This window comes from Erythranthe guttata, chromosome 7, assembly GCF_056151865.1.
Source record: "Erythranthe guttata isolate IM_541 chromosome 7, IM_541, whole genome shotgun sequence".
NCBI lineage: Eukaryota > Viridiplantae > Streptophyta > Magnoliopsida > Lamiales > Phrymaceae > Erythranthe > Erythranthe guttata.
Window position 1 is genome coordinate 14,255,499 of NC_142539.1, and position 60,948 is coordinate 14,316,446.

The following is a 60,948-nucleotide window of genomic DNA, read 5'->3' on the forward strand; positions in this document are numbered from 1 at the left end:
TTGCAAAAAAGAAGAAAATTTAAATATATGATAACTAAATTGTATTAAAATAAAAAAAATCCACACCTGTGCATGTGTGTAGGAAAGAGAGAAAGAGTAAAAAAAAACACACTATACCCGAACGAAATTGCAAATATGATTTGCTATGAAAGCCATTGAGAGAAAAAAGTTGGAAAATAGGAAATGAAAAAAATACTAATAAGTAGTAATATAATCTTTTTTTTTTAAATTACAAATATACCATTAGAGTTTATTAGTTTGTCTGAGCGTTTCTTACTTTTATATGTCAAGATATATATGCATATGTATATATGTTAATATGTTTAGTTCATGCCCATACCTTGCTTTAAGAAACCCTACAAATCCATATATCTTGCATAAATTCTCAGCATACATGATCTTTGCTTTGCACTCCTTTTGTATTTTCTGGGCTTCCACGTTTCGCATACCAAAGCGTCGATAAATTTCGTCTCGTGTGTATTTCGATAAATCATCAAAATTATCAAAATATTTGATCGGGACAAGATTGTCATAGTAACTGATTCTAGTAGAACTTTTCGATTCTATTAAAGGCTGTGACCTAAAATATTCATATGAATAATCGAACATATCCGAAAATCGTATGGGATTCAAAACACTGGATGCAATCTGGTAGATATTAAGTTCTGGCATATGCTTAGAACCGTGCTTCGCAATGGCTGCGATCGTTGCATTGACAACCATATCCAATGGAATCTGATCGATCATCAATAATGTAAAATAAATTAAGCCATATATATATATATATAATCACAATGCAGAAGAAAAAAAAATGAATTATATTAAATTATAATAACTTCAAATTATTTTCTTAAAAACTTACTATGTCAATAGGTGCATTATATAAATTTAATTTATTTTGGCTTATTCAATTATTAATAACTTTAATTATTATGTTATTAAATTAAAAATTAATCATGCATAATTACTTACTAATATATATATATATATATATATATATATATATATATATATATATATATATATATATATATATATATATATATATATATATATATATATATATATATATATATAGATAATTATAATAATTAGGAAGAAAATAAAAATATGTACATATTCTTAAAACTTACAATGTCAATAGGTGTATCAGGCTTGCAGAAAAAGGCAGGAAGCTGCCCTTTCCCTAATGAACAAATTAGGGGGTCAAGCACCCTATAAAAGAAGACACACAACAAATATATAATATTAATTAATTAGTAAGTTATTAATTACATGCATGATTAATTTTTAATTTAACAACATATATAATAATTAAATAAGATTAAATAAATTAAATTTATATAATGCACCTATATCCCTGAATCCAACCAGGGACAGGCTCTTTGTAGCAACTCTCGATCGCGGCTGGCCTAATGACGACGACCGGAATATCACCCCTCGTTTCTTGGATAACCATTTCGCCCATCGCCTTTGTAAATTGATAAGTATTATGCCATCCGTATAAATGTGCTCTGTTAAGTAACATCAAGATATATACTTATGTAACGCAATTTCTAAAATATGGTCGATTTTTTGGTTGAAAGTAAAAGACACTCGAGTTGAAAAGATATAAATAATATAATGCATAAATAACAATTAATTATATTGCCTCTCCATTCCTAGCCTTTTCATATCCTTGGTAGCATCGTAGCCCGTAGATTTTGTGCCCGATTTCAATGCTAGGTTTACTTCATCGGATATATTAACACGAGGAAATGGAGATCGATCTTTTCTTCTATTCTCCCCCATGGTTATCGGATTCTCTAAGATTATTCCTTCTCTTTCACCATTGACATATGCTATTTAAAAACAATAATATTGAATTTAGTTTAATTTGATCAACTAGATACATTGTAGGAAGAAATAAACCGCGAGACTAATTAATTTCCAAAGCATATAATATACTCTAACACGTACCGGTTGAAATATGGACAAGGAGCTCAAGGCTCTTGCACTTCTTAGCAAAACTCATTATTCGTTTAGGGCCGTTGACATTAGTTTGAAGTGACACGTCGTACCTGCATACGGATCAGATGGAACGTTTGAATATTAATTTGGAGTTTATTGTATTTAGTACGTACTCATGTGTTATATCAAATTGCTGAAAAAATCACCGCGTTACACAGGGGCGGATCTTTTAAGGGGCAGGGGGGGGCTGTTGCCCCCCCCACGATTAAAAAAAAAATTTTTTTTTAGGTATTTTGGTATTTTAATTTTTGAATATTACTTTTGACCCTCTAAAGTTTTTGTAAATATGTGTCTTAACCCTTAATTTTTTTTATCTTCTCCACAATCTTATATAAACATTTTGGTTAAATTTGTATTATTTTATATAATATCTATGAATATTTACTTATTTTGGAATTTTTTTATCGGTGTCTCTTAAAAATAATATGAGATGATGCCATTAATCTCCAAAATATTTAAGTGCAATGCATTAAGATTTTTTTGTCATGCTTAAAATATGATAAAACTATGATATATATGCTATTTTAATTAAAAAATTATCAATATAAACTTATTTTTGCTATATCTTGTGAACCTAAAATTTTTTTCGGGGGCGCTGCCCCGAACCCCGAAATTTTAGTTAGCCCCCCATATATTTTGATCCTGGTTACGCCCCTGGCGTTACACATATAGCAAAACCTCCCCTATAATGCATTTCTTTTAGCGCGCGCGCACACACACACACACATATATATATATATATATATATATATATATATATATATATATATATATATAGTATATGGGGTAATGACAAATAGGCCCATGACAAGGGCACTTAATTAAAAGAGGGGCTTTCAATTTTTTTGTCTTTCAAATAAATCCAGCCCATTCAAACTTATTTGCAAATAAGGAAAATCCTTTTATATATACCAAAATTACCCCCAATTCATTGAAACCCAATTCAACTCCAATTTCATGATTTACATCCCAATTTAGCCAAATTTCATCAATTAACCAATTTTAACCTTAATTTCAATTTTGACCCCAATTTTAACCATAATTCTTATCAATTCCACCAATTATGCTCTAACTTCCTTAATATTACACATTGACCCCGGATTTAAACAAATATATCACATTAACCCCCCAATTTTTTTTTTCAGAAAATATTTTTTTTTCTGAAATGTTTTTTTTTTCGGGCCAAATTCCGCCGTTGACTTTTTTTTTTGTCCTGATTTTTTTTTCGGCTGGTCAACTGCCGTTGACCGCCGGGTCTCCGGCGTTGACTTTTTTTTTTTTTTTTTTCTTAAAAAAAATATTTTAATTAATATTACTGTCTTGGCTGCTAAATTACTATCTCCGGCAGAAATTAACAGTTAAATTACTATCTCCGACAGTTAAATAACTGCCGGAGATAGTAATTTAACTGTTAATTGACTTTTTTATTCTTGAACAAATATTTTTAATTAATATTACTGTATTCGTTGCTAAATTACTGTCTCCGGCAGTTATTTAACTGTCGGAGACAGTAATTTAACTGTTAATTGACTTTTTTTTTTTTTTTTTTTTTCCTTAAAAAAATTATTTTAATTAATATTACTGCCTTGGATGTTAAATTACTGTCTCCAATAGTAATTTAACTGTCTTAGACAATAATATTAATAATATTACTGTTCGGAAAAATGATATTCATAATATTACTGTCCCAAACAGTAATATTACTGTCTGAGACAGTAATTTAGTAGCCAAGACAGTAATATTAGTTAAAATATTATTTTATTCTAAGAAAAATAATTAAAAAAAAAAAATTCAACGCCGAAGACCGGCGGTCAACGGTGGTTGACCGCCCGGAAAAAAATTTAGGAAAAAAAAAGTTTCAAAAAAAAAAATAAAAAAAAATGTCAACGCCGGAATCAAGCCGGAAAAAAATATTTCAGAAAAAAAATTATTTTCTGATAAAAAAAAGTTTTGGGGGTTAATGTGATATATTTGTTTAAATTCGGGGTCAATGTGTAATATTAAGGAAGTTAGAGTATAATAGGTGGAACTGATAAGAATTATATTATTGAGGGTATTTTAGACTAAAGACATGGGGATGTGCTTAATTGAGAGACTATTTTTTTGTGGATCAAAATGCATTTAGGTCCTATGTGATGGGCCTTTTTGCCATTTGCCCATATATATATATATATATATATATATATATATATATATATATATATATATATATATACATATATATATATATATATATATATATATATATATATATATACATATATATATATATATATACATATATATATATATATATATATATATATACATATATATATATATATATAAAAATATATATATAACCCCTAGAATGAGAGTTTTTAGGGTCTAGTTTGCTAATAATTAAAAATATGGGCAGTTTTTATATCAATTAGAAGGAGAGAAAAAAAGGGTGCCGAATAAAATAAACCCTAAAAAAAATGGATTGTGACTTCAAATACAGATTTTATCTGGGAAAATTACATTTTTCGTCATCATACTTTACCCACTTTTTCAAAACTGTCCCTAAACATTTTAGAGTTACAATAGTAGTCCTTAATCATGCCATTTTTTGACAGAATTGGTCCGCCGTTAACTTTTGCAGTTAAGTTGGATGGAAAATGACATGTGCCTCTCACATGCCTTCAATTTACAACACTACATGAAAATGGACTTTCAACAACACACATTGCGTCTTGTTAAAACATATTTTTCATAATTATTATTTTTAATTAAAATTTAATATAAAATTTAAATCACGTAAATTCCAAAAAAATCAACTCTTTGGGAAATATTGTTTAAAAAAATCAAAATATAGTTTAAACATTGAAAATATTTTGAGACATATTCTTTAAACAATTGAAACATTGTTTTAAAAAAAATGAAATGTTGCTTTCAAAATCAAGATTTTCGGAATTCAAATGAAAACATTGTTTCAAAATAAAATAAAAACTCGATCCGAATAGGCGGGATAAGAAACCTTCATTTCAATCTTCACCCTAATTTAATAATGCAAAACTCGATAAATTGTTTCAAAATATTTTTAGAAGTATTGTCCAAAATAATAATATAATGTTTTAAAACCGGAATTTTTTGAATCCAAATGTAAATTATTGTTTTAAATAAAATAAAAATCTGATCGTAATAGGCGGAGTAAGAAAACTCCGTTCCAATTTTGCACCCTTATTTAATAATCTAAAACTCGATATTTTTTCTCAAAATAAATTCAGAAATATTGTTTAAAAAATCATAATATTTTCTAAAAAGTAATATTGTGTTTTAAAATCGAAACTTTTGGAAATTGAATGAAAATATTATTTTAAAATAAAATAAAAATTTTGTCAAACTAGGCAGCATAAGAAAACTCCTTTCCAATTTTCACCCATATTGAATGATTTAAAACTCGACATATTGTCTCACAATTGGGATTTTTGTAATTGACTAGAGGTGAAAATTGGAATGGAGATTTCTAATTCCCCAATTCCTATCGGGTTTTTTTATTTTGGTTTGAAACGATATATTTTAATTGAATTCCAATGCCGATTTTGAACAATATTTTAAAATTTTAAACTATATTTTGATTTTTTAAACAATATTTCCGAAAGAATTGATTTTTTTGGAATTTACGTGATTTTGATTTTATATTAAATTTTAATTAAAAATAATAATTATAAAAAATATGAACAACACGCAATGCGTGTTGTTGAAAGTCCAGTTTCATGTAGTGTTGTAAATTGAAGGCATGTGAGAGGCACATGCCATTTTCCATCCAACTTAACTGCAAAAGTTAACAGCGGACCAATGCTGTCAAAAAATGGCATGGTTAAGGACTACTATTGTAACTCCAAAATGTTTTGGGACAGTTTTGAAAAAGTGGGTAAAGTATGAGGACGAAAAATGTAATTTTATCGATTTTATCTTAAACATAATATATAGGGGTTTTGTAGAATGCCTGGTAAAATACACCATATATAATTTGACACCATTGATCTACACATATTAACACACCCATGTGTATGTGTGCTTAGTGAGTGAGAGAGAGAGAGAGAGAGAGAGTTTTTGTATGGAAAGAGAAAAGAGAGAATAACACTAACCTTTCATTCATGGTTGTATTGGCTGCAGATTCTATAATGACGTTAACATCTTTCATTATTGCATGAGCAGAATCAGCGTCCATTCCGAGATTCGGCTCACAAATATTACCGATGACCGGTACCAGATTCTTCTTCATAAATGCTTGGTAATATTTTCCATGTTTTTCTTCAAGACATTTGAATAGCTCCGAGTTGATAAGCTATAACAAGAAAAGAATATGGTTTTCTATAAATTAGCATATATATATATATTGATATGCCTAATTGGGCCAACCCAATAAAAGGGCCTACAATTTCTTTACCTACTAGGCCACGAGCCCAATATCGAAAATCATTATCACCGAGGCCCAATCACCTTCAAATAAGATTTGAGCCCAACAATCTCATCTAAGCTATAAATAAATGTTTGAACTCATTCATTAATGTACGTCCTATTAACTGAGCAATACTATCAACTGTATTCTCTGGATTATTTCCACTATCAGCACGTCTGACTTGAGCGTCGGAGGGGTTTCCGCCGGATCAACCCCCGGCCTAGTTCACGTGTTCTATGATCGCAGGTACCTCAGGATCATCAAGTTGTCGAGCTACTGATCCGCTTTGCTCTCCCAGTTCGTTTTCTACACTACCTCAGGTGATCTAAGTAATTAGCATCATATATATATATATATATATATATATATATATATATATATATATATATATATATATATATATATAATGTACGTACCTCTTTTGTCATTCTACGAGTTGCTGCTTCAAGATCATCTGCTTTCACTAGTACATAGATTTTACCCACCGGTGTCGACCTCAATAATTTCTCCACAAGTGCTGTACATATATATAATAATTAGTTTTCGTTATGTTTTAGGTGGTGTTTGCAAATGATTATTTTAAAGCAGAAGTTAGTGATTGTGATTTAAGTTAGTTTTAAGTGTTTATTTCTAAAAGTTGGGGGTGTTTGCAAAAATTTCGGAAAATGAACTAAAATTGAAAAAGCAGGGTTAGGGGTGCTTTAAAAAAAATAGCTTAAAACAGATTATTTTAAGAGAAGCAAAAGCAAAAGTTGATTTTGCAAACACCTAAAAACAGATTATGAGCAAAAAAAACCGCATAATCACTTTCAAAAAGCATTTGCAAACACCACCTTAATTAGGACTTCATATATATATATATATATATATATATATATATATATATATATATATATATATATTAATATAGGTCTATCAGATGCTACGTACAACTGGTGAAAAATGTCGGGTGATTTTGCACCATAGATCTATACAAATAATTGTCCACTAAGCACGCATACGCATGAGTATGTGTGTTATTATGTGTCAATCTATGTAGCACGAAAACTTCAACTTTTTAACGTTTCCACATTTCAGACACGTTTTGTGTCGGACACTCGAGGACAACAGTCGGATATCTTATGGGCCATTTTGTAATTTCTAAAAAGTTAGAAACATTGAATATCAAATTTTCAAATATTTTTGTGGATTCCCTAATTATTTACATGATTTAATGATCAACTGCAAGTTCATAGTTGATTGTAAAATATATTTTGAATATGTTTGCATGAAAATATAAAAAAAAATTATATGTAAAAAACCTTATATATATATATATATATATATATATATATATATATATATATATATATATATATATATATATATATATATATATATATATATGTTTATGTAGCATATTTATAAGTATATATATACCCCTATACTTTTAAGTTTTAATATTTACACATTTCCCACAAACTCCCGTATCCCATTTTTGGGAAATGCCGGTTTCCCGTGTCAGTGCTACATAGGTGTAGATTTGTTGAATGACCATCTCAACCAAAAACAGCTTAATGTTAGTGAAATGTATCATTAAATATTAATATCTTTAATTCACCCCCTCAAGTACAGAAGAATTACATTTGAAGTCTTGCACTTGAAATATTTGAAATAGGCCGTGGTAGGATTCGGATTCAGGACATTTTATTTGGTCTAACTCTGATACCATGTTGAATGATCGTCTCAGCAAAAAACTTAAGCTATTAGTAAAGTGTATCATTAAATATTAATATCTCCAAAACTTCATTAGTATAAGATTTTGGAGCATCTACAAAACTTCATCAATATATGATTTTTCCACATAAAAAATATATCTATGGGATATAAAATGAAGGGCAAAGTACATGCACAGACAATAATGTGTGTGTAATAAGTGTTTATTTTGCAGATCAAAGGTTGTACCTTTTCCAAGAAGTCCAGTTCCACCGGTAATAAAAATGTTCTTCCCTTGGAAAAAATTAACGATCCCGACACCCTTGCCCCAAGACGACTCTCCTTCTAGCGGCACTTTCAAATCGTCATTAGCTTTGGCGGATACGTTGCCGTTGCCGTTGTTAAGAGATGCCCTTGTGAACTTACTATGATGTTTTTCAGTTACTAAGGATGAAACCTTGGACTTCTTGCCATGATGATCAGAACACAATAAGTTCTTAGGTTTCCTAATTGCTGGGCACACAAATAAGCTATTCCACACAGACATAGTTCAAGAGAGAGAGAGAGAGAGAGAGAGAGAGAGAGAGAGAGAGAGAGAGAGAGAGAGAGGTTTAATTTCTTTGTTTTGGAATTGTATGTGATGCACGTATTATTAGTCTTGATTTATATAGAAAGAAAATGGTACTCACAAATGTATCATACAGCTACTATGACGTTTCATAGTGGGGTGGACATAGATTCCAAATGATCACATAAGAAACAAGTTACTTATAAAATACCCAAATGCTCATTTTTTTTTATTTTTTGGGCAAAACTCATTATTTAAGAGGTAATTTGCTAATTAAACAAATTCATTGTAAGGGGGGTTTTGCTAATATTAATAAAATGCGGAGGCTTTTACCAATTCGGTATAACACAGTGGTGCTAAATGCAATAAATTCAATAATGTGAATTAAAAGTATCTACCATATGTAGAAATTTGAATTTTCGGAAAATTAGGTATTAATTAGTATTGTTCAAATGTCGATTCTAAAATTCTTTTAGCTCAGTAAAGTAGAGAATGCCGAAAGTATTTGCCATGTGTTGAAGGTAGTCGAAGAGAATACACTAAGATTGTTGAGCGTCAATGCATGCCACGTGGCCCGGCGATTATTCTCTCATGTTCAAGTCAAAGAATCGTAAGTAGAATACAAGTCGATCGACATCTTCTAAATCCTAAAATAGCACATATATATATCACATATTCTCTCTCTCTCTCTCTCTCTCTCTCTCTCTCTCTCTCCACGTGACTGTCGGGATATGGAGTTCAATCGTTTTGGCCGGTTTTAATAATCATTTATTCCAACGTAACGTAGATGTCGACGCCGTATATTTGTGCAACTGCAACTAATTAATTATTTGCAGACGTTATAAATATATATATTAAAAAAATATATCCAGAATTTCATGAACATATAATTAACGTTGACATTTCTCTGATTACAAACAGAGATTAATTACACATTTACATATATATATATATATATATATATATATTGGATTTGCAGTTGATTAATTAATATACTATTCCACGGTGGGATTTTTCAATTCTAGTAAACATATTGGCATAGAGCTATTGACTTTGTGAAAAACTGACAAGCTGGCTGCATGAATCCATCATTAATTAGCCTAAATAATTTTAGGTCTTCTTAATTATTCTGCACGAAATCTCCATTGCCCGTACGACACGACAAACGCGTCGAAATTCCAGTTGCATCGTTTTTTTTTATATATGAGTTGCATTTTTCATTAAATCTAGGCTTGTTGGCCCGAAGCACAACTACACCCCACTCTCTGCAGGTTGTGCACATGTCCTTGAGCCCATGATTATTAAAATCATACGATTTACAATTTAATACGTACGATTCGATTCCTTAGATTGACTTTTTATAAGCGACGAATCAAATCAAATCGATTGCAAGTTTAAACAAACTCTCCTTAAAACCCTAATACCAACATAAATAGTATATTTATAAGGGCATATTACAAATAGGCCCATCAATGGGTACTTATTTATAAAAAGATCCAGACAAAAATCTCCTTTACCAATAAGTCCACACAGGGTTCAGATTATTGTAAAAGACTAAAATAACCCCTCATACTTTAATATGCTCCAATTTCATCCTTAACTTAATTTAACTTCAATTTGACCCCAAATTTCACAAATTATTCAATTTTGACCCAAAACCTTTTTTTTCAAAAACTTTTTTTTTTCCTGCCGGATTCCAGCTTTGACATTTCAACTTTTTTTTTTTCTTCCGGATTTTTTCGCCGGATTCCGGCGTTGACTTTTTTGAATTTTTTTTCTTCTTTTTTTCTGTAACTTTTTTTTTCGTTTAAACAGCAATACTACTGTGATTGACAATAATATTAACTATATTACTGTTAAACACAGTAAAATTAACTAAACTATAGTTTAACACAGTAATATTGCTATATTAATCTCTAGCACATTAATATTAACACAACAAAACTCATTATTATTGTGTTGACCGTTCAACAAATGTAAATATAATAAAAAAAAACCAAAAGAATTAATATTACTGTGAGTGACAGTAATATTACTATAAAAACAGTAATATTACCGTCAACCACAGTAATTTTACAATAATAGACAGTAATATTATTACGTTACTCCGTGAATAACTCAAACAAACAAAAAAAAAATATTGATGTGGTTGACATCAATATTACTATAACAACAGTAATATTACCGTCACCCACAGTAATATTATTGTGTTTACAGTAATATTACAATAATAGACAGTAATATTATTACGTTACTCCGTGAATAACTCTAACAACAAAAACCCCAAAAAAATAATAATATTGATGTTGTTGACAGTAATATTATTGTGTTTACAGTTATTTTACTGTCAACGACAGTAATATAATTACGTTGACTTGTCAACAAATCAAACAAAATAAAAAAAAAACAATAAAAAATAAAAAATAATAATATTACATTAATTTACTGTCGACGGCAGCACAATTACATAAATGTAATGTCAACGGCAGTACAATTACGTTAATTAACCATCAATGACAGTATAATTACGTTAATTTATTGTCAGTGACAGCACAATTACAGTCAACGTTTAGCGGCAGACGTAGAAAAACAAAAACAAACCAAACAAAAAAAAAATAACAAAAAATAATAATATTACGTTAATCTACTGTCAACGGCAGAACAATTACATAAATGTATTGTCAATGGCAGTATAATTACGTTAATTAACTATCATTGACAGTATAATTACGTTAATTTACTGTCAGTGACAGCACAATCACGGTCAATGTTTAGCGACAGACGTAAAAAAAAAAAAAAACAAACAAACAAACAAAAACAAAAAACAAAAAAAAAAAAACAAAAAAAAAACTTAAAAAACTCTAAAAAAAGTCAACGCCGGAAACCGGCGAAAAAATCCGGAAGAAAAGAGAAGAAAAAAGAAAAAAAAAGAAAAAAAAAAAAAAAACGAAAAAGTCAACGCCGGAGACCGGCGAAAAAATCCGGAAGAAGAAGAAGAAAAAAAATGAAAAGTCAACGCCGGAATCCAGTAGAAAAAAAATTTGAAAAAAAAAAATTGGGGTCAAAATTGAATAATTTGTGAAATTTGGGGTCAAATTGAGGTTAAATTAAGTTAAGGATGAAATTGGAGCATATTAAAAATTGGGTATAAAGGGTTGAGGGTAATATTGAGATATACATGAATGTTTCATTTATTTATAATAAATATTAAAGGGATGGGGTTATTGGTGAAAGAGATATAGCCCCTAAACTTAGAATAATAAAGATATATGGTTGGACACTTTATTACAAAACCCCCTATTTATAATAGTCCTCCTAACCCTAAAAGGGTTTGGAATCTGGATTTAGAATTTAAGACACTAGTAACCATGCCCGTGCGTTGCACGGGAACCACTACAAAAGAGAAGAAACTAATTATTTTATTTAAAATTGTATATATGTAATATAAGATTCATATGTTCAAAAGCACGGATGGCTAATTTTGCAAAATTTCGCAAATGAAAAAAAAAACAATGTTTAAGAATAAAATAAACTCACCTCTGCACAAATTACGTTTCAATCATTGTAAGATAAAGAAAGAAAAAAAAGACACCTCAAATTTTGATCGAAAAATTTATACCACAAACAATTTAAAAGATTTATAACAAATTGTCTATTGGTCTAAAAATTGTAAAACAATTACAATATATAATATTAATAATTTTAATTTTAAATCATAGAAGAACTAATTAAATTTGATAAATAATTTTTTATTAGATAAAACAATATACAATACAAAATCAATCTTAAACTAATTCTAACAAACTCTACGTTAAGTTGGAGTTAATCCGATAATCTAAGGGATGGTACAATTTTTTTAATTTTTGGATACAACACACACAAAAAAAAAAAATAATAAGATTGTACTTGAATTCAACTGAACAATAGTTTCTGTTTATACTTGGCCTTCATTTTATTATGATCCACTGTCAGTGCATGCTCACTATGTAAAATTACTTGCTAATTGTAAATATAAGATTTTAATTAAAGTTATCAATAAGATCACAACAGAGAAAGAGATCTAGAGAGAGATATTGCCATTGGTTATTTTTATTAGAAAATGTTAAAAAATTAATTACTTATTCCAAAAATGTTGACCTCTCAGTAAAATGTCAATGTTCGTCATCAATGCCCCAAAAAAGTTCTCGTAACTGATCCAGTATTTGGAACTGAGCACACCGAATGTTAACAACAGTCTCGTGATTGGTTGTCTTGGAAAATTTGAAAAAACTATTTATATTGATGGTCCAATAAAACATACGTGAAAAAGAAAAATTAAAAGTTAGGGGACGTAATTTTAAAGATAGTTGAAAATTCAATAATCCGTAAAAACAAGCAACACAAAGTGTCGAAAGTAATGCTACTATATGTCACGGTTGTTTTAAAAACATTAAAAACAAAGTTCTCCCCATTTTGTTTTACCTCGTATGAAGGAAAACGTAAAATTAATGTTCGCTAACAATATTATTTCGAGTAAAGTGCAAGAGACAGATTTACGAACTAAAGCTGCAATTTTGTTAACAAAAACAACAAACAAAATTTCGCAAAGCACAAGAAATTTTTGTATAATTCCAAAAACCAGCTAAAGGTTTTCCGGAAAAGAGCGAAATAACGCAAACAACTAAACAAAATTTTGAGGAGCGGAGATATTTTATTGTAAAAGAATACGATAAAATCATGTTTATGCCAAAGATTTTTTCGGAAAAGAGCAAAGTAGCTATTCGCCAAAACTTCTATATTTTTATCTTAGGTAATGAAGTAAAAAAACAACGAACTTGACAGAAGTTTGAACACTTAGTTAAAATACAAGCAAAAAGATTGCTTACGCTAACTAACCGAAATCAATATAAGTATTTGCAGAGCTTCAAGATTTTCTCTGATTATTTTTCCGTACTGAAGGAATTTACGGTCCCGAATTCGTTTAATACAGAGGTGTTGTCTTAAGTGTTATAACACTTAACCAAACATGCAGCGGAAATATAAAAACAAAAGAACAATACTCAGAATTAAAAAATGTTCACAAGTAAAGACTTGTGAACTTGCCCTTTACAGGACGGAAAAAATATATTCAAATCAGTATTCCAAGAATACAAACGGAAGAGGTGCGAAAACTTCTTCCTTACGAATGAATCATTCTCATGATCATTCTTACAATCAAATCTAGATACTAAAAAAAATATTAAAAATTCTAGATTTCAAAGATGTACTCGTGAGGAGTACGTAAAGAACTTATGAATGAATCACTATCTTGATCATTCTTACAACCAAGTCTAGAAAAATATATACTAAACAATCTAGACTACAAAGAATGTACTTATGAGAAGTACGTAAAAAATGTACTCATGAGGAGTACAAACGACCGATTCTAAAACCACTCTAAAACACTCATGTTTTCTTTTCAGCTCTCGGTTTTTTGTTTCTTGGAATCGATCAATTTCCATGAGTATTGAAATCGGTATTTATAGACATTTCAAGCTTCCACTCCTCAGCCCATGATCTGCAAGAAAACCAACCACAAGAGCACTCAAGAAAATGGGTTAATGGGTTAGTTTAGAAGTTAAGATAAAATCCACAATTTAATCCACTAAGCACTACTTAACCCACTAACTACTATACTTAACCCACTAAGCACTACTTAGCCCACTAAGCACTTAACCATAACTAAAATTTAGTTTGAAAAATAAGAGAGTTAAAAACACATAAAGAAAATCAACGTGTTTCACTTACTATGACATTCACCAAGGATTTTTGGAAAAAACACGCCGCATTTTAAAAAACACAGAAACCTGAGCAACACATCAAAGAAAAGAAGTTCATATTATTACATACTTGCAAAAAAATAATTTTCAGAAAATAAAGATTTTTATTTTTTTCATACTAAAAATATCCATCATGTTATAGGGTTAGGAAAACTGGTTCCCATAATTACACTGCAGTTCAATTGTAAAGAAATACTGAACATATCCATTAATCTAACATAGCAAATTTGCAAAAAGTACAACCATTAGATGCAGAAACTGAAATATTAGACGTAACCCATTTGTAAAAACAAACAAATAAACATGAAAAAAAAAAAAAAAAAAAAAGAGGATCTTACTTTGGTTGATGGGAAGAAAACAGTGTGATCATAAACAGCATAACCCCGAAATTATCTTTGAAAACCAAATCAATCTTAGAAAATTTGCCTAATCAAATTCAGAATTTGGCGGTGATCTCTAGGGGTTCGTCCAGAAGAGCAACCATCACCGCAGTTAAAATCAACTTCTGGAAATGAAGACATATGGTTCACACGTGGGGAGTCATTGTGAACGAAAATTATGCATGTGTTAAAAAAACCAACACCGTTAGCAACTATTATGAGCTGTCAAGTTTAAATGTAAAATAAATCTATATAAATTATTATATTGTTTACCTATAGAAATAAATTCTTTAGGCTTTTCTTATTGAAAAATCTCGGTGAGGAAGAAGATGACGAACAAAAAAATAGGAGGAAGAAGACAAACAAAAAAAATTGTGTTTTTCGCTGGAGTTTTTCATCAGTTTAAATGGAGTACAATTTGTGATGGGTTGAGATCATGGGTTCTAACTTCTAGTTAGTGGGGAGTTATAGTTAAGAAGGAAAATGAAAGGAAAAAAAAAACATAACTGCAAGAAAAAAAAAAACGAAAAAAATGAGTAGATGTAGTAAGAATTGCAAGAATATAGGAATTAGTTGGAGATGGAGTTATACCACTACCCAAAAAAATAGGAAAGTATTAATTGCTTGTATTTTTAAACCTATGAACCGAACAATTAAAGCATTAGAACATATAAAAGGGTAATAGAGCATTAAAAGAATTTCAAATTTTAAATTAAAAATTTACTAATCGACAAAATTGTCCCTAGGTTTAGGTCTAGGTTTTAGTTCAAAATATCTTCTTTTTATATATAAGATCATGGTAGTTAATCTCGCGATATACCGCGATATATATCGCGATACGGTACGGTTCCAATCAAAACGATACAACTCGGGTTCTGTATCGCTTATTGATAAATACCGTCAAATATCGCGAGATATCGTACCGTATCGCCGTATCACGATACGATACGATATTTACGATATTAGTCGACAATTAAAAAAAAAAGAAAAAAAAGAAAAAAAAGGAAGAAATGCAATCAACTGCTCTGAAAAAACGGTTTTGAATAATTTTCAATATCCCAATCCTATTTCACACTTTTCTCTTCAAATTTCTTCACCAATCTTCATAATATCGCAACCCTAATTCAATATATATATGGATAGTTAAGGCCTTTTTAAGGCCTTTTTACTGAGTTTTGCGATTGATGATGATGAATCGTTTAAAATTGGTAGATGAGGATGACTTAAGTGACATTGATCTTCAAAATTATGAGAGATCGAATATTTTAGAAATTAGTTATTTGAATTTGTACTTGGGCTCATTTGGCTAAGCTTCTTTTGAACAACAGATAAGATGTTTTAAGAGTTGATAAGTTGTTACATCTTACTTTTAAAAATATTTTTTTCAAGTGTTTGGATAGTGATCTTACAAATTATTTTTACTCATTATAAGATCTTAAATAAATAGGCGGGGTAAATATACTTTAAAAAAAAATTATTTGCTCTCCTCTAGCAGCTTATAATATTTTGAATTTTTAAGATCTTTAAAAAAAAATTGCCTAATACACTAGAATCGCTTATAAGCTCTTAAACATCTTATAAGTTATTGTTAACATCTTATAAGCCTAGCCAAACACCCTCTTAGATGATGTTATTTGATAAATAATTATGATTTTTGTCATATTTTATAATATGATGTTGAAACTTGAGTTTATATTTATTTCGAAATAAATAGTTGTATTAAATTTTACATGTTTATAATATTTTTATAATATAGATATATATTTTTTACTATTTTAATAGTTGGTTAAATATCTTACGATACGATACGATAACGATACGGTACGAGATATGGAGCAAAACGATATGAGATATTTTTACGATCCGATAACCATGTATAAGATAACCTAACTATAATAACATGTAGTAGGTAGATATATGATTAATTAGTTGAGTTCGCAAAGCAACCTATTTGAAAATTTCAATTTTGTTCTAATTGGCTTGTTCAATTATAAGTTAATTAGCACTAAAAGACAAAGTAAGTAATCTCCTATACAAGTCATATTTTAATCTCTCCAATACAAAATTTTGTATAAACAAATAGTCACCTAATGCAAGTGATGATTTAGAAACATTATTACATCGTACCAAATATTATTACATGCATTAAATGCACCATTCTATATTTCGATCGGCTCCCTTAGAATATACTCCCTCCTTCCCTTAATACTTGTCATTTTTGCCATTTTTTCATATTTGAAATTATTTGTCATTTTACTATTCCAATGAATAGTTAGTTGCATTTTTTTCAATTTTGCCATTTCTCACTCATAATTAATTAAAATATAATTATTTAAAAAACAATTAATGGCATGGGCATTTTAGTGATTTTACTATACTTTTTGTTACTATCTATGCATATTGATTGTGTTTTTTATATCTAGAATTTTATTCGAACCTTATGTGGGATTTGCTATGTAGCACAGACACGGAAACGACGACACGGGAAAATGGGGAAATGACGTGTCTCCAAATAGGGATACGGGAACTTGGGGAAGCGTGTAAATATTAAAAGTATAGGGGTAGATTTATAAATATGCTATATAAATATATTAGTTTTTCTTTATATATAAACTATTTTTATATATTTTCATACAAACATATCCGAAATAAATTTTACTATCAACTACTAATTTGCAATTGATCATTAAATCATGAAAATAATTAGGGAAACAACAAAAAAGTATTTAAAATTTGCTATTCAAACGTATTTCTATCTTTTTAGAAATTGCAAAATGACATGTAAGATGTCCGGCAAGTGTATTCGAGTCTCCGACACAAAACATGCCCGAAAACCAGAAACACCAGGAAGTTGAAGTTTTCGTGGTGAATAAGAGATTTATGAACCATTTGTCCATGATTTTATGCAAGTTCAATCCCGGATGTTCTGGGTCAATCTCAAAATAGCCCAAAAATTTTTTACATGCATTTTCGCTTTTATTTTTCCTTTTATTCTATTTTTCATTCCGATCCGCACAATTAGTGCATCATGTAACCCATATATATAAAATTCAATAATGAGTACAAGCCAATGTCCAGCCACGACGTATTATTAATATAAAATATCACGAGGGTTCCGCAAGGGATAATCTAGCGGTTTGAGTAAGTGAGTGTGTGTCAATTGAACCAGATTTTAATTCTCTTTGTTAGAATTTATTTCGTGCATATATAAATTATTTGTGTCAGATTGAGTTTTTCGTTACTGTTGCGTGAAGTATTGCAACAGTTCGTGAAGCAGTTCGTAAAAACAGAAATAAACGAGACACAAATTTAAAGTGGTTCGGATACAATTGCACCCAGGGGCGGATCTTCTAAGGGGCAGGGGGGGGGGGGGGGCTGTTGCCCCCCCAAGATTAAAAAAAAAATTTTTTTTAGGTATTTTGGTATTTTAATTTTTGAATATTACTTTTAACCCCCTAAAATTTTTGTAAATATGTGTCTTAATCCTTAATTTGTTTTTTCTTCTCCACAATCTTATATAAATATTTTGGTTAAATTTGATTATTTTATATAATATCTATGAATATTTACTTATTTTGGAATTTTTTTATCGGTGTCTCTTAAAAATAATATGAGATGATGCCATTAATCTCCAAAATATTTAAGTGCAATGCATTAAGATTTTTTTGTCATGCTTAAAATATGATAAAACTATAATATATATGCTATTTTAATTAAAAAATTATCAATATAAACTTATTTTTGCTATATCTTGTGAACCTAAAAATTTTAGTTAGCCCCCCCTATATTTTGATCCTGGTTCCGCCCATGATTGTACCCTACATCCACGGGGACCTACAAATAAAATTTACTAATTTTTAGTTTTACGAATACAATAGTAGGACTTAATCAAAATACAAAGACTCCCTCTTTGTTGACGCCGTTCTCGTATACTACGCTGAATTATAAATCTTCAATTTGCAGCACGTCCCTTGCTCCGCACGGTTGAACTCCATTCAACGCTGAATCCCTCAGTCGGCGGATCGATCTCCTCCCGAGATCTGTTTAAGCCCCTCTCCCGAAGAACCGATCTTCTTTTTTGTATAGAAGAAGCAAACTTGTGATACTCGTTGAATCTTGGTGTCTTCACCACAAAGCCTTGAAGCCGATATATTTTCTATGAAAATCACGTATCACGATGGAGCAATAAAAACGAGAGGAAAAAAAATATTTTCTCTGAACTCTTCTCTCGATAAAAATGATACGCTAAACTACGTTCATGCTCCTCCTTTTATAGTCTGGGAAAACTCCTGTATTATGTTACACAAAATTAGAGACGTATAAGGAATTATCTATTTAAAAGATATGGAATAGGAGTCCATGCCTTATTAAAATATTGTATCCTAATCTAATGGGAATTCCCATGTAAACAAACAACCAATTAATGACAATAAAATATAAAAGATAATTAAGGAAATCTTTTTCTTCTTGAAAAATTATACGCACAAGGACTATTGGATAGTCTTGATGCACAAAAACTCTTTTTGATTAATAAAATAGTTTTCTATATAAAAGAAACAATTAATGACAAATTAAAGAATTTAAGTAAACAAGAAGACTTCCCTTTTGTGTTTCACGGTACATAGGACTTGTTGCACAAGTCTTTACTCATCCCTTATTTATTAGAATCCAATTAGATTCTAACACTCTTGTCAACAATCGCTAGGTCGAGCTTGTCACACATGGTTATCCTAGTGTGATTTACGTCTCTTGTAGAATTTGCAAGCTGTTATACGAGAGCGTGTAAGTTTACTCAGTGCATTTATACGATCGACTGTTGGTTCCTTCATTATATAAAACAAAATTAAAAAAAAAAAGAAAAAAAAAAGAAAAAAAAAAAAAAGAAAAAAAAACATATCACGAGGCATTATGAAACATATACGTTTTAATACAGTTGACCGGTATATGTATATACTCCCTATGTTCTTATATGTTCTTCATGTCAGAGAATGTTGTAGATAGTTAATAAGGATAAAATTGATAATTACACAATTAATGCAGTGTTAAAAATGTAAAATAACATATAATATAAAACAAAACTAATTTAAAAAAATGACAGTTATTATGGAACAAAAAGAATATATGTCAAGTAGGCATGTTCTCTCTCGCTCAAATAAAGTCAACTTGCATTTGTTGGTAGAATAAAAGTCCACAATGGAAGCGTGGCTATTATAAAATTATTACAATATAATGATTATCAGAATATATACTAACAATTTTACATTTATTAGTTAATTAGAAAGGTGGACGTGTTGCACGTCTCGTATTAATTTATTTGATTTTGAATTTTTTTTATATATTTGTTCAAAATAGTGTTATATATTAAAAGATATGCAAAAGTACATTGATAATCATTTTCAATAAAATCTAACTTTAATAATGCAATACATAAACGAATTCATAGCATTTTTTCTTTGTGCTCTTATAATAATTTTAATGCTTTATATTGTGCCCTTTTCTTCAAATTTTTTAAAGTGCTTTGTTATTTCTTTATTTGTTCCCTCGTGAGTCTATTTACTTGTTGTTGATGCATTTATTTTTCTTTGTTTATCTAAGAGAAGTATTTTGCATGTACTGTCACTTTTTATTACCCCCTCCGTTCCTAAATAATTGTCACTTTTCAATTTTCACAAAGATTAAGAAACTCAATAAATATATCTTGATTTTAGAAAAATCATATAAAAATGACTAAAACAACCTTTATTATTGAATGATTTATAAGTGAAAATTAATAAATAGAATTTCATTAATAAGGTTAAAACAGGAAAAATGCATTTAATGCAGTATTGGAAATCTAAAGTGACAGATAATATGGAATAAAAATACTTGAAACCCTGCAGACAAAACCACTACCTAAACCTGAAAATCCACTCACCCTAAACAAAACAAAATATCATTTCTAGGAAATTCGATATTAAACACCGTAGAACAAAACCAATTCCTAAATCTGAAAAGTCCGACATCCAAATCTCGATACACGTCAAGCAAATAAGTTTAATCTCTTGTACAGAAGTTGCCGTTCAATGCTAAGAAATTTGTTGTGACGTAATGCAAATTTTTTCGAATTTGCAACAAAAAACTGAAAGACAAATAAAAAATGAATGATAACACTACAAAACAGATAAAAGAGATCACAACTCCTTGTACTTGCCAAATATAGTTGCCAACAGTTGACCGAAAAACTTGTAGAAACAAAATAGAGATACATGTTTCTGTAAATATGATGCATTTTATAGTAGCAAAAAAGTAGTCAAAGACTCGATTTTATTATTCATTCTCTCAAACTCCTCAAATTATTTTACTCATTATTTAATTTGAATATGTTACTTATACATTCATGTACCTATTAATTTGTAGATGTAGATGCATTAATTAATTTTTTTATTTAACTAAATTGTTTTTACTAACTTAATCACTTAGGGGCATTTTTGTACATATAAAATATAGAAGAAACCCGATCATATTCATCCTTTTATAGATAGTATAGATAGAATAATTATTTCTTGTAAATAATGTGAAAAACGGGTCTTCCTATTCTTAACTACTTTGAGGTTTCTGAACCTTCCACTAGTGTTAACTTCTCCATTTCTTCTTCCATTATATTTGTAGGAGCTAACTTCCTTGTAAACAGGGGCGGATCCGGGACTTTTTTGGTGGGGTCATTTAAGAAATGAAAAAAAAAATTCTTTTCTTGACTGAAAATGCATAAATTTAAACTTTGGGCAGGCCACAGTCTATAAATTAATAGATAAATATCAAATTAAAACAAAAAAATAATAAAAAGTTGCTAAAAAAATTTTGCGGGCGGTTATCACCCCCGGTCTCTTACCGGGGGTCCGCCCCTGCCTTGTAACTCTCACTTATAACTTCCGGTGGTTACCATCTGTATGAATGAGAATCCCGCCACCACAATAATCTAATAATTATCTCTCTATGAATTGTCTCTCTTGTACTGTTACTTTCTCTGTATTTTTGTTTTCGTTATTTACGTTCTTATGTATTTTCATAATCATCGCACCTTTATCATTATTATATTTATTTGATTATAAAATGAAATAAGAGAGAATGCCGATAGTTTAATTTGTTGGAATAAGATCTAAATTGAATATTCTTTTGGGAAATTTACAGTTTTTACACCTCAAGTTTGCAATTACTATACATTTAGTCCCTCATGTTTCAATAACTTGACACTTTTGGTCATTTCCATCAATTTACCAAGTCCGTCATTTACGGTAGTGATGGGCACATGTTTGATTCCGTTAGTTTTAACAGAAAATTGACGGAAATGACTAAAAGTATTGAATTTTTGAAACATAAGAGACTAAATGTGTTTTTTGCGAACATGGACACTAAATGTGAAATCTATTCAAACTAGGGATGAAAATTGTATTTTTCCCATATTTTTTTTCTTTATTTCGTAATTACAGTTAAGAGTTTAAATTCAAAATGGATGAGCCGATTTTTTTAACATAATCGAACTCCATTCTTCTCATGACACATGGAGGATATATATAACTAATTCATCCCTTGTTCATATGAGAAAGAAACAAGAAAAAAAAAAAAAAAAAAAACAAGGACCAAATGTGGAATCAGGTGAAATTTGAGGGACGGAAAGTGTAATTCTTCCGTCCTAGATAAATGACAAGCCAATAGTTTATTGGGATTGTCTAGGGTCCGAGAGGGTCTGCACTACTCGGACCCAAACGATTGAATGTGACACGTATGATTAGTACGAACCCCATTAAAAAAAGTACGAAGCATGGGTTACTAATAAAATTACATAAATACCCTTAAAACTAAAGCTTAATTAAATATTAAATATTAATGACTTTTCCAAAAACAAAAGTATTAAAATTAATAAGTAAAATTCGATCACTGCTTAGTGCCTATTATTAAGAACGATCGTAATCTTTAATTAAAATACAAATCTTACGCCATCATCTTCTTCTCTTAAATTTTGTGTAAACCCTAATCATCTTTTTTTATCAAAACTCTTTGAGCAATATTTTTTCTCACTCCACCAACTAATGCCAACAAAATCCAAAAATTACAAAAGATGTACAAGACCAAACCAAAAACTATGAAATAACTTTAAATTGATGAGGTATTCGCATAAGATAAAAACCCGCCTAAATAAATAATTTCCGGTGAAAGAGCTTGCAGCAGTGCCTTCTCTGCCTTTAGGGACGAACGACTCTGGCATCCATGTCATGAATATCTTTATTCAGCAGTGAATTCATATCGAAATAATATATATTCGGAATAATACAAGACACTCAATAAAATATTGAGATAAGATGATTACCTTCTGAGAAGTCTTCTTCTCTCTTCATTTCTGTTTAAAAAGTATGTAAAGGTGGAAGTTTGAGGTTATATATGTTAATGTATATTCTTAGGAAATAAGTTAGGGATTTGATTTGATATACTTTACATAAGTTAGAGATTTGATTTGATATGCTTTACATAAGTTAGGAGATTTGATTTCATTGTAATTAGTAATTTCCTTGTATAGCTTTCTCTCTAAGTGTATAAATAGTGCCTCCTATGGAGAAGAATAGACATCAAATTTTCCTCAATTCAACTAACATGGTACCAAGAGCCAATCTCTGATCATCTAGCAATTTTTTTTTTTGGTTTCATTGTGGTGTTCTCGTCTTTTTTTTTTTTCTTTTCTCGCTTCCGCCGAAACACCATAAAACCACTGCTGTGCGTGCGCCATCGCTCCGATCCAGATTCTGATCATACCACCAAGATCGCCGTTAAACGATCTACACATCGGTGAAAACCAGACTGCCATCGGAGACCGCACGCGCCCTCACGCGCCCCGAGAAGGTCCTGCGCGCAGTCTCACGCGCCACCGTACCGCCGCCGAAGAATTTCACGCATTCACGCGCCGACACGCGCCGCTCACTCGCCGTCACGCGCCGTCACGCGCCAGATACCGCCGCTGCAGAATTCACGCGCCGACACGCGCCCACGCGCCGACACGCGCCCACGCTCGCCCACGCGACCACGCGCTCACGCGCTCCACCCTTGGTTGGCTGCATCTTTGTGACGTCATCCGCACGTCATCACAGCCACATCACCACTGTTTTGCATTGCTGAGTCAGCCCGCCACATCAGCGCCAGCCCGCCACATCAGCGCCAGTCCGCCACGTCAGTCGTCTGTTGACTTTGACTTTTAGGTCATTTTTACCCGATTTTTCGCATAGATTTCAGTTTTTACGTCCGTTTTTATTAAAAAAAAAAAAAAAAAAAAAAAAAAATGGACAAAAGAGATAATTTTCTTCCTCGACCCATCAATAGTACTCTCGAGGGAACCAAGAATTACTTATCATGGTCTCAAGCTATGCGAAGTTTTCTTAAAGGTCGAATGCTTTGGCAATATTGTACTGGTGCAATCACTATTCCTGTTCAAGCGAAAGATGGTATCAGAGCCAGGCCAAATGAAAGGTCCTGAGTTCGAATCCCACAGCCACCCATTTAAACATATTTCAAGTGCAAGGCTTCAAATGTAATTCCCCTGCACTTGAGGGGGCATATTGGAGATATTAATATTAAATGATACATTTCACTAACAGACTCTGCCTTTGTTGGTCGTACAATTGAGTGGGACAGCCACAACCACATGATTCTTACATGGCTCCGAAATACATCCATCCCTTCAATTTCCAACTTATTGGGCAGTTATGACGATGCCAAATCCGCATGGGACATGTTAGCGAAACGGTATTCGACTTCTCATGGATCTATGAAATATCAGTTGGTTGTTGAATTGCACCAACTTCGCCAAGAACCAGGGCAATCCATCAATGATTATTACGATCAGTTCCGCTACATATGGGACCAAATTGATTTATCTGAACCAGCTTGGGCGTGCCCTAAAGATGCTCAACTTTGTGCTGCTGTCCGAGACGAATTTCGTCTTTATGAATTTTTAATGTCTCTTGACAAAGCATTTGAACCGATCCGAGGTCAGCTTCTCAACCGTAGTCCGCTTCCATCTCTTGATATAGCTGTTAATGAGTTGGTCCGAGAAGAAACACGTCTTGCAACTCTTCAAGTGCAGAATAAGCTCAATGTCCTCGCAGTTGCTCCCCCTATCAACACAGAGCAACCTTCTCATTCAGGGTTCGATAACCGGCGTAGACAGTCGACCAAAAAGTTTTGCAACTACTGCAAACGCCCGGGCCACACCATCGATACATGTTATCGTCGGAACAAATCCACCGTTGCAGTTACCGAGTCCACTCCGCCAATGACTTCCACCTCAGCCGTGTCCCAGTCTTCTGGATCCACTATACATCTTACATCACCTGAACTACAAGATATAATAACTCAGGCTATTCGTATGGCTGGTAATGCATCTCTTTCCACTGCTCTCTCAGTCCTGCCTGGTAAGTCTCAAACTTGGCTTTTCGATTCAGCATGTTGCAACCATATGACCCCTCACTCCTCCTTGTTTTCTAAACTTGAACCTGCTCAACACCCTTTAAACATTCATATAGCAAATGGTTCCACTTTACATGGTAAAAACTTAGGGCCGGTTTCAACTTCAAATATTCTAGTTCCCGACGTTTTTCACATTCCCGACCTATCTTATAATCTATTTTCTGTGGGACAATTAGCTGAACTAGGCTACCGTCTTACTTTTGACTACTCTGGATGTATTGTTCAGGATCCGAGGACGGGACAGGAGCTTAGGACCGGGCCTAGAATTGGGCGTATGTTTCCCGTGGATAATCTTCGTCTTCCACCTGTTGCTCCTATCTCTGTTGCTGCTGCTGTTACACCTACATCTTCTTCACCTTCCCTTGTTTTATGGCACTCTCGCCTTGGTCATGCTCCTACATCTCGTATTCAGCAATTAGCTTCTAAAGGTGTGTTAGGTTCTGTGTCTAAAGAACATTTTGATTGCACCTCGTGTCAGTTGGGTAAACAACCTGCCTTACCATTTAATACTAGTTCATCAGTTTCCAATAAAATTTTTGACTTAGTTCATTCTGATGTTTGGGGTCCCTCCCCCGTTACTAGTATTGGTGGTTCTAGATATTTTGTTGTCTTTATTGATGATTATTCTCGTTATAGTTGGATTTTTCTTATGAAATCTCGCTCAGAACTATTGTCAATATATGATAATTTTGCAAAAATGGTTGAAACTCAATTTTCACAGCGCATCAAAACTTTTCGATCTGATAATGCTCTTGAATATACTCAAAATGCCTTTCAAAATATCCTTCGTTCCTATGGCACTATTCATCACCTTAGTTGTCCAGGGACCTCTCAGCAAAATGGTCGAGCCGAGCGAAAACTTCGTCATATTCTTGACACTGTTCGTGCTCTCCTTCTCTCTGCAAAAATTCCCTCTCCATTTTGGGGTGAAGCTGCCTTGAATGCAATTTATGCTATCAATCGTTTACCAAGTCCTGTTATCCAAAATGAAACTCCATACGAGCGACTCTTTATGAAATCTCCAGACTATCATCACCTCCGCTCTTTTGGTACTGCTTGTTTTGTTCTTCTTCAACCACACGAACACAACAAACTCGAGCCTCGATCTCGCCTTTGTTGTTTTCTTGGTTATGGAGAAACTCAAAAGGGCTATCGGTGTTATGATCCTATCTCTCATCGTCTTCGTGTCTCTCGTCATGTTGTCTTTTGGGAACATCGTCTTTTTGTTGAACTCTCACATTTTCGTCCTTCTTTAAGTGCCTCACCCGAGTTAGATATATCTTTGGACGAGTCTCCTTCTCCTATCGACTTGTTTGAAAATACTTCTACTCCTCGCTCCAGCCCAACCCTAAATGAACAGGTGGAAAATGAACAGGTCGCACACGAACTGCCCAGTTCTGAACATGAGTCCCTTGCTCCTGCTCCGCTTGAGGATCCTACAGACCATCTACCGCCTCGCCATTCAAATAGGGTAAGATCTATTCCTTCTCATCTACTTGATTATCATTGTTACACTACTCTTGCCACTTTGCACGAACCTAACTCCTATCATGAGGCTTCCACCGACCCTTTATGGCAGAATGCCATGAGAGAGGAACTTGATGCATTATCTAAAAACCATACTTGGGATCTTGTTACTCTCCCTCCGGGACAGTCTGTTGTTGGGTGTAAGTGGATCTACAAGATCAAGACTCGCTCTGATGGATCCATTGAGCGATATAAGGCTCGTCTTGTTGCAAAGGGTTTTACTCAAGAGTATGGAATCGATTATGAGGAGACTTTTGCTCCAGTTGCTCGAATCTCCTCAGTTCGCGCTCTCTTGGCCGTTGCCGCTGCTAGTCAGTGGGATCTATTTCAGATGGATGTTAAAAATGCATTCTTAAATGGAGAACTAGCTGAAGACGTCTATATGCAACCTCCGCCAGGACTATCTGTTGATTCAGACAAGGTCTGTCATCTTCGTCGTGCTCTTTACGGTCTTAAACAAGCCCCTCGAGCTTGGTTTGCCAAATTCAGCTCCACTATATCTCATTTGGGTTACTCTGCCAGTTGTTATGATTCTGCCTTATTTGTTCGTCGCACTGACAAAGGCTCCATCTTCCTCCTCTTATATGTGGATGATATGATCATAACTGGTGACGATCCTAGTGGAATTCAAGAATTGAAGGATTTTCTGAGTCAACAGTTTGAAATGAAAGATCTCGGTCACCTCAGCTACTTCTTGGGGCTTGAGATTACTCACTCCAAAGATGGTCTTTACATTACTCAGGCCAAATATGCATCTGATCTCTTATCTCAAGCCGGACTCACTGATAGCAAGATCATTGACACTCCAGTTGAACTAAATACTCACTTGACTCCCTCAGGGGGGACACTATTGTCAAATCCGTCACTTTATAGGCGTTTGGTGGGCAGTCTAGTCTATCTTACTGTCACTCGTCCTGATATCTCATATGCGGTTCATCAAGTGAGTCAATATCTATCAGCTCCAAGATCGCTACACTATGCTGCCGTTCTACGCATCCTTCGTTATCTAAAGGGTACTCTTTTTCATGGCCTTTTCTATTCTGCTGAGTCGCCTCTAGTTCTTCGAGCATTCTCCGACAGTGATTGGGCTGGAGATCCCACTGATCGCAGGTCAACTACTGGTTATTGTTTTCTTCTTGGCACATCTCTAATATCTTGGAGAAGTAAGAAACAAACATTTGTTGCCCGATCCAGCACTGAAGCAGAATACCGTGCTCTTGCGGATACCACATCTGAGCTACTTTGGCTTCGATGGCTTATCAAGGACTTAGGAGTATCAACATCCTCTCCCATTCCTCTTCATTGTGACAATCAAAGTGCTATCCATATTAGTCACAATGATGTCTTTCATGAACGGACTAAACATATTGAGATAGACTGTCATTTTATCCGTTCACACATTATTCAAGGTGTTCTCAAGCTCTTCTCGGTCTCTTCCAAAGATCAACTTGCAGATATCTTCACAAAGCCTCATCCTAAGGGACGTCATCGTGATTTGATCTACAATCTCAAGTTGGTTTCTCACCCTCCTTGAGTTTGAGGGGGGCTGTTAATGTATATTCTTAGGAAATAAGTTAGGGATTTGATTTGATATACTTTACATAAGTTAGAGATTTGATTTGATATGCTTTACATAAGTTAGGAGATTTGATTTCATTGTAATTAGTAATTTCCTTGCATAGCTTTCTCTCTAAGTGTATAAATAGTGCCTCCTATGGAGAAGAATAGACATCAAATTTTCCTCAATTCAACTAACAATATATATTAACTCTGTTACCTCGAATGCGGTGGCTCTGCGGGTGAGCGTCTCTACGTTGTGCCTATACTGACGATGAGATTGGGGAAGAAATTAAATGTGTCCGATGGCTATTAGAGATGAGAATTTTGATTTGGGAAAAGTTTTGACAAGTTCGGTAGTTCTTTTTTACGTTTAATAAATTGAATTAATGGTTCTTTTAAATTAGGGATTATTAGACAAACCTCCCTCATTAGAAATGTCCAATTAAGATGGGTCCAAAAAAAATTCATCTTATTGAGATAAATCCAAAATATTGATATTCAGCCATAAATAATACAAATTTCCTATAATATCCTTTCTCATTTTATTTTACCCTAGTAACCACCGTCTCTTTTTTCTCAATTTATTTTCTCTCTTACTTTTCTCTAATCCCACGCTTCCATGTATCTTTCTCTCATCACCGCTGTCCCCGCCCTCTTTCTTTTCCATCTCCCTTCTCTACACAACCAACGCCTCCATGTCTCTTTCTCTCATCACTGTGCCGCTGCCCCGCCCATCAAGCCGATTATGAATGATTTGCGGATCTAAATCCAACTGAAGGATAGGTCTTCCAAATCTGACTTGAGGTCGCCATCGTTGCCGATATTTTCCTTTAATTCCGTGCATGCAGGTGACGCAGGCGACATCTTCTTCGGCAAAAGATTCGCCATCTTCAGAGAAAGTCGTCGGCGAAAAAAATCGAGGCTGGATCGGCGGCGAAAAAATCGAAGGTTGGATCGGTTGTTCGGACAAACTGGGAAACGATGGTAAGTGGTCGTTGCCTTTTTTCAATTTTTTGTGTTTCTGATCTTTCGTAAATCGTCTTTTTGGGTGAGGAATTTTGGAACAATTTTGGAAGTGATAATAAATTTTGAAATGCAAAATTAGCCTGCAATGGTCGCATAAGAAAAAATGCAAGGTTATTTGTTCGTGTTATTTCAATATTTTTTGAAATTTCAAACGTTGCAAACGAAACCCTTCCCAATATTTTTTGTCAATTCAATTTGTTTTTTTCTTGTTTTAATGATGGCAAGACTTTTATTTTATTTTTCTAATTTCTAGAGTTCCTGTGATTATAAGTTGGATTGGGATTAACTTGTTTTGTGGCGATTGAATGGTTGACCCATTGTTTAGGCCAACAAAGGTGACTGCAGTTTGTTGAGCGTCCAAAATGATACAACGGGATGACATGCTTTGAGTTTCATTGGAGAGAAGATGGTGTCCTTTATACTGATTTTATAGTTTTCCTTTTCACTGAAATTTGATGTTTCCTTCTTAGAATTTATAGTGGTTTCCGATAAAAATAGGTGATTTTGTTGTTTTTGGTAAATGTTTCATCGTTTTATTTTTTTGGTCAGATACGTTAATGGTGAATTACGTTTATTTAGTGTGAATTTGCATTAATTTAATAGTGGATTTACGTTTTTTTATTAGTGTTTTACGTTGGAATTTTTTTTTTTTTTTTGTAGTGGGTGATGTTAATGGTATAGTGGATTCCGATAAGTTTGTAGTGGGGATTACGTTAATTTTTCAATTAAATTGATTTCATAGTGGATTTCGATAATTTTAAGGTGGATTTCGATAAATTTATAGGATATTTCGAAAAATATATAGCGGATTTCGATAAATTTATAGTGGATTTCGATAAATTTATAGTGGATTTCGATAAATATATAGCGGATTTCGATAAATATGTAGTGGATTTCGATATATATGTAGTGGATTTCGATAAATATGTAGTGGATTTTGATAACTTTCTAGTGGATTTCGAGAAATTTATAGTGGATTTCGAGAAATTTATAGTTAATTTCGATAGATATATAGCGGATTTCGATACATAAGTAGTGGATTTCAATTTGACGACCTCGTAGAAAAATAAAAGGAAAAAATAAAAAAAAAACTGTAAAAAACAAAAAAAAAATTAGTTATTTTTTAATCGAAATTTAAAAAAAATGAAAAAAAGATAATTAATAAAATATTTTATTTCCAAAAAAAATGAAAAGAAATCAAAAAAACCATTTTTTTAAAAATTAAAATTAGAAAACCGAAAATAAAAATAAAACCAACCTTTCATAATAAAAGGAAATATATAAATAAGAAAATAAAATTTAAAATAAAAATAAAATAAAAATAAAACACAATTAAAAATATGTATAAAAATAAAGAAATTCAAAAAGATACAAAGTTGGGATAGTTAAAGTAACTGAAATGCTAAATCCCACACTATTTTTACCAAATCATGCACATAATTAAAAATATTTATCTCTCTACAATCTTCTCTCTCCTTTCCCACCCTTCTTTTTTTTTTCCTTAATTTTTTCACAAAATCACACACTAAAAATATCATTAGCATTCCAAGTTCGAATTTGAAAAAAAAATTCACATGTTCAAACTAAAATAAATTTGGAATTTGAGGAAAAAAATTGAATTAATATGAATTTGAATAATTAAAAAGGTTTAATGAAATTGAATAAATATTAAATAAAATGGAACTCATTTCTATTGGAAAAAGTGTTAAGAAAAATAGGAATTTTCAAGTGAAAATCATCAAACAAACATAATCCCAGTTTTATGTATAGTATAAAACTGGAAATTGATTTTGAAAATAGAAACAAGCATCCCCTATGGATTGGCAAAATCTTGGACGAAATTACGTATTGATTACGATTGCGAATGGGAGATTAAAAGCCTTTGTGTTATATTGTACTGTATAAAAAGTCCATGTGTTAAAAATATGTCTGGAACCGCCCCTATGAACATTTTTAAATAACATACTCGCCACATTTAAAATTTACTCGTTGACCACTCGTCAAAAGACGGATTTACCCTGGTATTTTTTTTTTTGCAATTAAATAAAAAATATTAATATAAATAAATCAATTAAAAGAAAAGGAAAAACAAAGAATGAATTATTATCTTCATCCTATGTAACACGAACACAAAAACTGCGATACGGGGAAACGAGGAAACGGATACGGGGAAACGTGTCAATATTAAAAGAATAGGGGTGTATTTAAATATTCTATAGAAACATATATAAGTTTTTATTTATATATAAATTCTTTTTATATATTTTATACAAACATATTGAAAATAAATTTTACTATCATCTATTAATTTGCAGCTGATCATTAAATCATGTAAATAATTTGAGAAACAACAAAAATATTTGAAAATTGCTATTCAAACATGTTTTTTAACTTTTTAAAAATCGCAAACTGGCCCATAAGGTGTACGTCATGTGTCTTCGAGTTTCCGACACGAAACGTTTCCGAAACGCGGAAACGTTGAGAAATTCAAGTTTCCGCGCTACATAGTCTTCATCTTCTTCCTCGTGAAAACCCCAAAACATCTTCATCTTCTTCCCTACTCATATTCTTGCCATTTTTTTTCCAAATACAGAGAAAAAAACTACTCTCCTCTTCATTATCAGAATATACTTCTGTTAAAAAAAAAATATATCCCACCCACATTACCACCGCTGTCGCCGTCACCGCCACATATAGTTAGGAAAATTGGGTGGAAAATTGGGGAAATGGCTTCCGGTTGGAAAAATTGCGTGTGATTTGGGTGTCAAAAAAATTATAGATAATTACAATTGGGTTCCTAAAATTTAGACTATTTACATTTAAAGTTGAATTGTTAATGAAAAGAATAGAAGGGTCTTTATGTCTTTTTCCAGTCAAAAATCTCATCACCACTCGCACAAACCGCGAGTGAGACGCATGAACTCGAGCTATAGGGGGAAAATGCCTTTGACTAAAACTTATAGGGGGGTTGGCTGATATTTTTTATCATATGGACTTTTCTTGCAGTTCAAGATTACGTAGGGGTATTTTTTTTGCAAAAAACTATAAATATTTTTATCCAAAATGAAATAAAAATAAGTTTGATCAAAACGCCAGAAGCATATATCCCATACAAAAGAGGAATTATACTAGGCATTTACGAGGTATATTTTTTATTTACAGTAGTGGCGTAGACACTTCAAATAGAGTATGGTTTGGAAGGGCTAGTCGGACCCGAATACGCTGGCCCTTTGGGAATTCTTCAAGCTCTAGCAGATGGTACAAAACTGCTTTTCAAAGAGAATCTTCTTCCATCTAGAGGATATACTCGTTTATTCAGTATCGGGCCATCCATAGCAGTCATATCCATTTTACTAAGTTATTCGGTAATTCCTTTTAGCTATCACTTTATTCTAGCCGATCTTAGTATTGGTGTTTTTTTACGGATCGCCATTTCTAGTCTTGCTCCCGTTGGACTTCTTATCTTGGGATATGCATCAAATAACAAATATTCCTTTTTAGGTGAATTAAGGGCTGCTGCTCAATCAATTAGTTATGAAATACCATTAACTCTCTGTGTATTATCAATATCTCTACGTGCGACTCGGTGAGACAGAAAATTTCCCCTATTTCTTTCTAGCAAGAAAATGAAATAAGTTAAACTTTTTTTATTCGTCCTTGGAATTGATGAATTAAACCAGATAGTTATATGAGTGAAATAAAATGGCTTATAAATTTGTTGTTAAAGGAATTCAATCTCATTTCCAATGTACAAGAATTAAGTCAGAGGATATATAAGCACTTTAGACTATTTATCCCAACATCAGTTGACAAGATTGGTTCATTAGTCATCATGGCTTGAAGCCGTTTCAAACGATCAATCATATGGGGTTTTTACTATATATTACCATAGATGTATTACCCTAATGCGAGATTCAAGCTTTTGGTTGAGATGGTCATTCAACATGGTATCAGGGCCAGGCCAAATGAAAAAGTCCTGAGTTCGAATCCCACAGCCACCCATTTCAAATATTTCAAGTGCAAGGCTTCAAATGTAATTCATCTGCACTTGAGGGGGCGTATTGGAGATATTAATATTAAATGATACATTTCACTAACAACTTAAGCTTTTGGTTGGGATGGCCATTCAACATAAAGCTATGGAGCGATGGGGATGGAAACTTTTCCGAGAAAACGACCAAGCGATGATATGTTCGGTGGAGATTTAATCTTACAGAATTGGGTTCAAAGCTCACTTAATAACGAGTCATCAAGCGATGATATGTTAAGCACTTGATGCTGTGTTTGTAGTTTGAGTATTTTTATGTAATATGAATCAACCATATATAGTAATAAAAATTCATAGTTGAGGGGTAGATGTAATTATCCAAACAAGAGGGGGGGTTTTCGTAAATTGACCATAAATCGGGGGTGGTTGTAATTTACCCTATATAGTATGGTGGAAACTCTTAATTCTAGTTGTGTACTATGGTTTTGGCCAAATACTTTTGCCTTGTTGAATTTATTCAAAAATAGTTCAAAATTATAATTGAAGGATTTGGAATCCATTTTAACATGAAATTCGTACAAACGAGCTGAATAAATTTGAATTTCTAATGATATTTTCGAAATCCATAGCTTCAAATCAGTCCATCCAAACACAACATAAAGAAAGGGAATAAGTATATTTCCGAGATTTACTCGTTGGTAGGCCACTGAAATATTTTTAGACATCGCATTCGACCTATTTTTCATTTCCGTGTTGACCGGTTGACCAAAAACACCCCAGTGGGGTTTTTGAAATATTAAAAGACTTTGAGATTATAAAATTTTATTTCAATGGACATATCTTTGAAAGATTGCCTCTTTCCTCAGCTAGTACTTTTGTTGTTTATCAAACATGGACAACGCGCATTTTTCACTTTTTAAAAGGGATAACGCGGTTTGTTAAATAAGCTTCTCAGTATGATAATGGAAATAACCGATTAGTGCGTATTAAAAAAATCAGGATGCCCTGTGATTGGCACATGAAAAGAAAAAAGAAAAAAGAAAAAAAATGAGACAAAATTTGCCACTATATATAAATTAAGAAAACATCCCTGAACTTAGGCTAAATAACGAAAAACACCTCAACCTATTCGTAATTACCAAAAACTCTCTGAGGTTTGTTTCCGTCTTACACCAACCCCTTACAGTGTGACTTTTCATGGATTTTATTTTTAATTGTGGAGAATAGATTTTACACAATTTCAGATATTATCTTTTATTTCTCACCTATTTAACATAAAGTATAATAGACTGTACACATTTACTGTTAAAAAACTCGATCAACAGTTAATCAGAGGGGGATTTTGATTATTACGGATAGGTGGGGGTGTTTTTTGTTATTAAGCCTAAGTTCAGGGGGTTTTCATAATTTACCCTAAAATTTAATGGCTTCTAAAACTTCCACCAGTGTCAGTCATATTATACAATTAGCAGTTAGCACAAGTCTTTGTTGGCTGCTGCCTCAATTTGTCATAATTATTTCAGTCTCACTAAAAATATTCTGACTTTATATTATTAATTCTTAATTCTTTATAATTTTTATCTCTGTTTTCCCTATATAAATTTCAACCGAAACTACATATAAATCATAAACTCAAGACTTTTGTCTTTACATTCAAGACTTGGATAACTAACTCTCTTCTCTATTTGCAGCTATGGAAAAAACTTGCTATTACATTCTTGCATGTACATCAGTCCTACTCCAAATGTCGTGTTATTGTGTAGCCGTAAAAAATTCAACCACCCTCGCCACAGATCAATTTTCTCTGTTCGTTCTTAAATCACACGTCAATTTGGACCCTTATGGTATTATTACAAGCAATTGGACCAATTCGAGCTCTGTCTGTAGCTGGATTGGCGTCACCTGCGATTTGCGCAACCATCGAGTAACCGCACTGAATATTTCCCACATGAGTCTCTCGGGCACAATTCCACCACAAATAGAAAACCTTTCCTTCCTTGTTTCGCTCGATCTTAGTAGCAACCTTTTCAGTGGTGTTATTCCTCAACAACTGTCTCTTCTACACAGATTGAAGTTTATCTCCTTACAAAATAATAGCTTCACCGGTTTCATCCCGAGTTCCCTCTCTAATCTGACAAATCTACGAGTTGTTGATTTTTCTTCAAATTTTCTTCAAGGAAATATTCCACATTTGCTAGGGAGGCTTCACAATCTGCACACTTTATACATGGACTACAATCATCTCTCCGGTCATATACCGTCATCCGTATTTAACCTGTCGGCCTTGAAAGTTATATCTTTCCGAGAAAACGAATTGAGTGGCAGCATTCCAAGTGACATGTGTAGTAAACTTCCACTTCTTCAAGAAATTGACCTATATCTCAATAAGCTGAGTGGCGAACTTCCGTCAAATCTATCCGAATGTTCACAACTTCGATTTGTATCACTGTCTTACAACTTATTTAGTGGGCAGATACCCATAGAGATTGGCAAGCTAAAATTTATGCGGATGTTATATCTCGGGGGTAACAATTTAAAAGGTATGTATGTATCACGGTCATTTTTTTTTGTGTTTCGCATTTAAATTCAACATGGATATTTCAATGTCATCATGATTATATAATTATTCTTTTTACAATTTTTTGTGTGTGTTCAATATATAGGTGTTATCCCGTCCGAGATTGGCAATCTTCACAACCTCATTCTATTTGCCATTGAACAAAACCAGATCGCTGGCGAAATTCCATCAAGTCTAACTAAATGTTCACAACTTCGATTTGTATCACTGTCGAACAACTTACTTAGTGGTAAAATTTCTTCCGATTTTAAATCTCGCGAATAACAATATAAATGGTATAATAACCTCACATTCTTGTTGAACAAGGTTGATATAGTTTTGCTTTTCTCGTTTAAATACAATGTCATTATCATGACATTGTTTTTCTCTTTCTTCTTTAATTTCAAGCTCCATCACAATTTGATTCAAGAAAGTTGGAAACCTCAATATCACGATGATTATATATTTTCGTAAGAGCTATTTTTTTTTGGTGTTCCATATATAGGTGTTATCCCGTCCGAGATTGGGAATCTTCAGAACCTGAATGAATTTGAAATTGATCGAAACCAGATTAGTGGCACAATTCCCCTCAGTATCTTCAATATTTCTTCTCTCCAACTTTTACGACTACATCACAATCAACTGTATGGAAACCTTCCAAAATATATTGGGAATCTTACAAAGCTCAACGAATTGGATATCTCAGTCAACAATTTAACAGGTAAGACTAGCTTGCAATATTATTACTTTCTTTATAGTTGTAATGTTTAATTTTATTTTGCTTTATTTTAGGGTAAATTTGAGGTATGCTTAAATAATTTTAAGGTCCCTGTGGTATCGATAATTACGCTCATCCCCTGAAACATAGTTAGAAACACTAATGAATTAATGAATTGGATAAATTATTCCGAAAGTGTTCTAACGGGCTATTATTTTTAGCTAGTGGTGGAGACAACATAAAGTTAGGGGGTGACATGGCTCCCCCAACATTTCGTAAATCACCAATAGCTCTTTGTTGTCTCCAGACTCTCCACCACTTCCTGAAACTAATAGTCCATTAGAATTCTACCGGAATAACATATCCAATGCATTATCCCATTAGAGCTTCTAACTATGTTTTAGGGGGATGAGTGTGATTATCGATACCACAGGGACCTTAAAGTTATTTAAGCATACCTCTGGGGTGTGGATGTAATTTACCCTTTATTTTATCTTGACAGGTGGTTTACCGCGAGAAATTGGCAAAATTTACCAACTTAAAGTATTACAATTATACTACAACTCCTTCACTGGTTTTATTCCATTAGAGCTCTTTAACATGTCAAATCTTATAGATATTGATCTTTCAGGAAATAGTCTGTCAGGCGGTCTTCCAACTAATTTAGGTCACGGGTTACCCGTTCTTGAGACATTGTTTCTCCATACAAACTACCTCACTGGAACAATACCCAATTCCATCACTAATTGTTCTAAACTCAGATATCTCGAACTCGCTTTAAACGAGCTCACTGGCTTTGTACCTCATTTTTTGGGTAACCTAAGACACCTTGAATATATAACCCTAGCCGTTAACAATCTAAGGACCGAATCAACTTCTTCGGAATTGAGCTTCATAACTTCCTTGACAAATTGCAGATCATTAAGAGTGCTCGCAATTGGTGATAATCCTTTAGGTGGCATCCTTCCAGCTTCCATTGGGAATTTATCTACCTCGCTGCAACATTTATATGCCCACAATTGTGAAATTAAGGGAATCATTCCTACAGAAATCGGCAATTTAAGCAACCTCATGGCACTTTCTTTACACATAAACGAGTTGTCTGGTAACATTCCACTTACTTTCAACTATTTGCAGAAGCTTCAAGGATTATATTTACATAACAACAATGTGAGTGGTTCCATTCCAGAGGGTCTTTGTGATTTACACAGCTTGGTTGATTTATATTTAAGCCAAAATAAATTTTCCGGTCCAATACTTGAATGTTTAGGAAATATCACATCTTTAAGAAAACTCTTTCTAGATTCTAACATGCTGACTTCAACCATACCATCAAGCATGTGGCGCCTCACGGATTTGATGTATTTAGACTTGTCGTCAAATTCTTTGATTGGATTTCTACCTCCAGAAATAGGTAATTTAGTGAAAACAATTCGGATCAATCTATCAATGAACAGGTTTTCAGAGTCTATTCCAAACACAATCGGAAATTTAATATCTTTGAATGCTCTGTCTTTGGCACATAATCTACTGGAAGGTTCTATTCCCGATTCCGTGGGGAGAATGATCAGTTTGGTAAGTATAGACTTTTCTTACAATAGCCTCTTCGGCTCAATCCCAAAGTCTCTTGAAGCACTTCAATACCTTGACTACCTTAATGTCTCTTTCAATGCTCTGAGAGGGGAAATTCCGACAGGTGGTCCTTTTTTAAACTTCACTATCGATTCTTTTAAGGGGAATGATGCGTTATGTGGAATTCCAAGGTTCAATGTACCACTTTGCAACCATAATGTTTCCAAACATAGGTCAATGATGAAAAAGGTGCGCTTAGCTTTATTTATTGCTAGTGGGGTTGTTGCATTGATATCGCTTCTCTCTTTGGCCTTCGTTTTCGTAAGATACAGAAGAAAACATAAGGCAATCAATGTAATTGACGGGTTAGTTCCCACTATATCAGAAAGAATTTCGTATTACGAGCTCCTACAAACAACTGATTACTTCAGTGAGACGAATTTAATAGGCATGGGGAGTTTTGGTTCTGTGTACAAAGCTGTTCGAAGAGATGGGAAGATTTTTGCTGTCAAGGTCTTCAACTCGCTATCCGAAGCTTCTTCTAAGAGCTTCGGAGTCGAATGTGAAGTATTACGCAACATCCGTCACAGAAATCTTACCAAAGTCATTAGCAGTTGCTCAAATGAGGATTTCAAGGCACTGGTACTTGAATACATGCCAAATGGAAACCTCGACAAATGGCTATATTCCCACAACTATTGCTTGGATCTCATACAAAGATTGAACATAATGATCGATGTTGCATGTGCGTTGGAATATCTTCACCATGGCTATTCGATTCTCATTGTTCATTGCGATTTGAAGCCAAGCAATGTGTTGTTAGATGAAGAAATGGTTGCCCACGTGAGTGATTTCGGATAGCAAAATTGATGGGTGAAGGTGAGAGCATTGTGCACACCAACACCCTAGCAACAATCGGTTACATTGCACCAGGTTAATTAATATTGTCACTTCAACCCATACAATTTTCTATATTATCAATTGGATTTCACTTTTGATTTACTGCATTATATGATATTTTGTTGTTTTATAGAGTATGGTCTGGGAGGGCTAGTTTCGACAAGGTGTGATGTTTATAGCTATGGAGTGATGGTGATGGAAACTTTTACGAGAAAAAGGCCGAGCGATGATATGTTCAATGGAGATTTGACCTTAAAGAATTGGGTTCAAAGCTCACTTAATAACGAGTCATCAAGTGAGGTTATAGATGCCAATTTATTGAATTCAGAAAATGAACAAGACTTTGAAAAAAACGTGCAATGTGTGTCTTCAATACTGGATTTGTCTTTGAAGTGTTGTGCGGAATCTTCTGGTGATAGAATAAACATGAAAGAAGTTATAACAGAGCTGCAGAAAATCAAAGGTCGATTTTCCCGCAGGGATTAGACCTGAAACAGAAGCATATGCCCAAGTACCACAGATGTTGTTTGTTTGGTAGTATATATTTTTTCTAATTTGAATAAGTTTTTTTTAATGTGAATCAATTATAGTATGATGGAAACTCTTCCGATTTTTAGTTATGTACTTAGGTTTTGGAAAAATACTTTTGCCTTGTTGAGTTCGGGTCCGTGTTCTCTAATAAAAACGAGACTAATTCGTTAGCCAAACCAGACAAAAATTAAGTCAAGTTTCTCAAATTCAAGGCAATTCAGACAGGTTTCTTCATTACTCAGGATTTGAGCTAGGTTCCAAATAATATGCATTGTAACCCACCTTGTCGTCGAGCTTTCCATCTGAGTCGTTGATTATACTAGACCTTTCCAACTTGGAAATCGACAGATGGAAAATTCAGTCAAGAAGGACAATACTAGAGATGTCAGCAAAGTATAACCATTACGTTACATATATGTTAGAGAAACATATCTGAGTTTGTGGTCAACAAAACAGTCCTCATTGGAGCATTTCTACAAACAAGTGGAACTCGTAATGAATCGTAAACCATAATTTTTATTTCTTTACAATGTTATCAATAATAATGTATTAAATAATTTACACATATTTATGAGACATTCAATGCAAATATTTATCATTATTCGATAGAATGAATAAAGAATAAAAAATCAAGATCCAATATAAATTCATGCGCGATGTCAATTGATGGCAGACACATCGAAGTAAATCAAATAAATATTGAGAAAAAAAAGGGATCACAATAAAACTCTCTTAAATCTATCTCCAACTTTAAAATATAATTAAATTTATAAAGTATAATAAAAAAAATTAGCAATTTTATTTGATCATGTTGAGGATTGGGCCCACAAATGAATTTTGTGATGTGGGCACGGACTTTTAATTCTGCCAGCCCAAACCAAGGAATTTGGGTCCAAGCAACTTAAGCCTTCTACCCAAGTATGATCCGATCTTGGCCGTCCATCTTGTGTGATTGATTTTTGATGTTCATTCGCTCTCCCTTACTCTCCTCCCTCTCAACACTAGCAGCTCATTCAGCTGCGCCGCTTCTCTCTCTTCTTGTCTCCTTCTCTCTATAGTACCATCGCCATCCTTGTTTTTTTCACAGAATTAGCATGCAAAACAGATTCAGACTCAGCATAACACATACATATTTTGCATTCTAACAACTTTAAACACATATCGATCACCTTTCATAATTCTTTCACAACCATGTCCCCAACTACCATGCAAACCACTACCCACTAACACAACAAAAGACAGCAAGTTACTACTCAAGTTAGGAACATTCCTAACATTTTTTAAGTAAAAGTTCAAAACCAGATTCAAAATTAAGGCAAAAAGTTCCAATTCCAGTTACATTTATACCGTTTCTATCAGCCATAGACATATCACCATTTTTCAATTTCACTTAAGATGAGAGTAATTGTTTATTAGGTGTCATATGGTGTGTGCATGCAGAATCAAAGATCCCATCATCATCACAGAGAGATGAAATCACTTAATTCACAAAGTCATGCACAAAATCACCAATCATGAACACATCACCAAGATTATCAGTTATAACATTAGCTTGTTCATTATTTTTTTCCTTTTTTAGGTTCAGGGCACTCATTTGCATAATGACCGGGCTTTCCACAGTTGTAATATTTTCTGCCTTTAACTTTGTTCCCACTCCACACATTGCCCTTTTTAGGTTTTTGAAGAGACTGATTTTGGTTGTTATTACGAAGAAGCCATGTTTTGACACTTGTTTTTAGGCTTTCATTTCACAAAGTTAACATCACCAAAAGATTTATTACCACTATTCGATTTTAAATCCAATTCTTTGCTTTTTAAACCATTAATCACAATGTCAAGAGTAATCGGATCTCTACCATACTTTAGAGCAGATTTTACATCACTATACGTATCAAGAATGGCATTTAAAAGAACAATTGGAGTATAATCATCAATGTTTTTATCTCCAGTCAATTTAATGTCATGAACAAGTTTGGTAAAAATATAATATCTATTTAATTAATGGATCGGATTGACGTGTCTCCCAGATTGGTTGTTACGTAAATATCAAGATATCTTGAAGTTGGAGATACGGAATAGTCGCAACTTAACGCATCTAGTTCCGTGCTTGGAAGGTGGAGGAATTGCTCTTAGGGAGTTAGCGATACTTGATTGTTCGAAATTTAGAGAATTACCAGTGCTCTCGAGAAATTGACTATATGCGATTGTCCAAATCTGAAGTCAATACCATATCCACATGAAACACATACTGACGATGATCAGTTATTGCTAGGCTTGAGTTCCCTTCGTGAAATGACAATTGAAGATTGCGACGGGCTGACCAATTTGCCGAGCGAAATGATAGAGTCGTGTGCGCAGTCCTTGGAGAGTTTGGCACTGGTAGGATTAATGAATTTAAGGATGAACATTGGGTATTGTTTCCAGAAAATGCCTCGTCTCTCTAAGTTGAGATTTCTTTTATGTTCCAACCGCTAATAACATTGTTGGTTCTTTTTCTCTTGGCACCCTCAGAGATTTGGAGATCAGTTGTTCAATTACAGTTGTTGATGCCATCTTGAAAGCATCAACCAAATCTCGTCGTAGATTACAATTGCGGGGGCATCATGGTGAATATCTAGCTACCGCGTCAGCTTCAACATCTCACTACTCTTTCTGAGCTACAGTTAACTGATTTTCGAGAGATATATAGAAGAATTGGCTGACTGGGTAATCGGGAACAACAACTTTTCTTCGATAGAGACAATAACGCTACTCGAATGCAACAAGTAAGGAAGCCATGCTACGTCTCACCAACTTAACAAAGTTAGTCATCCTCAATTGTCCGATGTTAGGCGTAAAACGTGGAGATGGTTCTGAGTGGCCCAAGATTTCCCATATCCCCCAACTCCATGTGCCTGTTCCATAAATATTGTAAGTATACGAATTATTGGATTTACCATTTTCTTTTATTTGATATCTCTTGTATAAAGAGAGTTTTACTCTTCATCCCTAATAGATGTTATCCAAACATGAACGCTTTCAACTGCACTTCACTAATCTCATTCTTTGCTTAGTTATTTAAAACTCTCAATTTTTTTAAATTGCATTTTGCATCCTGGAAATAACATAGATCGTGACTTGCTTGCACCCCAAAATTCTAAATTTGGCAAAGCGCACCCTCAAATTATTTATCTCTTGGCAACTTGCACCCCGTGTGTATTTCTCGCGAGATTTTCATTTGAATGAAGGGCAGAATTGTCTTAAAAATCTAATATTTATCTTTCTTCATCTAGGGTATATTAAAGCTTCTATTCTAATTTCATTTGCTACCACTTGCAGCAAAAGTCTTTTTTTTTTTTTTTAATTACAAGAAATTTTAGAAAAATATATCTTTATTTCCAAATCAACCAAAAAACATGTAACAATTTGTATTATACTTCATGCAAAAGAAACGAACACTAAAAAAAATTGAGAAACGCAAACTCCACTATGCCATAATAATATATATTTCAAGATGTGATTAAGAGTAGTGTTTGGTTGTTGTTATTGAGCCTCTTAGTCACCATTTTGCTGATTTAGTAAGCTGCGGCGAGGTCACCAGATCCGGCGGCGACTATGACCAATAAAGGGAAGAAACCTTATAATTAGTACGGAAAATTACGGCAACCCCCTGAGGTAAGGTCAAATTACGAGAAAAAAAAAAACCCTTCTAGTTTGCATAATTACAGCCATCCCTCACCTATGTGTTGTCTTACGAAAAAAAACCCTCCAGCTGGTAAATTTAGTGGTGTTCAAGGTAAAATCGTACCGAAATTGAGGTACGACAAAATTTCATACCGTTTATCGTACGGTTTGGTAAATAATCGAATTACCGAAATTTTATTAAACTACTTAAGAATTTGATTTTTTTTATTTTTTCTAATTAATTTTAGTTTAAATACTAATATTTTATATAAAATAATAAAAAACTGATTATCGAACCGAGTTACTGGACCGGTAATCGGCATGTACCGAATTTTCATTCGATTCGGTTCGGGTCGGTTTATCGACCGAATGAACACCCCTGTGTAAATTTGACCACATAAGTGTGGACATGTAAGACAGTACATAGTTGAGAGAGGTGATTGTAATCACACAAACAATAGGTTTTTTTTTTCGTAATTCGACCTTACCTCAAGAGTGGCTGTAATTTGTCCTATTTAGTATATGGATAAGTACTTTTTTCCATCCAATCATTGTACCAACCCAACTTTAAACAATTTAAATATTTTTTAAACTCCAATGAATGTTTTATTAAATTACTTTAATTTGTATTTTAAGCCTTTTTCTTTTTCTTTTTCTTTTTCTTTTTTGATAAATAAGACTAGTGCGAGCTAAAGTGATAAGGAGACATGAGATAAGATTGCTTTGTGGTTGGGTGATTTGGGTGATGGAAAATATCATGGGAGAGAATCAGATACTAGTCTTTACTTCTAGTGCTCTATAATTGAAGAAAAGCAATCGGCATGTGTTACTTTTGAAGCTAACCATGGTTAACTTTTTAGATTTGTGTATTGGCCTATCAAGATCAATATGATTTATTATTTCATAGTCAAAATTTAGTATTTTAAAGCATAGCCAAAATTGACAATTCAGCTCATTTACTTTGTGGGAAAATGGCAAAAAGGGAAATGACAAGGGACTTAAATGCACATTAGTTAACAAAAAATTAACAGTCTTTCAAATAAGTTCATCCCCATATCTTTAGTCTAAAATATCCTACATAATATATTTTTTTTTATCAATTTCATCCATTATACTCTAACTTCCTTAATATTACACATTGACCCCGGATTTAAACAAATATATCACATTAACCCCATTTTAATATTTTTTTGAAAAAAATATTTTTTTTTCAGAAAATAATTTTTTCTGAAATTATTTTTTCCGGCCAGATTCCGGCGTTGACCGGGCGGTTCTCCGGTGTTGAATTTTTTTTTCTTTTTTTTTTTGAATTTTTTTTTCTTAGAAAAAAATATTTTAATTAATATTACTGTCTTGGCTGCTAAATTACTGTCTCAGACAGTAATATTACTGTTTGGACAGTAATATTATGAATATTATTTTCCCGAACAGTAATATTACTAATAATACTGTCCCAAACAGTAATATTATTGCATGAGACAGTATACGTTCGGAGACAATAATATTACAGTCGAAAACAGCAAAAATGCAGGCCAAGACGATAAAATTAATTAATATTGTAATATTACTGTCTCAGACAGTTAAATTACTGCTGAAGACAGTAATTTAGCAGCCAAAAAAGTAATATTAATTAAAATATTTTTTTAAGAAAAAAAAAAGTAAATTAACAGTTAAATTACTGTCTCCGACAGTTAAATAACTGCTGGAGACAGTAATTTAGCAGCCAAGACAGTAATATTAATTAAAATATTTGTTTTAAGAAAAAAAAAAATCAACTAACAGTTAAATTACTGTCTCCGACAGTTAAATAACTACTGCAAACAGTAATTTAGCAGCCAAGACAGTAGTAATATTAATTAAAATATTTTTTTTAAGAAAATAAAAAAGTAAATTAACAGTTGAATTACTGTCTCCGACAGTTAAATAACTGTTGGAGACAGTAATTTAGCAGCAAGGACAGTAATATTAATTAAAATATTTTTTTTAAGAAAAATGAAATTATAAAAAAGTTATTTAAAAAGAAGTGCCGGAGACCCGGCAGTCAACGGCGGTTGACCTACCGGAAAAAAATTCAGAAAAAAAAAAAAAAGTCAACGTGGTGACGGGTCAAAATTGAAATTAGGGTCAAAATTGGTTAATTGGTGAAATTGGGTTAAATTGGGGTGTAAATCATGAAATTGGAGTTGAATTAGGTTTCAAGGAATTGGGGGTAATTTTGGTATATATAAAAGGGTTTTCCTTATTTGCAAATAAGTTTGAATGAGCTGGAAATATTTGATTTACAAAAAAGTTGGATGTCCATTTTTTAATTAAGTCTCATTGTCATGGGCCTTTTTGAGATTAACCCTTACATTGTCCCATTAAATGATATTATTATGAGTTTATTGCATTCCTCGTGATATAAATATTAGCTAGAACTTCCTTATAATGCATTTTTTTAGCACACAACCCCTAAAAAGGGAGTACTTAGAGCAACTCCAATGGAGTTATTAAATGGGTTATCAAAATCATTAACTACCATTTTGATAATTCAAATTAGAAATTTTCCACTCCAATGGAGTTATCAAATGGGTTTCTATTTTGATATTTTAATTTTTGGGATGTAAAAATACATCCGGAAGAAATAATGCCAATTAGAAGTTACACAACTTAACTACCTAAATAGTCAATTAGAAACTGAAATAATGTACTTCATCCCCTATACATTTTTCATTTTCGCACTTTTCCCCTTATAAATTAAAAAAAAAAAGGATAACCCCCTTCAAAATATTATTTTGGTTGCACTTTGCCCCAAAAGCCAATTTTTGTTGGGCACTGTGCAACAAAAATAACATTTTAAAGGGGCAACGTGCAGAAAAATAATGTTTTTAAGGGACAAGGTGGAACAAAAATAACATTTTAAAGGAACAACGTGCAACAAAAACACTCAATTACAGTGAATAATCCATCGAAATTTTGCTATCGAGACAATGTGCAACAAGAATAACATTTTGAATGTGGGAATTCACATTTCCAAATTTTGAGGGGGTAAAGTGCGAAAATTAGAAACTTATAGAGAGTGACGTGCAATTTGCCCTTTTCAAATCATTGAATCGTAGGGGGTTTTTTGCTAATAAAATAACATATGGAGCTTTCTTAACAAATTAGTGAAAATATAGGGTGCTGAATGCAATAACACTAAAAAATAATTGCCTGTTGAGTAAAAGAACCACAAATTATATTGATGGGAATCAGCATATGGCTGTACTTTTGGATTGAACCAAGAAAAGAATCTGATTTCCAAAACATCACGGAAGTTGTCACCATTTCCAATTTCCTCAACAACAACTCTCTCTCAAAAAAAAAAACTCTCTCTCTCTCTCAGAAAAAAAAAACTCTCTCAAAGAAAGAAAAAACTCTCTCTCTCTCTCTCTCAAAGAAAAAACTCTGTGTGTAAAACAAACTCACATTCCAACAAAACAATGGCGGCAGAAGCTGCGGTAGGAGCTGCAGTTCAAGTTTTACTTCAAAATCTGATCACACTTTCGGAGGAGCAAATAAGCCTCGTTCGAGATTTTAAGAAAGACCTGAAAAAGCTAAAAGAGTCTCTCTCTATGATTCAAGATCTCTTGGACGATGCGGAGAAGAAGCAAATCACCGAAAAAGCCGTCAAACGCTGGTTGAAGAAGCTTGAAGGTGTCGCCTTCGATGCCGACAATGTCTTGGATGAGCTTAACTATCGAAACCTCTCCAAGAAAATCCAGACGCAATACAAAATGAAGAAAAAGGCACGTGTGCGATGCTTCTTCCCGCAATGCGTTCCCAATGCACGTCGTCTAAAAATGGCACGTAAAATCAAGGATATCAATCAAAATTTGGAAGAGATCAACATGGAGGCAAACAAATATGGCCTTCAGAAGACCATTGCAGGTGCACATGCTCCGGTTACTGGATCATCTGCAGGCCGGGAAACTGATGCATTCAGTATCGATCCGATTTTTCTTGGAAGAGAAAATGACGTGTCTGCAATTGTGAAGACGATGACTACTCTTCCGAATGATCAAGTACTCTCTATCCTCTCCATTGTCGGGATGGGTGGACTCGGAAAGTCAACGGTGGCTAGACAAGTATTTGATCATGATGATATAAGGACACATTTCGATAAGCATTTATGGGTGCATGTTTCTGAAAAGTTCGATGCCGTGATTCTTTTCAACAAGATTCTTACATTGTTAACAGAGACAAACGTCGAACTTGGAAACAAACAAGCTCTTCTGGAAAAGATTCAGAAACATTTGGGAGGTAAAAAATTTCTACTTGTCCTAGACGATGTTTGGAATGAAAATCAGGAAATATGGGACGATTTTATTAATCCCTTGAGAGGAATTAGTTCCGGGACGGGAAATGGCATCATTGTTACTACGAGAAGTGAAATTGTTTCTTCCGCTGTGAGAACACTTCCTGTACATCGATTAAAAAACTTGCCGGAAGCTGAGTGTTGGTCCATAATCAGAGCAAAAGCCTTTAGAGAAGATAAAAATATTCCATCAGAATTTGAGACTGTTGGGGTATCTATTGCAAGAAGATGCCAAGGTTTGCCATTGGCGGCAAAAGTGGTGGGGGCATTGTTGCGTGATAAGAATATCGATGAGTGGATTTCAATTGAAAAGAATTGGCTCTCAAAGTCCGGAAGTGAAAATAATGTCTCAAATATATTGAAGTTGAGTTATGATCATTTGTCGTCGCCATCACTCAAGAAGTGTTTTGCGTACTGTTCGACATTTCCTAAAGGATTTAACTTGGAAAAGGAAAGGTTGGTTGAGCTTTGGATGGCAGAGGGATTTCTTGGAGGAAATGATGATATGGAGGTTGTGGGCAACAAATTCTTTAGTCATCTCCTACATAACTCATTGTTACAAGCTGTGAAGAAAGGTAAGTACGACAGGGAAACATACTATAACATGCATGATCTTGTTCATGATGTAGCATCATTTGTTTCAAATTCAAAGACGGATAATGTTTGGGACGAGGCGTACCCTGTTCGGTATATCACCCTACAATCTACTGATGTTGAAACAAGTCGTATCCTAAAAGAACAAGCAAGATATCTTCGTTCATTATATTTCCATGGTAATGTACGTGATATCATGTTGTCAGATTTCAAATGCCTGCATGCTCTAATTATCGTCGGAGATGGTGTTGAAAGCAATGATGAAGAGTTGCCAAGTTCACTCGGCGAGCTCATACATTTGAGATGTCTTGACATTTCAGGCACAAGGATTAAATGTTTGCCAGACTCTATTGGTGAACTCTATCACTTGCAGACATTTAGAGCATGTTATGCTTTGGAGAAGCTGCCAAAGACAACGAAACACTTGACTGGCTTAAGACATCTCCACATTCCTCCAATAAAATTACCTCCAGAGATAGGAAGATTAACTTCTCTTCGAACACTACCGTACTTTGGAGTCGGCGATGAAAATGGTTGTGGAATTGGTGAGCTTGGAAGCTTGAAGAATATCCAGGGGGAACTATTGATTCATAATCTTGAAAAGGTGCATAGCAAAGAAGAGGCCGAGAGTGCAAATTTATCAAAAAAGCAAGACATTGTCCACTTAACGCTTAATTGGAGTAATGAAAATAGAGAGGGTGAAAATTGTGATGAGAGTGTGTTGGAAGGTCTCCAACCCCATCCAAATCTAAGAAGTTTAATGATTGCTGGATTCAGAGGAAAACGTTTTCCGTCATGGTTTTCGAATTTGTTCGGGCTTAATAATTTGACGATGATAATGATTGCAGGGTGCAACGAATGTGAACGAGTCCCGACGCTAGGGCACTTGCCGAATCTCAAGTCTATTTTTTTAAGGGGTCTAGACAATGTGCAAACCATAGGTTTCTCATTCTACGGAATCGATGACAACTGTAGTAGCACATCAAGCAGCAGAGTTTCCAAGACGGTGTTTCCTGCCCTTGTAAGGCTCGAGTTGCGGGGAATGCCAAAACTGACGGGATGGTTAGAAGCGGCATTGCCAAGTGCAGTAGAGAATCAAGAATTGGTGGTATTTCCTCGCCTCGAATTCTTGGGGGTCCATGATTGCAAGCAACTGATGAGTGCTCCAAGTCACTTCCCATGCCTTAAAGAATTGGTGATTTCTGACGTAGGCAGCGAATTACCTTTCGCAAGTATATGTGGGATCAAATTAAACTCGCTTACAGTGCTCCGAATCAATTCAATTGATAGATTGACGTGTCTCCCGGATTGGTTATTCAGCAACAATCAAAATCTTAGGGAGCTGGAGATATTGTATTGTAACAACTTAACGCATCTAGTTCCGCGCTTGGAAGGTGCGGGAGTTTCTCTCAGGGATGTGGTTATATCTACATGTCCGAAATTGAGAGAATTACCAGATGGTCGACACAGCCTCAATGCTCTCGAGAAATTGACTGTAACTGATTGCCCGAATCTGGAAACAATACCTTATCCACATGAAATGATGGAGTCATCCCTCGAGACTTTGAGACTGACACGATTGACGAATTTAAGGAATATGGGAGCGGTGATTGAGGGGTATTGTTTGAACAAAATGCCTCGTCTATCATCACTAACTCTTGATGTTCCGATGATGAATATGGTCACCACTAATTCATCTTCATTCTCGGAGATTAAAACCGGTTCTTCTTCCGGTCATGGCAGTAGTTTGCGGCATTTAAGCATCGGTAGTACAAGATGTGATGAGTACTCAAATTCATTTGTTGACGCCATTTTGAAAGCATCGGCCAAATCTCTTAATATCTTGTCGTTGAAAGAGCATAATTGTGACGACCAAACTAGTGGTTATCTACCGAGTCAGATTCAAAATCTCACTGCTCTTTCTAGGCTATTCTTACACGATTTAGGAAATATGCAAGAATTTCCTGAATGGTTTGGGAACAACAGTAGCTTTTCGTCATCTCTACAGCTGTTGCATATAAACAACTGCAAGAAGTTGCGACATTTGCCGTCAAAGGAAGCAATGCTACGCCTCACCAAATTAAGTGAATTAGATATCGGTCGTTGTCCACTATTAAATCTGAAGAAAATACGAGAAAGAGATGATGATGAAAATGATGATTCAGAGTGGCCTAAGATTTCCCATATCCCCAAAGTCTATGTGGATAGGAATCAAATTCCAACTCATGCTAAGTAAATGTAAGTATACTTATTACTGTTTTATTATATTGGATTTACATATATTTCATAACAGATTATGCATGTCAAACTATATGTGTATGTCTGCTGATTAATTATTTTTCTTGTTTCTTTCGTACGTTGTCCATATAAGTTTATCTCAAAATCTGCGAGTCGCATACAACACAAATAAGGTCGAGACGAGCAGCGAAAGCCATCCATTTGTTGAAGATGATTGATTTATTTTGTGTATCTATGTTGAACTTAAGAGGTTAATTTACTTTGATACTTCAAGTTTGTAACAATCTAATTATTAGCTCCATAATGTAGTGAAGAAATAATAAACGATAAAGGAGATTTTAGTCATTTTCTATATCTTTTACAATTATCGATGCATTTTTTACACTCCGTAAAATCTAGATGCAGCATCAAACTAGCAAGTGATAACATGACATACATGCAACGTCAAGCCCGTTGGTAAGCACATTGCACCTAGGAGTATTTGGTCATGAGTTCGAGACACCGAGAGGGGAATTGGGAACCACTAACTATCCTCTTGTAAACGGACAAATAACACGTTTGCAGTAGAAAAGAGTTAGCTTCGAGATGAAACTATATTTACTAAAAAAAAAAAAGAGAGTAGGTATATAATTATGTTTCTGTTACAATGAGTAAACTGTATTGCACATATTTTACACAGAAGAGCACCACCACTCAAAAGGGTGCATATATAAATATACATACATACATTATGGGATTTTCGAAGAGCTGCAATAATTAGACAGGTGATTACAGACAGCTTTTAGAGGAACGCTAACATTCACTACTACGTACGTACACAAGAAACAAAACTGTGAGCAACTTTCCTGAATCGGGCATCCTGTTGGTGATTTGCAATAATACCAGCCAGGTTATCTATTTTCTTGAACGACAAGTGGAGATGGTGCGATAGTTTCGAACTCACTAGTAGAGGTCTTCGACTGAATATACGAACGAGCCACATCTAACATTATATCCACCTCTTTCTTATACTGCAAAGTTCCATCAATTTATATTATTATTATTAAGAAATTAGTTTTCCGGATTTTTATTTTGTTACCAAATTGAAAAGAACACAATGGCGTTTTTGCAATTTCATTGTTAAAAAATATAACAATAATAAACAGACAATGAGAGATACCTCATTAATGGCACCGGATCGGATCTTGGATTGCATCACACACCATTTCTTGAAATGTGCACCTGTAAACGTAGGAAATTTCACAATTGCACTCCTCTAATATTTTTACGAATTTAAAGATTTCATTGCATCACTTCTCATTTCTATAATGTAATCGTGTTCATTAATTTCAATTTTTTTTTAAAAAAAGCCAGAAATAAAATGCATGGTGCACCGACCAAACAACTAGCTAGGGCTAAATTCTCAAGTAGGGGTCTATGCCATATTTGCATGGTTAATTCGGCATTGCCAGCATATTAACATGTACAATTAGCCGTACCACTCAATGCTCGAATGAATTAAAATAACCAAATAAAAAGCATCAATGCTTGAATCGATTCAAAAACAAAAACAGAAATATGTAAGCACTAGTTGATACTCACCAACTTTAATATTCAAGATGCAAGAAGACTCGGAGTTAGACTCGAGCGACCATCTACCGTGGATCTGGTTCACGATGATGAATAAAAAAAATGAAGTTAAAAAAGAACAAGGGATAAACAAATGAATTGATCGTGTTATTACTTATTTATGTCACTGTTCATTTTTTAAGACATAAACATTTATAGATTTTGTATTTTTGTTGAGTTAATGTATTAAGATCACACAAATGAAAATGCAAAACTAAAAAGTGATGGCACTTACCTCAAAATACGATCCGAATGGAACATCATGCGCCTGTTGTACAGTCTCAAACACCTAAACACGTAATCGAATTATAATCATGTCTATGTCTTCAAATCAAACAAATCACAAAACGATTGATATCATTATAGAGTTGGGTCCCACCACTATTTTTTTATCTGCAGATAAAACAACATGTTGCCACTCTGTCATAGCTGTATCGGGGGGGCACATTGGACTGTTGCACAAGGATCTAAATGTAATTTCTCTCACTTGTCCATCATATTCATCAGCGGCATGCCACTGACCGATCTGAAGTTAGCATAACAGGAAGGGTCATTTGACTAATACAGTCAATTTTGTCATCGAGTACAAAATTGTCGTTAGAGTTAATGAACAAGCAATTGTGGGCAAAAGTGTTACTTACGACGAGGTTCGAATCCTTTCTGATGTTGCGATACTCATTTAGGAAGGATGAACCATCATCCCATAAAAATTTAAAGAATTGCTCCGCCATGCAGGGAAAAGTATCCTGCAAGTTAATTTTGGGAAATAAAAAATGTAGAATTTAAGTATGATCCCAAATCAATCATATGCTATAAATTTCAGAAAAGACGCATGCGTCCCTACATTATAAATTTCAGAAAGCACTTCCTCCTTGATGAACGGTTGAAACTTTTCAGTCTTGACCACACTCTCCTCCGAAATCTTGGATTGCCTTCTGCTGCCTCTGATAGAGCTGCTATGTGCACGCAATGCAGACTGTTCTTTCTCCTGTTTGTAACAAAATAAAAACATACAGTTACGAGAAATATCCTACATAAGATAATAGCTTTCATTTTCTCTAGACCGTAATAGCATAAAAAGATTTAACCGAAGCAGAGATCGAACCTTCTTCTCGGCTTCTAGCATGTCATGGTAGTTCTTCGTGGCACGCTGTAAACCTCTCAGTGCATGATTCCTATTCCAGAAAGATGCAAATTTGTATCTGACTCTACCTGAAAAATAAATGTGGGTAAGATTGTGTATAAACAGACATCATCTTCCATATAGTAAGTAGAATAACTCGCCGCACAACACAACTAAATGTTAATGTTGGTAGTATATATGACCCGCAATACAAGATTTGAACAGTTGTACCATGATTATTAGTCTCTCTTTCACAGGCTGAAACAACATTAATAACCCAGTCACAACTTGGAAGGGAAACCCCACAGAATTTCAACTAATCATTCAATATTGTATCTCTAACCCCCTCTAACGGCGCCTAACTGCGTTCGGTTGGCTATTCTGTAATAAAAATTGTCAGCCTATTATGTCTGATTGAATCCTATCTTTTTCTACTTTTCTATTATTCTAACAGGGAAAACTAGTTAAGTGTCCCTAGATATCCACAACAATTAAATAAAAGGACATGCATATTTTTGTGTGGATAAAAGTCCCTCAAAAGAAATAACTTCATCTACGAGTCCATTGAAGCATGTCTATCTTACACTGACCAATCTGAAGAAAAGCAAGAAACTTGAAGAATTCATTGGCTGTGTCGATTTGCTACGATCGAGTTTTATCGATTCGACATCACTTAGGGCCTTGAAAAACACGTTTTTCTATTTGACTAGTCCAGCATTTCTTGAAATTTCAGATTTGTTTCAGGCGTAGAGACGATTCAGTTCCGCCGAAGTATTTTTCATCGATATTTAGTGTTTTAAGTTCACATGATCAGTCGTTCTCTATCAAATATGAGAGACATCATAAATAATGAAACCAGCTCTTAAATGAACAAAAGGGAATAGCAATCACTAACCATCAGGATTTCCTAAAGGAGGCACACCATGCCCTCCAGCACCCATCCGAAGAATTATTGTAATAGCTGGATTTATGAAAGCATGTTGGCTCCTCCTTATCTGAAATGGAAAATCAACTAAATAGATTCAGTTATATCATACTACCAATAAATTGAACCGGCATATAAAATGATGGAGCAAAAGGAAAAAAACGAACGGGGCGTTGTACCTCATCTATGTCTCCAAAAGGTATAATTACCTGCAAAATGAAATGCAAACATAATCAATTAGCAGAACCTAGAAAATATCAACTGATCTACACCTTAACTGTAGCGAATATCAGAAGGAACCAACTCATTTAAATGCTTCAAGCAAATATATATGATAGACTGAAAACTTTGTACCAAACTAATAATAATCTGGAATAGAATATTAACTTTTCCAGCCACAGCTCGAAAGAGATAAGCAAAATTATGCAAAACTAACCTTCATTTGTTTTGAGAAAACATTCGAATGAAAGCAAATATGCCATGCTGATACGTACATCCGACCATGATACAAAAATGATCTCTCTAGTGCACAAGAATAGCTATGTTCAACAACCTGAAGAAAAATGTTACTAATATTAGCAACTAAATTTAACTAAAAAATCATCAGAATATAACTAAGAATTTAAAATGCCAAAAATTTAAAGAAAAAAAAATGCAATCTAAAGAAAGTCTTGAATCTAATCATGTCCGAAATAACTAGGGTATATGCCTCATCTGGGAGAAGATTAAAAATAGTTTGCAGTGGCCCAGGTTTCTGATGAACAACCGTAGGTCCTTGTTTATCCAAAGTCCTTCTTCGAGTGGTAGCACCAGCATAGCCCTTCAAACCCCTATCAACAAATATATTAAACAAGTTTAGATACTCTACTGGAAGTACAACACTTTAGGAAAAAGATTTTACACACAGTAAATGTATAAATTAGCATCATTTTTATGAACAGTGCAAGAAAAAACTAAATATATTCAACACATCCCACAGAAGAAAAATACAATTATGCAAAAGTAGTTTACATGCATGCACATAATAAACATTCCTCAGTTCAAGCCCTTGCTCAGTTAACCTTCTTGAGATCAAATAAGCTTAGTTTGCCTTTTCAGTAATGCATGTCATCAATATAATATTAGTGGCGTCAACTCTCCTACTAGACCAATATAAGCCCGTGATATTAAAACTGAAATGTAATTAACAACAAAAATGCATAGAGGGCTTAAAAAATAGAAGAGTAACATATATTATCGAGGAACAATATTAAGCTAACTTCAACTTTACATAAGAGCAGCTGAAAAAAACTAAAAACAGCTTCCAAGCGTTTCCATGACTGAGCATTAAAAAATTCAGCACATCGCTTATGTCATCATCAACTAGACAGCCACCAGTATTTCAACTACAAATAACTCTCTAGTCTTGAAATGAAATAACAAATAAGCCTATCTGCAATCTTAGCTATCACAACAGGTAAAATATTTCAATGCATTCCCACGGCAAATACTTAGTATATTTCAGGCTAGCAAATGACTCGTTCTTTTGATGAACCACAACACATAGAAACCTATATGATATAACAGTCTAGTGAATCCATAACGAAGTCAATGAAACAGGTAATGTCATCATACCTGGGAGAATTCATCTGGTGTTTGAGCGTCTTAATATGAAGACAGACCTGATAAACATACCAAAAAGAGATTTCCGACATCAGCAAGATACAACCCTAGAAAACGAAACACACTAAACTTGCAAAAGAGGACGTTATAAAATCTCCAAAAAGACGTGACCATAAAAATTTATTACCTGCCCCGATGGACTGTCCAAAGTATACCACACAGCACCGGTTTGACCTTCATCTGCGACAGGAATGGTCACCGCACCGAGAACTGCACTTTTCCAAATTATATCCCAATCATAAATTGTGACAATAATCTGCCCATAATACATTAAGATAAAAGAATTAGCTCTAGAAAAAGTAACCAGAAAGTTATTGTATTTGAAAAATATTCCAATAGAAGATGTAAGGCATTCCAGCACACAATGAGTTCAATAACCAGAAGCATATATCCCATACAAAAGAGGAATTATACTAGGCATTTACGAGTTTTTTTATTCGCAGTAGTGGTGTAGACACTTCAAATGGTGCTTAATAGCAAACAAAAAACAATTATGACGTTATTTAATAATATAAATAGCTGTAGCACACCATGTAGGTGCGATTGAGATTATGCTAACTATAGAAAAATAACTTTTAGAAATTATATGAGAAATGTACGCAAACTAAAACGGAGTAAGAGAAATAAAGACAAAGATGTTGGAGAGAGAAAGGAGAAATAATGTGGAAGTAAAGAAATAGATAAGGCCAATAAAACCGGAAATAGATCATTTCAATTTAATTTGAATATAGACATAACATAAAAAATCTATTTCTCATGGAATTTACCAACAATTAGGCTTCCACGTAAAACACACTACCTCCACAGGAAGCTCGTCAACAGAAAAATTGAACTCCTCCCCCCACATGGGATTTCTTGAGCCAGGAACCATAGAACTGCAAGTACATAAACTCAAATCTTAACATATGTGTGTGTCTATATATATATTTATATATATATATATATATATATATATATATATATATATATATATATATATATATATATATATATATATACATTGCTAAGGAAATGGCACCAGAAAGACTGACTAAAAAACTGAAATTCTTCTATCTTTATACACGTGTTAAAGAGTTATTTGTAACTGCCAAGAAGAATGTAGTATGCCTATTAAAAAACTATTTGTTGGTTTAGGACATTAGAGGTGTCAAATGAGATGCCAATCACCTGAAGCGCTTTTCTGAACCACAAGTGATAATTGCATAAGGGTCTGATGTCCCATTCAAATTTGCCCCGATAAGATTCTTTGCTGCTAACAGCTCCACCTAACAGGAAGATGGCATAATAAAGTTCAACTTACAGTTTAATCCAAAAGGAAACGACGCACCAGCAAATATATCTAGTCATTTAAGAAAACACTTGCCGGAAAACATTTAAAGTTACCTTAATCAAATATGCAGAATTAGTTTGAGGATCTCCTTTAAACTGGCCCATCTACAAAAGAAAAGCACAACTGCATGTCAAGCAAGTGGGAAATTACTCCAAGAACACAAATAAATTAACTACACAAGACGGAGTAGTATTTTGATCACTATGTACACAATAACCAAATCTGCAAACAAGAAACTATGACATTAGGTTCTACTTCATTCCATTTCATTAGGTTCTATTTATATGAGAAATTATATGAGTAGTATTTTGATCACTATGACACAGAATTTGGTATCAGATGCCTTCGTGAAGAAATATTCTGAGAACACCATCGTTGACAGATATTTTTCGAGTCAAATATACCACGAACATTAGGTTCTATTTAGTGATAAATATCTAATAATTATTAGGTTTCACTAATCACCTACACCATATCTAACTGCTAAAAATACATAAAGAATGACAGAGTGGTAAAATTACTAGAACCTACTGACACACTTCTCAAAAGCCACCAAGTAGATAAATCCACTATTACAGCAACAACTATTGGCATATTTCTCGAAGACCTCTTAATCTATACACTCTTTATCCTAAGGAAATGGAATGAAGTAGTAGGCACTATATCTTAAATATTTTCCGACAAGTATTTTTGTATTCTTTAAGCTTCTCTTTCCGACAGCAGAACAAAAATTTGATCTACTACTTTCTTTTTTCTTGCTCAACATCTAAAATTATCAACCAATTGATAGTGTCCTTAAAAAATCGCCATCAAAGCACCAAATGTCAATCCAATTGGGCAGTAAATTACGTAATGACCTTGTCATCGCCATCAATCGTATTAAACGAGAAGCAATTTACATAAACTCAACTTACGATTCTCTGAACCTCTACAGACAATCCAATGAATCGTGATATATATAAACCCCCAAATAAAACAAAAAAAATTGGTAATATAGGAGCAGAATTTCCGATTAATGAGCAGTTCAACTTACCAATTGGCTTTTCACATCACAGCTAAGTAATTACCCTCCATTAACTCTACTTATAAAGTTTCTTCAACGGAAGGAAAAAAAAAATCCGACACCGGATAAACTGAAATTCCGGTACTAGAAATACAGAAACCCCAAAAAACTGATCAATCAAAAGAAAGTGCAGATTCAATTTTGGCGGTAAAAAAATTAGGGAAATGACCTTGTACTTGTCGTCAATCGCATCCCCATCGGCGGCGGAACCATCGGCGAACGCCCGATCATCGCGGCATCCACATCCATCGCCGTCGAGAGTGAAGAACCAGTACGACACCACCATGAACACCGCCGCCGCCAGCGTGACTTGCACCTCCCACCACGACGGCACTAGAAACTCCATCGCCGTATCTACCACCATCTTTCCTCCCATAATTTTTAATTTTTTCTCCAATTTATCAAACCTTACAGAAACAACGGAGCGAACAGGAAATTACAAAGCCTAAGGAAACAAAAATCAACGCGCAGTTACACTCTCAGTGTGTGTGCTTGCGTGCATGATACACAGAGACACAGGTTTTTGTATATATATATATATGTAGAGAGAGAGAGAGAGAGAGAGAGAGAGAGAGAGAGAGAGGTAGAGAGAGAAACAGTCAAAAGAGAGAAGGGAGAAAACGAGGCAGGAAAGTACAGAGCGGTTCAATTTCTTGGAAAATTAAGCGTAGAATTAAATATGATTAATTTAAGTTTGGAAGTGAAATGACGAAATTGACCCTGTCGGGAGCGGGTTAGTGGGGTGGGTGGAGAGTAATAAAGGAGAAAAAGGAGGGCTTTATTGATAGAAAGTGGAAATGAATAAATTATTTATTTGTCTTTTGAAGAATAAAATAGTGGAGAGAGCGACGTATATTGAGAATGGGACAATATAACAGAAAAAAGCTGTGTGTGGGGGACTAAGTCGCTAAATAGAAGCGCGAGTACGATGAAATTGAAAACGATGATCTATTTTCTAGAATATTAAATATTGTTTTTTTTTTTATTTATTTAATTAAAATTGATTTTATCTAACATATAAAAAAATTGATATATAAAATTCATATGTGCTGCTTAAATTAAATGTTTTTTTTTTAATTATTATCTTGTTTTTAAATCTCAAATGTAAAAGGTTGTGGGAACATAAATTGGGACTATGACAATTTTTCAAATGCAATTATTCCAAAAATTTATAAATTAAAAAATACATTCCAATTCCAAAAGGCCCGGAAATTTCAGAATTTTGGAAAAAATATCGGAAATCACATAAGTTTTAAAATTTCAAAACTAAGCAGAAAAATTCTGAAAATTTCATAATTCTTCAAAAATAAGAACATCAACGCGATAAAAGTAAAACTAATTACTACTCCCTCATTCCCTTAAATTTTTTTTTATAGCCTTCCCTTAATAGTTTGTCACTTTGCCATTTTTTTATGTTTCAAATTATTTGTCATTTTACTATTCCAATGAATCATTAATTTCATTTTTTTCAATTTTGCCATTTATCACTCATAATTAATTGAAATATAATTAGTTAAAAAATCAATTAATTGCATGTTTTAGTTATTTGCTATACTTTTTGTTAATATCTATGCATATTTATTGAGTTTCTTAATATGTTAGCAACTAACAAAAGTGACAACTATTGAAGGAAGGAAGGAGTACTAAATTTCATTTCAAAAAAATAAAATAAGAAATCATACCATAAAATCCAATAAAACTTCTAACAACAATTCAATATGCCAAAATCCTAAAACAAAACTTAAATCAAATTATTGTTTCAGAAAATAGAATATAAAACATAAAATAAATATCATATAATATATGTTATTTATAGGTGTATTTTTCAGAATTAATTTCGGAAATTAAATCGGATTAGAAATCGGTAGTTCAAATTTTTATTTTTTATGTAATTCCAATTTCAATTCAAAAAAATTGAAAAAAATTCTCGAAAATTCGGAATTTCAAAATGAGAAAAGTTAGTTCAAATCGAAACTTTTCGGATTGGATCGGGTAAAAATTAGAATTTTCATTCCAACTTGCAGCACGAGTCATGGTGATTTACTTACCAACATGAGGTGACACATTCATTAATTATAATTTATAGAAATTTAATTCATCTAGTACTACAAAAACATAGGAGAGTTTAAATTCACTTGCCGACCTACAATAAGTCAATAACAGAACAGTGAAGACATTTATGTGACAGCGTAGGATATTTTAGTTGAAAATTGTAGGATATCTTTACTTTAAATGGGCCTTTCAATTGGGCTTTTCATAAAAACAACGGTAAATTACAACTACTGAGGTAAGATTACGAAAAAAAACCTTCATGTTTGGGTAATTACAACTACCCTTCAATTATAAATCTTCTTATATGTTCATCTTTAATATGTCAAATTCAACATAATCTTCTAGATTTCGTGGAATGTATGTTCTCTAATTTGTACTCGTTTTTGTGAAAAAATGCAGTTTATGATGCACCACAATCTGATATACACCAGCTAAAAAAAACATCTTATGATCATCTTGCTTCAAAATGTGGAGCTTGAATAGGATAAAACGGGTATAAACTTGAAATTTTTTCATATAATTTAGAAGATTTCACTAAATTTGACACCGCAATGGTAGACGTGTAAGAAGATTCATAGTTGAGGGATAGTTGTAATTACCCAAACAT

The 60,948-nt window shown here is 33.3% G+C and overlaps 4 protein-coding genes across 5 annotated transcripts in view; 2 read left to right on the top strand and 2 right to left on the bottom strand.

Annotated features, from left to right (window-relative positions):
• The window catches only part of LOC105953831 (fatty acyl-CoA reductase 2, chloroplastic), a 9,001-nt gene extending 323 nt beyond the window's left edge, over nucleotides 1–8,678 (bottom strand). The window contains exons 1-8 of the mRNA XM_088820349.1: nucleotides 8,381–8,678; nucleotides 6,853–6,953; nucleotides 6,123–6,322; nucleotides 1,960–2,060; nucleotides 1,652–1,841; nucleotides 1,353–1,514; nucleotides 1,134–1,215; nucleotides 341–735 (exon numbers count right to left, since the gene is read on the bottom strand). Coding sequence (XP_088676475.1) covers nucleotides 341–735; nucleotides 1,134–1,215; nucleotides 1,353–1,514; nucleotides 1,652–1,841; nucleotides 1,960–2,060; nucleotides 6,123–6,322; nucleotides 6,853–6,953; nucleotides 8,381–8,678 — 1,529 coding nt within the window. The remainder of the gene's footprint in view (nucleotides 1–340; nucleotides 736–1,133; nucleotides 1,216–1,352; nucleotides 1,515–1,651; nucleotides 1,842–1,959; nucleotides 2,061–6,122; nucleotides 6,323–6,852; nucleotides 6,954–8,380) is intronic.
• Nucleotides 8,679–35,157: 26,479 nt separating this feature from the next.
• LOC105953826 (uncharacterized) lies at nucleotides 35,158–39,877 on the top strand. Its single transcript, XM_088821012.1, is given in 6 exon segments — nucleotides 35,158–36,009; nucleotides 36,133–36,276; nucleotides 36,532–36,747; nucleotides 37,247–39,172; nucleotides 39,175–39,249; nucleotides 39,350–39,877. Coding segments are annotated over 6 exon segments (3,561 nt in total). The 5' UTR covers nucleotides 35,158–35,162; the 3' UTR covers nucleotides 39,703–39,877.
• A 6,834-nt stretch (nucleotides 39,878–46,711) lies between these two features.
• Nucleotides 46,712–50,943, top strand: LOC105953977 (putative disease resistance protein RGA3). 2 transcript variants are annotated; one of them, XM_088821011.1, is made up of 2 exons: nucleotides 46,712–50,582; nucleotides 50,732–50,943. In XM_088821011.1, exon 1 carries the CDS (start codon nucleotides 46,872–46,874, stop codon nucleotides 50,574–50,576), a length of 3,705 nt encoding a protein of 1,234 aa, XP_088677137.1. In that variant the 5' UTR covers nucleotides 46,712–46,871; the 3' UTR covers nucleotides 50,577–50,582; nucleotides 50,732–50,943. The 2 variants fall into 2 exon arrangements, with proteins under 2 accessions (XP_088677137.1, XP_088677135.1); XM_088821009.1 differs by having other exon boundaries at nucleotides 46,776–50,578; nucleotides 50,712–50,943.
• Nucleotides 50,944–51,157: 214 nt separating this feature from the next.
• On the bottom strand, nucleotides 51,158–58,952 carry LOC105953978 (C2 domain-containing protein / GRAM domain-containing protein). Its single transcript, XM_012977651.2, has 18 exons — nucleotides 58,459–58,952; nucleotides 57,280–57,330; nucleotides 57,064–57,161; nucleotides 56,696–56,771; nucleotides 56,024–56,152; nucleotides 55,849–55,895; nucleotides 54,944–55,064; nucleotides 54,671–54,787; nucleotides 54,414–54,443; nucleotides 54,205–54,304; nucleotides 53,292–53,398; nucleotides 53,031–53,174; nucleotides 52,828–52,932; nucleotides 52,566–52,712; nucleotides 52,422–52,475; nucleotides 52,160–52,223; nucleotides 51,738–51,799; nucleotides 51,158–51,588 (listed from the first exon to the last, which is right to left on the bottom strand). The coding sequence occupies exons 1-18, from the start codon at nucleotides 58,663–58,665 to the stop codon at nucleotides 51,469–51,471; spliced, it is 1,779 nt and encodes a 592-aa protein (XP_012833105.2). The 5' UTR covers nucleotides 58,666–58,952; the 3' UTR covers nucleotides 51,158–51,468.
• Nucleotides 58,953–60,948: the final 1,996 nt, after the last annotated feature.

Coding starts and splice junctions, on each gene's coding strand:
- LOC105953977 (XM_088821011.1), top strand. CDS start 46,872: ATGGCGGCAGAAGCTGCGGTAGGAGCTGCAGTTCAAGTTTTACTTCAA.
- LOC105953978 (XM_012977651.2), bottom strand. CDS start 58,665: ATGGGAGGAAAGATGGTGGTAGATACGGCGATGGAGTTTCTAGTGCCG. Junction 57,162..57,279: donor ATTCTGCATATTTGATTAAG/GTAACTTTAAAT, acceptor TCTTCCTGTTAG/GTGGAGCTGTTAGCAGCAAA. Junction 55,896..56,023: donor TGGACAGTCCATCGGGGCAG/GTAATAAATTTT, acceptor TATGTTTATCAG/GTCTGTCTTCATATTAAGAC.